Below are 72,089 nucleotides of genomic sequence, written 5' to 3'. Positions count from 1 at the left end.
TTTTATTTCAGTGATATGAACCAATTTCTATAACTGGATAGTTCCATCTGTCCATCCGGATGAGAGAGCTGTTTGTTCTGCTCAAACTGAACTTCAAGCTGTTGGTTTCTGGATAAGATCATTAAAAAAGTAAAAGATTAACAGATAATTGAATGTGCTCTAAATGTTTGAAGGAAGCATTAATATTACACAAGGACATTTCTTGCTATGAAAAACTGGCCAGCCTTCATAGACTTGACAGATGTGCAAAATGTACCACAGTTCTAAAGACTCAATGGACCGAAAATAATGTAAGATTTTCTACACCTCTAGCCTTTATCATATAACCTTGCCTTTACACATCTGCATCCGGCCAATCAGAACCTTGCAATGTGCCTGTGTCATTCTAACATATGCACCCCCCACTGCAGACTGCAGTGTGTGTGCTGGCAGACAAAGACAAATGTGAACCAGGAGCTTCACACAGCTTGAGGTGAGGCTTGACCAGACTCCCCCCCACTGTGGCACCCCACCTTTCTGTCCGGAGCTAACTGACACGGGGTGCTAACAAGTCTAGCCTCTCTTTCATCTGGGCCTGGAGGCGATTGGAGAGGGGGGAGGTGGAGGGGGAGGGGAGGAGAGGGCGTGTGCGTGTCGGTTGAGGGTTGAGAGGTTTAGGCAGGCCGGGCTCGCATCCACTGCTAGTCATGAAATATGTATAGACGCTGCGCCTCAGCCGGGCCATAATTGATCAGAGGACACCATTAACCACGGCGCGGCCCCTGTTTGGCTGCACCTGTGGACCCCACCCCCCATCCCGATCCCCACTTTATCTTTAACGAGGGATGACAATCAGACAGACAGAGAGGCAGGCAGGCAGGGAGAAGAGAGGGGGTAGATGAATGAATGTGACACGCCCAGGAGCTCAGTCACAGCCAAAGTCATCATTGGCTGTCAGTGTGAGCGCTCTGTTATTAGCATATTGTTTGGTTGCTTTGATGTGGTCATGTTCGACTTCAGCAAATACTCGCAGCAGTGAATGTGAAGTATACTATCGTGTTTATGACAACTCAATCAATACGGCAAAAAAGTGTAAGTATCAGTTCATCTCTGGAGACACGCTTTGATGAATGCTTGAGCAGCTAACCTGCCATCAGTTAACTCAACTCGCTGTGAAAGAATGACACTGACAGAGCCATGTGGATCAGTTTCAGCTCATATACATCGAGGCAATGGGCTGACATTTTTAACCCAGTGTGATTCAATATACAAACATGAATATAGCGGTTCCTTAATGCGACCACTGAAGCTACAGACCAATCACAGATCAGTGGGTGGGAACTCACTCCCAGAATTGAAACTTAACGTCCGCCATAATGGTTGGAAGCTATGCTAACAGGCTCTATGGAGAAAGCTGATAATGGCGAAAAAATATAAATATAGCGGCGAGACGGCTGCAACAGTCGGTCGCTGGCCGCTGCGATAGAAGACCGGCCTGTCGGCAGCAACCGTCTTGCAGCTATATTGTTATATCGCTGGCCGCTGCAGGCTCAGCAGTTGAGACATAAGGCCTGCCTGACAGCGTCGGTGAGGACGAGGAGCCCGGGCCGGCTCGAGCTGGGGCGGACTGGTAGTGTCGGTGCTCTCACTGTTTGTCTATGGACACAGACATAGAGTCTGTTTTCTGCCAGGAATTTCCAAGCTCAATTCTGGAAGAAATCTCTGAATCAGTTGAGGAAACGGTCTCATGTTGAAGTAAATATGTCTGTAGATGTTTTTATTACTATATTTCTACTGCTACTGTATATTTTGGAGAAACTGTAACGATCAAATTTCCCTCTGGGATTAATAAAGTATTTCTGATTCTGATTCTGAAATAGAGGACCTTAGTGGGAGTCGCATGTGGTGCTGTGCATTCTGGGATTTGGTGTCTTTCATCCACATGAGCCAAAAAGACACTTTCCGCCTTTTCTCGGTCAAGAAGGCACCAACTTCAAAATGTATTTCACATTTCTACAACATATATGACCCAATGTCAATACAGACTCATGCTTCAACGGGTGGAGTATCCCTTTAAAGTAGTCAGAAGACTAGAAAAGCGCTCTACAAGCTCAAGTCCATCTGACCATGTTGATATTAAGAGCTGTGTTGGCTGTGGCAAGACTATAGACAGACGGATAAAGCGAGGTTTTGAAAAAGACAACTGGGGAATTAAACTGAAATTAATTCATAAAAACTGAATTTATGCAGCAGCATAAAAATACAGATAAAGCATAAAAGCTATTAAGACCAATAAAGAGCTTTGATGCTTAATATGGCTCCAGGAATCATTTGTCCTCATGTTTTGACATAATGACATACGGTATTGACAAATACGTAAATGTTAAATTATTGATTACTTCACAGTGGCCGGCTAAATGATGTCGACAATCACCGAGCACAAAACAGCAAAGTAAGTGCGGCCCCTCAGGAAAAGACTCAGCAAAACAGAAATCAATGATCAGTGGAGCGCACAGATCAGTTTCTCCTTTCAGAGTCAGCCTGCATGCTCATCAGATACAAGACGCAATATCTGTTATTGTCCTGAGGGAAATTCAATTTGCAAAGCCAGAGGAGAAAATGGGTCCCATCAAGCAGCAACAGTGGACAACAAAACAGCACGCTACCATTCCATTAAAAGTGGTCAAGGTTGAAGGACCACTGCCACAGCTGCATTACAAGCGATGGAGAGGGTATTGTTTCTTCATCACACTTAATAATGCTGCGCTAATTTGCTAAATTAATATATCTTCACTTCAAATAAACACCTAGAGTTCTTTTTTTAATTAAAAGCTCAGGGGGTAACCTCTGTTCTTCCCAGGTGTCTGCAGTTCATCAGTTCATACTAAATATTTCAGTCTTTAATTTAACATTTTAACATAATATCTTTTGACTCAGTTTTGACCACAGTGACAGAAAGTAGATGGAATTCCTTTGGAGGACGAGGCTAATATGTATTTGTATTTCTCTATCAACCCTCAACCCGTCCACTGCCCTGCTAACACCATGGTTATATTATGATGGTGGAAATCCTAAATCACAAGTCTCCGGCTGCTGACTATATAGATTCATTCATATACAACATTTAAATCTTTCCCTGTAATCGGGAAGACATGTAGTTATTTAAACAGGAGTAAAGACTGCATCCAAACAAAGCTTAGGTTTGTTAAACATCAACAACTGAAGGACAATGATTGTGGGATTGATTGATTGAAATAATCAATAATCTGAGCTTGTAGTTATACAGGGGACATTCAATTCAGTGCAACACTTCTGTATTGATGTCATTGTAAATAAATTAACGACAAAAAATGGGGCTCCAGCTGAAACAGGACTGTGGTGCTACTACACTACTAGAACATAGTTGGTTTTGGTCTTTTCTGGCCATAATGAATCTTTATTATTTTCCAATTTCCAACACAATGATAATATTTAAAGTTCAGATACATTTAGGAAAGTAATTTATTTTCTCTTGGAACATCTCAAAAAATGAAATCTGTTTTTGACTGATGTCTGATGTCTGATGTTCTTCTGATCGTTATCAAACTGCTCTCCTTCAAGGTAACTTAAGGACTTTAATAGCTTTTGAAAGCCACCTGACAACTAAATGATGACTTCCTGCTATTTAATATGAACATTTCAAATCCATCTCAATCTTGCAGCACAGAACACTCACTCTACATTTACATACACAGCTAATTTGAGCTGAGTACAGCTCTGTTAGGATGTTTAATTTGTCTAGCAATCAATCAATCTTTATCTTTATAGCACCAATTCATAACAAACGTTATCTGAAGACACTTTACAAAGAGCAGGAAAAAGACCTTACTCTTTGTTATATTATCTACAAAGACCCAACATTTATCCATCATGAGCACTAAGCAACATTTAGCAAAGTTACATTGGCAAGGAAAAACGTCCTTTAAGAGGCAGAAACCTCGAGCAGAACCAGACTCATGTTGAACAGACGTCTGCGGAGGCTGTGTTGGGCTTGGAAAGTGAGATAGAGGGAGATACAGACAGAACGAGAAGGATAGAGACAAACAGAGCAACAACAATGCATACGGTAGATATTTAGCAACAATGTCAGTAATAATGGTAAAAGTATGTGTAGAATTAGCAGTAACAGCTAAGTGATGTACTGTCACTGAGTATGACTACCGTCCCTTACCTCGTATACAAGCACTGGGTGAGAATTGATTTATTGACAGATGTGTTTCCGACTCTGCTACAGTAGGTGATGTGCTCCCTTTCAGCTAGTTACTATTGGACCTACTTTAGGTTGACCTATCACCCCACATACCAAAATAATCGACAGTGGCCATTCTGCGTTTTCCATTCATCCATATACTTTGGTATGTGTAACTCCTTCAGCTGACACAACATAAACTGTGTCCCCTCATTTATATAGGCCAGTTTAGGGCTGATTGAGATGTGTACATGAAGGAGTGATGAACCTCTGATGGAATTATCGAGATGTGTTAGTCCAACTTCGAGAAAGTTATTGTTCAGTTCTCAGTTTGATTAACATTGGGTTTTAAAAAGGGATGCAGGAAAATAACGTTTGAATTGTTTTGTGAGACCGGGCTCTGCAAGTCATCACCGGAATCAGTAACCAATAAATCCTGACCTCTTCCCTTCTTTCAGACTTGCTGATGGTCTGCACTGGATACTGGACACTGGGCACAAGGGGTGAATTATCCTCCGTTCAATCCAATCTAGTGATACCCTGTGTCTGTCCTGTGTGTATCATCGGTCTAAGACCTGTCAAGTCTGTGTGTGTGTGTGTGCGACTAGTGGGGGGATGGTACCTAAGGAAAGCTGTGCAACATGTTTGGACAGCCTCTGAGAGGATATTGATTGGTTAGAAATTATTAAATCTCCAGGGGTCAGAGGAGGCTGTTGTTGGGCTGCAGGACTCAATTCCAAAGCTCTGTCCATTAATAACCAAGGTAAAGAACATAAAAAATACAAGGGTGTCACCACTATAACATTTCATTGGTATAAAAGGACTGGTACACACAATACTCCTTATGAGTATTTGACAATACTAAAGCAGGGTCACCAAAGTAGCTGTTAACAACAAAACCTGTGAGGACAATTTACTGTGGGGATTTCACTTAGTCCATGTATCCAGCTAATTAGTAACCTGACTTTCAAGGCAAGAAACCCTCTGGTTATCATTAACAGAGCTGCCATTTTTAATTTTTAATCCCAGAAAAACATTTTTTTTTGCAATCTCAATAGTACTTTTCAGTTACATCTCCTGCCTTGTTAGCTACATCCATCTTGTTTTTTCCTCAGGAGTTAGATTATAGCGTGGATCCAGCTGCTGTATCTACTGCCAAGTTATCTTGCTAAATCAACTTCATTTGTCCAAGAATGCTGTTTTACGTCATTGCAGGCTCCCAGTGCAATTAGCCAGATAATCAGAGTCCATTGCCATTTAGTTTAACTTCACTTATTCAGTTTGACAGTCAGGTCAAGTTAGCCAGTGTTTTGTAAGGAGGGATGGCTACATCACTTCAACCAAACAGTTGCATTTGTCCTGCAAATGTCACAGGCAATATGAACATTTACGATTAGGTATTTCTTTTACAATGTCTTGGGACAATTGCACCCTTCTCAATCGTGATTATCAGCATTATTTTGTCATTCCATTTAATGATTGTAGCAATGTTTCTAGTTTTGGTCTCTCCACTCTAAAACCCACATTAACTGCCCACCCAGTAAAATGTGATATTATCAACTTTAGTTGTATAGCACCTTTCTAAACCCAGGTTACACAGTCCTTTACATGAACGAGTTAGAAACAACACAGATATATTTGATAAAGTATCAATGCTATTTGTTTTAATGTAGTTTCTACTTTATGCTGGTACCTACCTGTTTATATTTTCTTAAATGATTGAACTTACTGTGATTATCAACAGGATCCCTGACTCAGCATCAGAGTTCTTTACAGAAATACATCTTTGACCCCTCAGGTAGGCTACTTAATGAATCAATTACTGCATCGATCAATTTGTAAGTCTCTGTTTTAACTCTAACAGGTGTACACAGAGCAGAGTGAGCCTCTAATTTTGTCTGTGAGGCTTTCAGGTGACGCTGTATAGGCCTTCTTTAAGTCCTGTCTGATTGCAATCTTATTACAGGCTTAAGCTTGCTCTCTGTTTGTTTATCAGTATTCTGGAGATTAAAGGCCATCGCAGAGTGTATCCGTCCCTTTACTTTCAATTTCTTCAGCCATGAAATAAAACCTATTAAAAGTGTGATGCCTGCATACAAATTGTGACTTATGAAAAGTTTTGTGAAGCCATTACAGATCAGCTAACTTCATGAAAGTGTCAGCCACACAAACAGGTATATGTAGTCAAATATAACTGGGTGGCATCAAACCCTGCTAATAAAAGTTTTTTCTATACTATTTAGTGTGTATTTTGCAAAGTTATGGATCAATAGGACCAGCGCCTTTGCACCAGAAGCGGAAACAAGTGGTGGACCAGGTTCACATTGATGATAAATTACGAGTACATAGTTGGATACTTGGAGTGTAAAGACCTAATGCTGGCTGACCTCCATGGATACCACCAACCATAGCAATATAGCTTCAACAAATAATGGATAAGTAGCTATGTACTGTACAATCTGTCAGTAGAACATGACTATAGTTCAGCACATTATAAAACCCTACTTCAGAAAATCTCAATAACTTCCTGTAATAGTACAAGGCCAGTTTGGGTGTCGGTGTTGTCTCAAAGGATGCGATATAACCTGCTCTTAATTGTCCTGTGTGACCCATATCCTCTTGTGCCTGCATCTGCCAAGTTCCCTCATGCCAGGAAACACAACAGTAGAGGTGTTAATGAATCAACAAGGACACATTGAGCGGCAGACATGAAGCTGCTGCACACGTCATTGAGTTGAATAAATGAGTGAGTGATGGTTGTTCAGTGGGTTTCCATCAGTGACAGCGGGTCAATAGAGGGCGCTATGGTGCCGCCCAACCACTCCCCTCAAGGAGAATCAAAATACTTCAAAAGTTTTGTTTTTTTTACATAAATAAACACTTATAAAAGGGCAAGGTAAATATTAAGTAGCTGTTGAGTAAAATATATAATCTGCAGTAAAAATCTAGATTTAAAACAGATTGGTGATGGGTTACTGGTCCTGGGCCTCCATTGACTCTCGTTATAAGATGTACATGTGCTCCTCTTCAATACAAAGAAATAGGAGCTTCAATGGTTACTGGAAAAATGCATCCATGAATGTACTACACACCACCACCCAAAAGGAGACAGCAGAGGGATACGTCCCATAAACCGAGACATAAAGAGCAAACCATGCAGTGCCACTGGATCAGAGCACAGATAAGCATGAGTCAGCAGTTTGTCCCAACAGAGTTTAGGAAATATATGTCGGTAAGTAGAGTGCATATGGGGTTGTTTTTTAAGGATGTTAAGTAAAATAGATGGGTCCCTAAGTTTAAATTACCGCGATGCAAATTCTGTTAGCCAGTTAATGACATTTTCCAGTATGTGTTAGCATCAAGCTAACAAACTTAGATATACATCCTGGTCCATTTGTGACAGATATGTGCCCAACGTGGAGAACAATGCACCACTGGTTTCCGTACACAGACCAGTAACTCCTAAAGCCTATAGACAGATATGAATATGAAAGTGAGTGACCATCCACAACTAACTCAATATTTTTAATAAATAAATGAAATGTGCATTTGTTTTTCATAAAATCAGAAAAAGAGACACAATATTTATCATTTTGTCTCAAAAATTAGGAAGTGGAATAAAACAGAGTATAACAGCAAAGTGAAGATAAAAGCAGACTGCATATAAAAACACCTTTTGACAGTTAAAAAAAGGAGAAAAATGAACAAAGGAGAAAATGTGTAGGTACTTTCATTAGGTTGACATTTTCCCCTCTGAAGGTAAAAAGACTGGAATAACAATTGCAATTTAAGGTCTTTTTCGCCTCTATTCATTGTCCAGTTTTGACATTTCATTGACCCGTGTCTCATTAAGAATACTCTGTCGTTCACCATTCATTCTGCCTCCATGCAGGCTGAGCAGTAAATTGCTGCAGGGGTGTTGATGTGCAGGAAGAGCGGACCGTCTTAATGGGGGACATGAGTGGGTGGTCTGCTCGCTGAGGGCCCTCCGCAGCCCTTTACCTTGCTGTGATGACTCACTGAATTCAGCTTAGTCACCGTGCTCTGTGCTGGTTTTTGTATGGTGTTGTAACACGCTGAAATATTGGCAAAATGTTTCCTTTTCATGCCTTTTTATAATGAGCTTGTCATTTGTGAGTAATCAGCAAGGAAAATCAAAACCGTCTGGAGATGTTCTTTGTACCCTTTTCACAAAATTACACAAAATTGTTGAAGGAGACACACATGCTGTTGCTGTCTTTAAACAGAAGTTCTTTTCACTTCTCACCTGCCATCCCCTGAGCAACTTCTAACTATCTGAACTTCCAAACTCCATTCGATCTGCAGAGTCCCTCTGCACCTTTAAGAAAAAGCTAAAGACCCAGCTCTTTCATGAATACCTACTAACATAATGATGATGGTCTCCATATTATTGATGATGATGATGGTAATGACGATGGTTTTTGTTTGATAACGACGACTTATAAGATGGTTTCTATACTGATTAGAGCTCTCAAGAACTGCCATCAATGTTGTGCTTTGCCTCTGGTCACTTCCTGTCAGCACCTGTGTGTCCAATCAGACTCAAAGCTGATCGTTTGCTCTTACTGACATTGTTCCCTTTTTTTCTAGATCCTTGCTTGTGTTGTTCTTACTCTCTGATGTACGTCGCTTTAGATAAAAGCGTCTGCTAAGTGAATTGTAGAATTGTAGAATCTGAATCAGACCATCTACTAAAGCAGTTGGCAGCCATGTCTCAATGCTGTTTGCTTTGCTCACATGTCAGGTATGACAGAGCTCAAATCAAAAACAGTATAGGACCTCCTGCATTTGAGGGGTACGTTTTTTTGTTTTGCAGGTTACATCACCTGCCTTTGGTGCTTCCATAAACATAAACATAACGCTTTACACAGGTAAAAACAAGCCTCTGCTTCAGGGCTTGCTTATCAACTGGCAATCTCAACTGCTCTCATGAATTGGACACCTGACACTTGAGCTGATGCTTAACTGTTGGTTCAACTACTTTTCAACAGCGATGCACAAATTGACAGTTTAACTGGTTTTAACTGCTTTGAGCTTTTACATCTGGAGATAACCGCTATGCACATAAGGTACACTTTAACTTATTCCAGCTGTTACAGAATTAAATAGAGAACAACATCAACTTCACACACTTTATTATCTTCAGTGTCCGGTGACATAAGAGGAACACACCGTGAACACATGTCCATCTGAAATATAAAACAACTTATCGAGTTTAAGGTTATTGAGACACAAGTAAAAGAGTGGCTAAAACTGAAGCAATTCTGTTAGCGTTGACTGTGTTTCCTCTTTATGTTACTGTTCGTCCTTATTACAGTCCCTTTGTTGTATCATATGTTAATGTCTGATTTAGTATAATCTTACTATACTGTCTTAAATAATACTATCTTAAATTCGAATGCTTCTGTTTTAATCCCAAAAGCCGAGCCAGCCTAGCTATGGACCGAGGTTGCAAATTAGCCATTGATAGAAACCTGTATGGCATCTACTTTGTATTTTATTTCTATGAAGTAATGCTCATTGCACATGTCCCTGTTAAACACACAGTATGTCAATTCCGCCGCCAGGAGGAAAAAATAACAAAAGATGACGTCGAGGCTTTCGGGGAATCACGGGAGACAAATCGACCTGAGGAGGAGAATATGTTTACAGACGACCTAATGTGTAAGTATAATTTACATGATGTTTTTTTTTAATTTGTTATCAAATCAGCGCTTACAGCAGCAGTACGGCAGCTTTCAGTAGCAGCTCCCGCCTCCTGTAGCAGTCTTTGACGTAACATCTGGTGTTTCCATGGCAACAATAAATGGCTCTGTCATAGCAGCCCGTTACAACTATGACATTACAGATTTCTCTGGTTAGATAACTGAAACATGTAAGTACTCGACTAAATATACTGTACATAGGTTTAGTCCAGTTTTAATTTCTTCTACATATCTTAGTGTAAACACAGACAGACAGACAGATGTATATTTAAACCATTGGAGACATAAGTTGTTTGTCATTTTGAATGCAGATCACAAACAGTTAAATACCCCATATTTAACTCAGACCAGCCATGACACTGTTGTTCTAGCAAACAGTGTTTACTTACACAAGTGTGATGATTAAAATAGCAACAGCTCGTTATGTCTAACTTGCTATTATACAGTGATTTTGTTGGATGCGCCGGTTGTTTACTGCATTGTGTGTTTGAAGGCTTCGACAAACAGGCTTCAGCAGGGCTTTGAAAAGCAGCAGAGATATTTGGTTGAGGAATTAAAGTGTGTGAGTTTGGAAGCTGCTGAAAACTAATTAAGCATTATTTGCATTGTGAAGTGTGTCCAACTAATCCTTTCATTTTACTGGATGTGAAGCCATAAATTCCATTTCTTTTAAACAGGTTTTATCCAGATGTAGACTTCATGTAGTTTGTCTTAAACTGAAAAAAAAATCCATTTGAAAAGTCACTTTTATCCGCAAAGAAAATATATAGGTTTTAATATTTAACAACTGATTCAATTACTTTCACATGGGAGACTTTTTTCCAGAGACATTCATACATCTCCCTGACCTGAATAATAACCAGAATGCCAAAACTCTGTTTCATAAAATGAAAAACTGCCAACATCTGCAGCTTGCAAAGTTTATTGAAGAATTAATCCTCAAGCTGTTTCATAACACTATGCAGGGTATTCATTCTAGGTTTTTGTTCTTCTTTAAATGAAAAGCTCATTGGTGTATTTAGTAGCTTTGTAAAATCAAATAGGTATATTATTTTTCTTGCCGTTGGAGAAGAAATAACGATTAGAAATTAAGTTTTATTTTCTGTTGCTAGCTTTCTTGAGAGTTTAAAACACTTGAAGAACGGTCACTCTTGCAGGCAGAAACATTTTCAGGCATTTCATTTGACGCCACCCTCACACCTCTCAGACTCCACATGATTGGCGTAAACAGATAGGAAATGAAGGGTAGGATCTCGCCTGTACTTTCATTTATATGTTAATCTGTCTGCAGACCTTGGTTAGGATTTTGAGTGATTCCAGCATAAGGTTTGGTAATGCATTCAGCTGGACATATTCTGACGGCAGCGGAAATGCCCGGACATCCTCGTAGCGCCGACGCCATCTATCATTTGTGCGGTTTGGCAGCATGTCTGCCCCCCCTCAGACTCCATAACTGTTCCATTTATTTAAAAGACTACCTGTAAAATATGTGTTGAATACAGAGCAGCCAGGCAGCTGAGGTTAACTCTTGTCATAAATCCAGAAGACAAAATAGGAATTTGCCCGTGTATGATTGACTGTACTCACTTTCCATCCAGTATACTGGCACACTGTAAATGGCAATTGTGGGGAAGAAAAGGAGGAAACGAGATATTTCACAGGCCACTAATGCAAACACATGCCTGTTGAAAGCTTCGGAAAGAGTGGGACGATGGATGGAAGTTATTCTCTGACATGGGGGAGTAAAAAGGTTTTGGATTGGGCTGTTTGCTGCTTTGAACATGTAGCATATATTTTTCAAAGAACAGAGGCGTGTTGTCTATCCATCTGTCTACACAGTATGGTAATGTAGCTCTTAACACTTAAATGCCAATACTGTTTTATTATCTGAGTATGAGTCACAACACAGTTACATTAGCCTTAACTTTTTATTGCTTTATTTAGTGTTGCTTTAAATCGTTTGTGCTACAAGAGAGATTCAAATGTTACATGTGTTTCTTAAAAAATACTTTTTCTAATCAAAGTCTGTTTGATGTGTGCATCCCAGTTCAAAGAGTAGACTAAAAACCAGTAGAGCCTTCAGCCATTGCTAACATCTCTGTGATGCTGTTCAGTGCTGCTTTGTCAAATGAATCACAAAAATAAAGCAACACGCTTAGATGTTTGGCATGTGAAATATTTACAATGTTCGCAATCTAACTCAGGCTTAAGTTAAGTGTTGGGGTGGGGGGGGGATGGATGAGGCAACAGAGTCCGATGCCATGATGACAACGTTTGCCTTTATGTCAATTTTTAAATGTAACCTTTATTTCGAAAAGATCATTGGGACCGATGATTGTGAGTTCCTGTCGTCTTCTGATTGAGGTAGGTCAGAAGGTACGAAGGAAGCAGACCCAAAACAGACTTTTGGATAACAATATGTCAATGTTTAAGTCTACATATGGACGAAGTGCATGTGAGTGGGGGGGTTTTAAAATTAGTGATTCACCTCAGAGCTGGTATTTGGTTGAACAAACCAAATAGGGACAACAGATGGAAATTAGCTAGCTAGCTAAATCTGGTACAAAGCATCTCTTCTCTTCTGAGACTAATGGGTTTTTTTTTTTGCACACTGTCCCTGATTCAAATAAATGATTAAACTAAACTAAATTAAACTAAACAAACAGAATATTAAGAGAAACAAAAGTCAGTAGATCATCAGAGTGATTATATCTCATCCTGAGGCAGACATCAGCGTTGGCCAGATTTCATGATAATCCCTCAAGCAGCGAACATAAAAAACAGAAACAAATTAATTGCCTGTATTCTGTGTTGAAAGCATTAATCCACATAGCTGAATGCCTCATATTTAGGGTGGGGGTTATTTATAAAAATCCAGCTTACATACGAAAGCATCAGACAAGACAAAGTCTCAGATCACCTCCTGGCGCTCTGCTGGTCGGTCCGTTCCTGTTCCCTCCCTCAATGCTTCTCCTTGGTCATTCAGCAGACCCTCCCCTGACTGCCTGCCATAGTCCCTAATGAGGTCAGACTCCTGCCTGCTCGGCTGCCCTGATCAGAAATATGTGTATCATTGTGTGTGTGTGTGTGTGTGTGTAGGAGAGGAAGGGATAAAGCAAGCAAGACAAAGAAAGAGAGTGTGTATATATGTGTGTGTATGTGTGAGGGATAAGGAAGAGAGCATGTGTGTGTGTGTGTGTGTGTGTGTGTGTGTGTGTGTGTGTGTGTGTGTGTGTGTGTGTGTGTGTGTGTGTGTGTGTGTGCCATAGGTATTGACCTGGAATAGGGTTAGTGCTAATGAGCAGAGGGTGACAGAGAGATGTGAGGGGAAGCGCCGGGTTGCCAGGTCAGGACTAATTCACATTTAGAGGCCAGATTTTGAAAAGTCATGCCCTGGTTGTGCTGAATGGAAGCTACTCTCAGGGTTCGGTGTCTCAACAAAAGCTTGGCCAGCGATTTGAATGGTGGGAAAGTAAAATGTCTGCTGCAAGAATAGACACCCCAGCCAGAAGCAATTAGCCTTCTATACTGTAGCAACTGTGCAGCAACTTAGACTTTCAGCTATGCTAATGAATCTCTGAGATCAACAAAGGACCAAACATCAATTGCTAGGCCAACAAAGCTGTTTTGTTTATTACAGTTTGGGGGTTTAGCATTAACGCTTTATACCAAACATCATGTGAAATAGTGTTATTCTGGGAATTATATGGTGTGGTAACAATTAATAATTTCAGTAAAATACATGATCAATTATCAATCATAGCTCAAAACTTTGCTAAATTTGACTAGTTCAACGAAGCCAAAATGGTACTAAATGAAGAAGTAAATAATTTCCTCTTAGATGGGAAGGGGGGTCTCAGGTCTTCATTACATGATTGCACCTGTCACCTACTGGTTACATGTTGTAAACGTCTAAATAGCTAAATAAAAAGTAAGTTACCAACAATGGCACAAAAAGTCATCATTTTGGGGATCTTTCATATCTGTACCATTAATTGTGTAAATGTATTCAGTAGTTGTTTAGATATTTCACACTGTGGGGGGCTGGAAAGATGTGTTGGATAGCCTAGCCAGCATTACCGTCCCCAGGGAAACACTGACTAATCTCACCGGCTGAACTCAGCTCAGCATTCGGAGCCAAGACACAACAATCTTCCCCCACTGTGTTATTTCCTTTTTTAAAATTTTTTTTTTATCTTATTGCATCTTTAAAGAGAAACAAATTATATATGTTAGTCCGAGAGCTGCCACCTAGAAGCTGTGATCTCAATTTTAGACTCTGCTGTGCTGTGTTCATTGTGAAAACTGATATCCAGTAGGTCTTATGACTGCTGATTAACATCTGCTGCAAAAGTCAAATCAGGTCAGATCTGTTAAGCACTCCTAACAAAACACATTTAAATACTGGCAGAAGCAAGGCAGTATAAAAAAAGATCTCTAAAATTGAAATCAAGAGGGCAGAGTCTGTGCCAGTTTGTGTGTCTGTGTGTGTGTTTGTGTGCAAACAGTGCTTAACAGTATCCGTTTGTGATATCATGTGGCATTCTAGACTAAGCCCTCCTTGTCATTTTAATATTGCACACTCGGGCTCTTTGCGTCAGTGAAATTCTCAGAATGTCTTTGTTTTATCGTCTGTTCTCCATCTGTCCCCGGGCCCCGTTACACCAAGGAGTTTGAATCGGTCTGCAAAGGGTGTGTGTGTGTGTGTGTGTGTGTGTATGCAACAGAAACAGCAGCAGAGCATGATTCTGTCCTGAGATGAACTCTTGCAGCAGCCGTGTTGAGGTCTGCTCGCTGCTGACGGAGGGAAGAAACAGAGGGAGCCAGAGCAAATGGCAGGCGAGGGCAGAAAACAAAGAGACCTAAGCGACAGAGAGAAGGCAGACGTGACATAGAGAAGTCGAAGTGAAGCAGAGAAATACAAAAAAATGGTGGGAAATTCCCCCAATGACGGAACAAACAGCACATGTTTGAGTGACAAAAAAAGAGAGAGAACGAGCCACAAGGAGGGCAACAGGAAAGCAGCATTAAACACACAAAGAAAAGCAGGAAAATATGGAAGAAAGGGGTCAAAAGGAGGATGACAAAGCAAAGAAAACAGACAGGAGCAGGAAATGCAAAAGGGGGGAATGGCAAACAAGGAATACATAATCAAAGAGGATGGGCGTATTGAAATGGGGGGAGGGGAAGGAAATGGCAGATACCAGAAAGGAGAAATTAATCCAAATGGCGAGATGGACGGGGAAAGAAAAAAGACAACATCTAGAAGGAAAAACAAAGTCAGTAAACAGAGGAGAAAGAGCGTGACATGGGGAGAGACTGAGAGCAAGTAAGAAAGACAAGAGAGAAGAAAAATAAAAGGAAACAAAGCCAAGAAGAGAGACAGAGCCAGGTAGTATACAGTGAGTGATAGAGAGGGAAAAAAAAAACCTTTGCCAACTGTGAAATTTCCTTAACACCAGGGCGATAATAGTTTTGCATAATAAGCCGATTTCGCAGCTCAGTGCCAATAAAACACCCAGGCGGCGCTCACTGATGAACAAATGCTGTGTTTCAAGCAAAAATCTGCTTTTCATTGTTGTGTTTTTTCACTCATGATGGTCAGCTACAGAGAAGCCAGGAAGGGGATGTCAAGTAGATTAGCCAAACAGAATCAAACGACCCAACGGGCTGTTTAAAATGCTTCAGAGAAAGTGGCTTTGATAAATGCCTGTAGGAGGTTCAGACATTACCTGTGAAACAGATATCACTATGTTGTGAAAGAACTTCTTCTCTCTGAGTAAAACTTTTCCTGTTGAGTTGCTTTGGATTCTTACACTTATTTAAAAAAATATATATTTAGAGAAGGAATTAGACCTGTATGTCAATAAGTGTGGATCAAGTTATATGCCGATGATACGTTCATGAATCACTGAGAATGCTGTAAAAAACAATTTAAAGCTGGCGATAGTATATGCATGTGCCTATAAAATACGTCCTGGCTAAAAATGTTGTTGACAAATGACTTCGTAATGCCTCTCTAAAAAAAGAGTGACGTTAAACTCCCTCTTAGTTTGTTGTTTTCAGCTCTGTGTTCACACAGACGGGATGACTCTTTCTTCAGCTTGTTTATGCTTCACTCAGACGCTCCAACATGTTTCATGCACGTCTTTTTGTCATCGTGTGAACCCCTCCCTCTCTAACCATTTGGAGATCAGTCCTACAAACTGCTGCACTCGGTCAGAACAGTGAGGGAGGGATGGGGGAGGATGGGAAGCGGTGCAGTTTGTTTTGGTCTGAGAGGCTGATGCTGAAGTTTAATTATTTGTTGTTTGAAAGGATTCCCATAAGTTGCTACCAGGGCGGCAACTAGTCTTCCTTGGGATCCGATAACAATACATTTAAAATAAAGAGGTAACAGATACTTAATTCATCACACAGTGTGTCTTACCCACAACATCTACTGGACATAGAATAGAATAGAATTACTTTATTGGTCCCAAAAATTGTGGTGTTACAGCAGCATCTTATCAGAGCAAATAAAACAATATAAGAATAGTTACATAGTAAATAGGACATGAAAGTCGCATATTATACCTTTCAAAAGTGAAAGTACCTACCTACAAATATATTGGAATTTATATCATGACCTTTAATCATGAGATATGGGGTTTGCAATTCAAGGGAAACATATTTTATATAATGTTGAAAAGATTGTGGCTATAAAACCCTTTCTAAATGACGTGCAGAAAACAACCATGATATAACTCTAGAGCAAACACAGATATGATATATGATGTTACTTATTTAAGCTAGGTTTAGGGTGAGCAAACTGATGCTAAAACGTTGCCGCTGCAAAGCTAGCATGAAGAGAGGGCGAGGCAGCCTCTCAGAATCATGAATCAGAATCAGATTTATCGCCTAGTACATTTACACATACATGGAATTTGTCTTGGTGTATTGAGTCAAAAAAACAGTTAACAAAGGAAATAAGGCAAAAACGGCAAGAACTTAAATAATAAAATATGAGAGCAGTTACCATATATAATATACAATTAAAAAATAAAAAAATATAAGAAACACCAAATGTACAAAATGTGCAATGGAGGATATGTGCAGTTGACAATGAAGCAAATCTTAGTGTTAAGAGCCCACACACCAGCCGCCAGACAATGATATTTTTTTTCTCCAAATATGGCTGACATCAAAACAACAACCTATCTCTAAAAACTAGGAAGTAAGCTGAATGTTTAAGGGGGACTGTTGTGCTGCTCACTTAGAGCCAGGGCTATGAAGACAACCTGTTACAGACAAAGAATGGACTACTAGCAGACCATGAGGAGAGCTGATGCTATGAATTTTGAAAGTTTATTGGATGAGTAAAGTCATGCACACTGAAACTGTAAATGTAATGGCGAAGATTTGAACATTGACAACTGCAATGAAAACAAAGTATTCAACTAAAAAAGCGGGGCACCATTGTTACAATCACCAAACCTACAGTCCACCTACATTTTTGTGGTTTATATTCATATTCACCTCTTAGTCCTTAAGAAACCAGATACACCACCCTGCAAGAATTGCGGAGTCACTGATTGGGATGTTATGAAAACAGCCATTTATGCATGACTGTATATGCATGTGGTTGAGGCATAATTTGTTCATTTCTTCCTCGACCCTTACCACCCCCACTCTGAGGAAGGCGGTGTGGGTGGAAGCAATCAGTCATCTACACCTCTGCAGAGCTGTCGGTCTTTACAGGCCCATTTGTCTCTGAGCTACGCCCACTTTTGAGTGATCCATTCAAACAATTTAATCAAATCCTCTTAAAATGTTACCTCGCCCACATTCTGTGTTTTATGCGAATGTATGTGACATTTAGGGGGCTAAATATACTCTACTGCTGTTTCACCATCACACAGCTCCTGCATTGTGTCGCCATTTCATTTGATTACTGATGACAGCTGTGCTAATCATCACTGCACACATTATATAAAATAGATGTCCCTCTGGTCAAAGTGACACTGTTTACTGTACACTTTGTAATGCCTTCAAAGTTTGTCGACTCTGTTACTTCCAGGCGTCATTGTAACTCACCTTCTCTTCCTTTGGAAATTGCTAGGATTAAGACGAACTGAAGACAAATCTGCTGTTAGTCACTTTGTCCTTGAGTGATAGAATACCAATCAGAATACTATTGGTCACATAATGACTTGTAATCTCCAAATAGAGTTTTCATTGTTTGCTTTTTATCTACATCTTTTTTTTTTACTTTTTTAAAATATATTATCATATTTACAGGTTGGCTGTTTAAGTCTGACGTCAAGCTCAGGATGGGAGTCTTAAATCCTGTCATGCAAATATTTCCTTCACCAACTGGCAATACATTGGCTAACAAAAATCTGGATGTATGTGAGCCATATTTCCAAGTAAAACAACATATTCAACAATAACCCATTAGCTACAGTGAGACTATGGATAATATTAGCATTTGGCCATTTTCTAGCTAATAACACCATTAGACAGTCGGTACTATTGTGCTATTTAATTTGCTAGTCCGACTTAAACTGTACTTTAAAATACATGTTAACATGTTAGTCTGATGGAAAATATACCGTCAAAAAAAGTCAAATTTCCTGTCGGACTAACTCCACGAGGTAATACAGTTGGGGATTCATTTACTTTTGCAGGTATATACCTCAAGTCGTCCTAAACTGGCCAAGTAAATCTGCACACGCTCAACAGTTCTGGCACCGGGCTTTGACCCTTATGTCGGCTTCATTCTTGAAGACCCTGAAGTTGGTGCTGAGTTGGTCCCTAGTCTTTGAGCGGAGGCTGCTTTTTCAGTCAAACAATCAACCAATCAATCAATAAATCTGTTTTTGTATAGTGCTAATTTATAACAATTGTTATCTCAAGACACTTTTCAAAAAGGGAGGTAAAAGACTTTACTCATTTTGTTACATGTCACAAGTTCTTTTTTTTTCTTCAAATTTTTGAATATAACTTCTGCTGCAATGCAACAGATAGAACGGTGCAGTTTTTTGTATTCATTACCGTGCATTTAGTACTTTTGATGGATCTAAGAGCTGTTTATGAAAAACAGGTTATGCTGTTTGACTTAATGTGTAGATAAAGTCTGGAACAAGAACAAGATAAAGGTATCAACATGGCAAAGAGAACATACTAAGTGTACAGAGCTGTAAAGTGTTACACTTTTTCACTGTACGACCAACAACCAGTTTGCCGCTTGCTAACATGTTGAACCATTAATTGGTATGTGGTGTAAAAGTGTAATAGTATGTAATGAATCGACTCTCCCCCACGGTGATTGTGTACTGGAACAAGGACAGTCGCCCTAATCAAACTATAACCATAGCGCGACTTAAATCTGCATATAAACGTACATATATTAGACGATAACACCTGAAAATTCCTAGTAAATGACAATTTTAGCTAGCTGACGATGTTAGCAAACATTAGCTAATTTGACTTTAATGCCAGTAACTCCTGGTTTATCGAAACAGAAACGTGAAATATGGCTCATTGTCCCTCCGGTTTTGCATTCCTTTCAAGTTGCTGATGAATTGTGACGCAATGATTTAATAGCCCCTTGTCTGATTTCCTGTTGTTTAATAGATCTGAACAGTGGAAAAACAGCAGTATGGCATTATAACAACTGAGGGTAACGGCCGCCTTTGTGAATTTGGTGAAGACACTGCCCACGATAGAGCTTTCTCCCTGTGAGTTTCCCGTGTTTATATTTAAACCTTTCCATTCCCAGCTGCTTTGTTCAGATTCCACTTTCTAACATATCTTCTCTGCTGGGTGCAGACCTTGTAACTCAAATAAGAGTGAATTAGAGGATTATATGCTCCACAGGCTGGGAAAATTCTCTCACCTCTTGGGCTTACAAAACCTTTTGGAGAACACAGAGAAGCTTCAAAACTGGATTGTCTTCAAGATGCCAACAAAGCTGTTTTTCTAAGTCCCTCGAAAGCTGACATTTTGGAGATACACGGTTTGCATGAGCAAGTCACTGTGAGGGGAAAGAAAGCATGGTGCTGTGAAACACTGAGCTCTCTGGTTTACAGGCAGCTGCTTTTGTCTCGCACCAGAATATCTCGGCCTGTGGAGCTACAGTCCGCCCATTGTGTGGAGCTCTGGTCCATTTATTGTCCTTGGCTTCATCCATTATGATTAATGATGCACAGTATGATGGTGCACTATAGCCAAAGCAACCACACTCAAAAGGCTGTGTTGTTGGTGTTTTGTCTCCTCTGTGAAAGACATTTTTGACTTACCTTTTTTACAATCAGTTGTTGCCCTTAGCCTACTCAGAGAAAGTGGAACACCTGTGTACATGTTGGGCCCACTTTGTCGAGCTTCAAAGAAGTTTTTTCCACAGAGAGTTCATGAAAGCTTTTCATTCACGCTCCTTGATGACAGACTGTGGATTATGTAAACAGGCCACAAAGAGGAACACAGTCTGTATAATCTCACATTCTCCAGCTTCGTTGGCTGTGAGTTGCTCCATTGTTGTTGAGCAGAGGCTGCCTTTTTTTTTTATACACATGTCCCTTCCTCTTTTTTTAATTCAAAAATCCAGCGTTCAACTTCTGCTGCAATGCAACAGATCGGCGGGGGAACAGTTTGAAAAAGAATCTTCCCTTTGTAAAATTTGCATTCATGACAGTGCATTCAGGCCTTTTGATGGATCTAAGAGCTGTTTGTGAAAACAGATGAGCAAAAGCAGGTCTGTTAAGCCATCTTTTAAAATGCCTGGTTCCTGAAGGGCTCATGAATACCTCTCTCCTCGCCGGCTGTGCTGCACTATACGCTGACACAAATTCAGACTAGAATGGCCTTATTGAACCTAAACACTTTGTATTTGAAATGTTGCCAACAGGGAGCATAAAATCCAGCAGGCTGTCTGTCAAAGCAGCATCTTAAACCCACTTTGTGATTATTCCTTGTTGGCATTGTGGGGGACTAAAGGTTTATAAAAGCTGTAAGTAAGATTTATACTGCCCCGTAGCACTAAGTGATCATAAAGTATCTGCAGGAGGGTGATGGGTTTTTACTTTATCAGTACCAATGACCTAATGGCTGCTTGAGGAAGCTCACAGATTTCTGACTTTCAAACACACTTTTTCACACAAATTATAGGCTGGGAGAACATCCTAGTTCATTCAATTAAGAAAATGTTTTATTAATTAGGTAGTTCACTGCTTCCTATCTGAGCAAATGTGAACGTTTCCTTCTTTTAAAGGTTACATCATCTCTTTTTTTGGTATGAATTGCTGCAAGGCACAACCTACACAACGTAAAAAGCTTACTGGTAACAAGTGTGGTGAGGAAAAGTCTCTCTTGGATGAATTAGCTACAGGAGACTACACTGATTAAACTGTGACTGACGCTAAATCGTGCAGAATCAAACAAAGACTTAGTAAATATAACTGTGCATGTATTTGAAACTACTCCTAAGTAAGTGGACTTCCAACTTCAACGTCAATTTCCATTCAAAATACTTTAATTGCAGGCAGTCATTTCCCCTGTTCTGAATAGTCAAGTAATTGCTAAAGGTCTGAAAAAGAATCACCTTTTCCTGCTCAGAGTTTGTTTCCCCACTGGCTACTCCCGTCAATCTAATTAGAAACATCGTATGACGAAGGGCTCCACATGGCTGCACTTGTGTCATTATAAAAATGGACAGATTTAAATAGCCCTTTGTACATTTTCTCCGTGAGTCTGACACTTGGCTGCCTCCTGACCAAATGACTGCTGGCATTGATCTGCAGAAGTTGACTCTATGCTCTGCCTGAAGCCAGTTTTTTTCCAGAACAGAAATTCACTAATTTGTAGCTAAAAAAGAAGTCCAATAAGATGTACTCTTTAATGTAGCAGTCGTGTTCTTATTGTGTACTTTGTGAAGTGCAGTCATATTTGCAAAGGGTTTTTACTGTTCTAAAGTCATAAAAACAGATGTGTTTATGTAAGACAAATTCAGATCTTAAGGATATTATGGCCACACATAAGAGGAAAAAGATGAGTTTTTATTTTGCATTTGGAAATAAAGTAGAAATGTACAAAATAAACCTGAAATTTGAAATTACAAGTTGATTTTTTTTGTTTTTTAGTGCAAAGCAAAAGGAGAATGCTGTGAACCAGTGCCATGAGTTGGACTTCTCCGTTGAAAATTTCAACTTCATGAGTAACAATTTGACCCAATTCCTGAGACTGTTTCATTGAAGGTTCTACTCAGAGACCAGTTGTAGAAGAACAACTGAACATAACTGTATTCAATACAGAAACCCATTTTAGGCCCCGTGTCCACCTAGCTTTTTTTTTTCTGAACGCCAGCTTTTTCAGTTGTTTTCAAAAAGTAGTAAGCGTCGGCCTGGAAAAAAAAACACAGCACCCAACGCCTTTTTTCTGAGCGTTCCGCCTTTTTTGTTGCACAGCCAGCGCTTTTCTGTACTGTACTCTGTGTTGATGAGAAACAGAACACGTGTTCACAGGAACTGACACACCTTGCAAAACTGAATAGATATATTTTCAGTTTATGAGTTCTTGTTAAGTTCTTGCAATGTGGCAGCCTGCAAGGGCTTTTATTTATTTGATAAAACTCGAACCTGTGTATAACAAGCTCTGCTAGCTCGTGCAATAAAGCTAAGTGCTAATGACTAAAATCTTTTATCTAATCTTATCTAATGTGTAAACCAGCTCTCATAAGTCTCAGGAAAGTTCATAAGATTTTGAACTTTTGGAATAAAGTTGCATTAGGCGATTACATCTCTGCCACAACTGTCGCCGTGTTGTGAATATTGCGTGGGAGCTTGTTAGTGCTGTATCCAAAACAAGGGCATGGGGTGGAGAAGAAGCAGATGTGGCCACTGGCAGATGCTTCATAAGGAGATCCTCCAAGCTTGGACAGGACATACTACATTACATCAGTACCAGATGGTTTTCTCGTTAACACCCACCCTTTCAAAACATGCACAAAACACTGTGCTCAAAGTCCAAAAGCTGCATACAGCTTTAGCTGCTCTATTGATTTTTTTTTTTAGGAAATGTTGGATAATGGCTGGCAATTAAGCCTAATTAGTCAAAGTAACAAATGTGTCCAATCCCTGTCCTTTGTGCCATAAGCTAACATGCTTCATATTCAGCTAAACACTTAAAATACATGATTATATTCAAATCTAAATCACCTGTAAGATATGATTCATTATGACAGCCAAGGAATCGAGTTACAGTCCCTAACATATGAAGAATGTAATTTTGTAAGATATCATAAAATGTGTATTAGAGCTGAACTGATCGTCAAACCAATGCCATCTGTGTATTTGATCTCTCTGGCAGCTCCTGTTTGACTGCGATGAACTGAGTGAACTGAAGGGAAAGAGGTGGGCAGTGGTAGCACCTGGCTCACTCCTGTCTCCCACTTCAGCCTGATCCATGTGTTGTGCTGCCTGCAGTGTCCTGGTTTGGCCTTCCACCCATCAAGTGACCAACAGTGAGGAAGGTATTAAATGTAGAGCCTGTGTTTTTTTTCAGACCGAATGCTTTGGGAGAAAGTAACACTTCAGTGGATTAAAAAAAAAAGGCCTCCAGGTAGAACTCTGAGAGAAAAAGAATCAGTCATTGCAGATTTGTCAGATTCTGGAAGTAGCCTTCGCCCTCTCAACTGTCTTATTATCTGTCTACAAAAAAATGCCACAAAGTCAATTGATCATCAGTGCTTTGCACAGGCTTTTTTGTGCCAGACAAATCAATCAGTCTGCCTTGAATTCGAGGGTATTGGCAGTTCAGCTCTGAAGATAAAAGTGATAAATTGCCATTTAGAACTTTAGAATCTAGACATATTCATTGAATGCTGTGCTTTAAGATAGTGTTGCATTTCAGACCTTATTACTGCATTTACAAAATACCCCTGATTTCCTTTTATAATTATTTACAGATTTTATTATCCACAGAATCTCATTTCAGGCATATGCTTTTATTTTGTTTTTGTATGTAACTCATCTTTAAGTCTTTGTGTACTTTGTGAAATGTTTTTTGGTTGTGTCATTTTAATCCGCCACACCTGAGATTTAATTTTGCAGAAGGTAAACTTCTCTTTGACACAACTATAATTTACTGTATGCCTTAGTTCTGTGTATCTTGTTGATATCCAGATATGTTAAAGGGGAGACAATGGGAAAAAAACAAAATGTAATTTTTCAGCAGTAAAGCAAATATGTTTATTAAGCACTTTAATATACATCAGAAAATTCCACTTCATATAATACAGGAATTCTTTTTAAATGAAAGTTGAATGTACATGGTAAGCTATTTACAATCCAATCACTGACAGTCAAATCAAAGATGACTGACAAAACACAGTCAAGACAAACAAGAGTTTCATAAGACTATACAGTATGTTTTCCAACACTGTTTCTAGACCTGATCCCGCCTCCAATCCTTCCATTGACCCTTCATGGCATATCATTGCGCTACTGTGGCACCAAAGAGCTGAGGGCGTTGACCTGGGCTTATAAGTGTTTTTGTATGCGATAGGTTCCTACTCCCTCTGATCCCCCCCAAAAAATAGCTCACTGTTGACAGTATGAAAAGCCTGCAAAAATATGACAGCCTTTAAACGCTAACGCAGCTCCACACAGTTCATGACAAACAGATGTTTCGGTTCCATCAGCATCACAGTCAAGCACCTCCCCCCCTCCTCCAGCCCCCGCAGGGTTAAAATACTGTTGAGCTGATATTCAGCTTCTCACAGGGGGGGGGGAGGTGGGACGGGGTTATGGTGTTTCTACTTTGGCTTTACAACTCTGCATTGCAAAAGAAATCATTCACAGCTATGAGTTGTCTTAATGGCTGAACCCTTTTTTTTTTTTTAAGCCGTTTTGTGCCATGCCCCTGAAATATCCAGCACGAAAGACTGAAAAAGTAACCACATGACAAGAAGGAAACAAAGCGTAGATGGTGTTTCTCGCTTTACATTGGGTTATACAAGTGACTCTGTGGACAAATGCATTTCCTCAAATAGCTGCTTTCACTTGAAATCACTGCATTTAGCACCAAACTTTTGCTGATGGAACACCATGAGTTATTTAAATATTATTTTATGCACACACAAAATAATAACAAACAGGCAACTGAAAAAATCCCATAGGGACAAAATGATCTTTTTTTCTTTTTTTTTTTTTTTTAACATTTTCAATGCACCTGCGTCTTTCTTAGATTTTTGTAACAATACAGACACGCACAAAGCCAACAAAACCGGGAGTCCAAAATAACTGCAGGCAACTTCTGAACACAGCACCATGGTAGAGCATAATGCAACACAAAATGCAGCAAAAGTGGCTTTTTTCCGAAAAAAATAAATATGCTTGTACGTTTATACTTGTGACGTAAATTGCCATAGCTATTAACACATTACATACAACATAGGTTAAGCACACTGATCAAGACTAACACAGATTATTTGGGGTCTGTAGAAAGAGCAGATGTATCATTCTGCCTTGTGTTATTTCCTGTGGTTTGTGACAATGCACTCAGTGGCACATTGCTGTCAGGGTGGGGGAAAAAAAAAAAAGTTGACCGAACAAACAAAAGTCAAATAAAAACAAAAGCATTGGTATGTTTGTCTCAAACAGTTCTTGATAAAACATGGATGGGTTACAAAGTGAATAAGAACAAATGCATGTCTGTCATTTTACTCTTAAAAGTGCATACACTGTTTATTAAATAGCATTACATTAAATTAAAATGAATGTTTGCATGAATACATGAAGAAGGCTGTAACAGATGTAGGCACATTGATGTTTCAGTTCACATAAGCCTTAGGCAGCAATCAACAATTGTTCCCCGGTATTGTTTTTTGAGGTCTCCCCACTGATGAATTTTTTTTTTTTCTATGCAGATGAAAACAGTTGCTTTGGCACATTCCCTCCAATGTGTGCATGATGAATGGCATTCAAGACATCTGAAAGAGTATAAGGAAGGATTTAGGTTAATGTTTTGCTCTGTGGGAAAAATTCTGTTTATCCAGATTTAGGCGTTCTTCATGCAGTTAAATCCGAGCTAATTGTGGTTGTGTTGAGTACAATCCAGTATAACTAAAAGTCAGCCAGTGGCCTCTGAATGGACTAGCCAAAGTCTTGTCTACGTGCTGTCACCCTGACCTTCATTTCAACTCTTGAGCCAAACGCAGGATGTATTTCAACGAGAGAGCACACTGGAGGATTATTTTGCAACGTTTCTCTTACCAGCTATAATGGAGTCTCCTTTTTGTAGTTAAACCCAGGGTCTGATCCATCAATCTGCAGTTTCAGGGCTTGTTTAAGGCTGAGCTCGGTTTCCCCAATGGGATAGTTCTCTAAAACGTCTTGGTGGCCTCTGTTCTGTACAGTCCGAGGAACTGATACCCTACTCAGGAAAACCTGATTACCCTGTAGATGATATTTGGGGTTCGTCATGATACCATTCCGCTTCTTCTCTGCACAGCTCTGCTGCTGGATAAAGTACTGATCTTGGCTTTGCCCCCTTTCTTGCCGAATTGAACCACCAATCATGATCTTGCAATGGGGATCTTTCACTGAAATATTTGCCACTGATTTGTTGAGGGCAATCCTCTTGTCAAACTGTGTCATTTCATACTCGAGGACCTGACCTTGGATGGATCCACTGTTTTTGACTTTCTTCTTGTCTCCCAGTACTACTTTACTATTGGATGTATCATTCCCGCACTTACTTCCCTTTGTTGACTTGAGACCTGATTTTAACATAGACCAATCAAATTCACTAGAAGGAGATGATGGCTGCTGACCTATGGACTTGGTTGTAGAGGAGGGGGACACAATAGACTGTCTGCTCCGGCTACGGGGCAGCGAGTGCTGTTGGATTTGTTCTGTGAATGTCAGTCCATGAAAACTGTCGATTGGCACAGTCTGTGCTGTTGCTGTGGACGACGTGGTTCTCAAGGAGGAGTTCTTGGAACTCTTCAGGGAATTATTTGAAAGGGAGGATTTCTGTCGATCTACTGTTGAATCAGGTGATTCTGAAGGGGAACTGAAAGCGTGAACAGGCCCATTGGTCAGACCACGTCCAGAGGACTGCAGATCTCCTGCCCCAGTGCTGCCAGAGCTACTTGATTTAATGGTGAGGGACTGCATTTTACCAGTTACGGACAAGGGTGTTTTCTCTTCCATAGTGTGAACTGGGGAGGGATTGCATCCATTTAGAGTCGTGGCTCCATACTTTTCCAGAAGTTTTATGATCATTGAATGGCCACCTTTTGCTGCCACTCTCATCGCTGTACGTCCAAATTGATCAGCATGGTTTGGGTCAGCGCCGTTCTCGAGAAGTATTTGCACAACATCAATGTGACCCTCTTGTGCAGCTATGCCTAGTGCTGTTGCTCCCTGGTTGCATGTATGATCAACGTGGGTGCCATTCTCTATCAAAAACTGCACGACTTTGGTGTGTCCTTGCCACGCAGCAGACTGGAGGGCAGATCGCTTCTCATTGTCACAGGCATTCACATCAGCATGATAGTTGATCAGCAGCCTCACCATTTCAACATGCCCTTGCCAGCAGGACACATGTAGGGCTGTTCTTCCCTCAGTGTCACATGCTTCTACATTCGCACCATTTTCAAGGAAATACTCTGTCATGGCCAGCTGATTTTCAAGTGCCAATATGTAGAGTGTAGGGCGTCCATCTGCATCTTTGTGATCAATATCAGCACCATGGCTCAACAGCAGTTCAACAATGTCCCTGTGGCCTTCTAGTGCAGCAACCCTGAGAGCATTTCTCCCATCATATCCCCTGTCATCAATGCATGATTTGTTTTCCAGAAGAATTTGCACACAGTCATAATGTCCCTCTTGTGCAGCCAGTATCAGCGGTATCCTCCCATCATTATCGACCTCGATGCAACGAGCCCCTTGCTCAATGAGCGCATTGCACACTTGGCGGTGGCCCTCAAATGAAGCCATGTGTAGCGGGGTCCAGCCTGCATCATCCCTGTGATTCTCATCCAGACCTCTGTCCAGCAGAGTTCTGACCACCTCCACATTACCCTGAGCGGAAGCAATGCTCAGCACAGTCCTTCCCTCACTGTCGATGCTATCAACAGCCGCTCCCCAGAAAAGCAATGTGTTTACAACAGAGGCATGGCCCATTGATGCAGCAGCGAGAAGAGGAGTTCGACCGTTGTTGTCCGTGTGATCGACATCAGCCCCGCCTTCCAAAAGCAGATCAACTACATCCACATGTCCTTCATAGCCAGCCACAAGGAGGGGGGTCATGCAGTCTTTATCACAGTGGTCAACCTCTGCTCCCCTGTCAATTAGAAGGCTCACAACAGAAGCGTGGCCTTTGCTTGCAGGAACACAGAGAGCAGCAACTGAGAGGGCAGTCCTCCCATCCACGTCTTCGTGATTCACTTCCGCCCCATGGTCCAAGAGGTGCTCAACAATCTCTCTGTGTCCCATGTATGCTGCAGCAATGAGAGCTGTTCTTCCTTCATTGTCTGCTTTGTTGACCTCAGCCCCGTGCTGAAGAAGGTTCAGCACTATGTCCTCATGGCCTCCCCAGGCAGCTGCTCTCAGAGCAGTTCTACCATCAGCATCAGCGCAGTCCACTTTGGCACCGGCATAAAGCAGAGCAGATACAACCTCTGAATGTCCACCCCAAGCTGCTGAGCGCAGGGCAGTCCATCCATCATGGTCTGTGTGGTTTATGTTGGCCTCGCAACCAATTAGGCAGTTAACCACTTTGGTATGGCCTTGCCTTGCAGCAAGTGTAAGTGCTGTTTGCCCGTGGTTGTCCTCTAGCTCCATATTTGCCCCTCTAGATATGAGCAAGTTAACCACATCAAGGTTTCCACTGTATGCAGCGTTGGCCAGCAGAGTTCTCCCACTAGAGTCACACTGGTTTACAGATGCCCCGTTGTCAAGCAATGTCCTTATTGAATCTTCTCTTTCCAGGGCCTGCTGCACAATACATGATGCATGGTCATCCTCATTGTTTACATGAGCTCCAGCTTTCACCAGAAGTTGCAAAACCTCCTGTTCTCTTGGTATGGAGGTGGTCAGCGAGTCTTTAGCAGGAGTTCCATTCCAAACCATCCAAAGAGCCAGATTAAATGGCTCAATCTGCAGATTGGAATTGACAAGGTGCAGTGCAAATTCCTGCACTTCAAGTGGTTTGAGCTGCTTGGCCCGACAAGTGTAACTCATCGCCAACATCCTATGTCCCTCCGCTGCGTTGCACAAGTACTTCTGGGTGCAATGCTTAACATCCAGAAGCCACTCTGCAAAACTGTAGTGAAACAGGATTTTAGTACTTCCAAGGCCATCAACCAACAACTTGGAGAGAATGTCCATCTTTTTCTGAAACTCTTCCATTGTCAGCGTCATGTTTTTGGTCCAGACTGCATGGTACAGTTCCTTGACAGTGAGTGGCCTGCAAGTTGCCAGGATTACATTAAGGATGGGCTGGACTTTGGCAAACTGTTTCCTGACAAACAGTCTCTGGCAGAGCCACAGGTAGAGGCCGTTGAGAGTGCCTGGGATGTCACGGATCTCCCGAAGCATGATAAAGTTCTCCACCACGCCATCAAGCACACGTTCCAGGTATAGGAAACAGCCGCTGCTTTTGATGTGAAGTTGGTTGAGCATCTCAGCGGTCTCCTTGGTCAGGTGCTGCCTAAGGGCCTCTTCCTGGTCCAGCCGGTGGAGGATGTACTGTTGAACGTCCTTGACGATGTAGGCTTTCCGTAGGTCATCAAGGCTTATTTTGCGGAATCCTGAAAGAAGAGAAAGGGACATTAGAGGAGTTGATTAACACATGTAAAGAGATCCAGAGGATTCGTGAAAAACAATTTCAATTAAAATGGCCTATAGATGGAGAACATGAAAGAAAGGATAAATGTACCAATGGCAGGCACTGGTTGTAAGAATCATGGTTTCTTTGTTATCCCACAGTGCCTCTTGATTCATTATCAAAGCTCTGACCTTGAGATCATACACAGTATCTATTCAATGATCCTGTTTCTTTTAGAAAATTATGGTAAAACAACCTTTAACTAAGGCATATGATAATTAACAGTAAAGCCATGCTGCACAAAAAACCAAAAAAACTCTGAGGAATTGGGAGCACAACCCCTCGGGCTGGTGGAAGCAGACATGATAAGCAAGAGTTCACTATCTGTTCATTTAAAGAAAAACATAATCATGGTAATTAGTACTCTTTGTTGTGTCTCATGTAGAAGCAATATCAGTTTTCATAATTTAGAGTTTGCCCGTAAGGATACAAAATACATAATTTTAATAGAAACACGACTGAAATGATAATCACATTATATAAAATGATGGTTGTTTGTGTCTTATAAATGTATAGCAACACCCACATGTAAAGAAACTCAAAAAAACAAAGCAAGAATCTAAGCAGCCCAAAAGAAATGACAACTAAAATCTAAGTAAAATTGAGTCGACTGCTTATTCAACCCAACCATTGACTGTAGATGTTATCTCTGTTGCAGTGGTTGAAAATGTTAATGAATCAAATTGTGGAGGGCAAAGGAGACATCATTTCCATGCTTGTAGCACATCAGCGCTCTGTAAGACTCTCCGGTGCCTCACTTATTATCATGCTACATGCTCCCATGCTCTCAGCGCAGACCTTTACAAATCCTTCCGGAAAAAAAGGGAATTATCACAGTGGGTTTTAATGAAAGATCTTTAATGGGAATTCCTCTTGGAGAGGTGGAAAATGGCTCCATAATGGCCTCCGCTAATGGGCATTAAGTGAACTTTCCCTCCATGTTAAAACAATCTGTTCATGGTCTGTGTGGCCACCACCCTGAGGGCATGTAGAGCGTTTTTGCATACTTATACTTACAGTTCCCATGGTTCCCAGGGTTACTGAGACAGGAAGTAAATGTCAGCAGCTCTCAGGATTATTGGCATACTGTATTGTACTGAGAATAACAGGCCGACTATGGGAAAGCAGTTACATGTTTCTTCCTAAACAGTTCCCAAACTTGCACCCTGGGATGGAAGTGAGAATATTAACGCTGACCTTTTTAAAGTAAGGTTATTAAACTTTCAAATTTAGGCATCTCAGTAATGACTGAACATTTTAATCTTCTGGCATTAAACTGCATTTGAAAGATTTGTTTAAAAAAAAAGGGTGAGCCACAGTACTTTAATCTTCAATCGTAAACTCTGATTACTTTGATTATATAACAACTTTTCCCTGAACATAACATGAATCAGACTCTGTCATCCCGCCCGAGGCAGCGCTCTGTTCATCTGACTGCTATTGTGTGGGTAGAAAAGACTGTGAAATCTTACTCCACACAGGTCAGGTGCTAACCACACCTGGAAGCCAGATAACAAACCTGGCTTGTTTAATGAGAGTTCCCAAGCACAGGCACTGACAGTTTGGAGAACAGATCCTGGTAAACAGAAGGAGTGATGGGTTTCTTTATCATCTGCTTCTGAGTTTGTTTAAGATAAGCGTGCCTCTGCTAACTGTGCCTCACAATTTCCTCCTTTTGCTTCGTCCTTGAGGCCTCGGTTATAAATCAAACTTTGCTAATAAAAAAAACTGATGAAAATAAAACTTTTACACCTCAGATTGGATGTTTAATTACATCATTTGATACTTGGCAAAAACTAAGTAAAAAAAAATCCCAGTCGGGTTGGACAAATGACCAACCATCAAATATTTTATGAGAATATTTAAAGCTCCTGACAAGAAGGGGGGTACAGCATGGGGGATTTGGGACTTTAATGTTATAGTCATCATAAAGACAGACAGTTAATAGATAAACCGGGTCAAAACCCAAGATGAATATACAAACAAAACCTCCCAACTTGACACAAGCAATGGACAGAAACTGGATTCTTTGAGCCCAATGCCTTTTCCAATGGTAGAGGGGCAACATTAGCTAGTTATAGAAGCAGCTTGGATGTCAATATCTGCATGTATGTCTACTCTGAGAAGGAAGCTTTCTCCCAAAAAAACAAACTTTATCAAGGAATATTTAACACGATTCTACATAGTCAACCATGTTTGTGCTTTTCTAGAATGTGCAGCAGACAGTGCTGCAAGTATTAAAAGATGGAGTGCATTGTTCTGGACATGCAACAATACGACACTATTGGTTAACCTCCCCAAGCATTGTTTACTCTACTGTTTATTTGATGAGAAAGTTTTCATGAAGGATCATTTGGAAACATAAATACCACACCCATATACCTGTGGTAGACCTATATCCTTCAATAATATTGGCTGACCCATTTATCTGTAAGAATTCAGAAAATAATATTTTGCCAATTCTTAATGTCAATGTCAACAGATGTCATTCCTTGTTTGAAATGGGGATTACTTCTTCAAACACTTTGAATTAATAAAGCTTTAAAGTAGAATTACCCAGTGTTTAGCTATAATTGCCCAGTCGGTGCAAAAACTCAGTGACCCCAACCCACTTTCACTGTCTCATTGTTTTCAGTGGCTGAGAGCATTTTCCACCCTCCCTTCAACCTCCTTTCTCTGTCTCCATGACCCCCTTTACCAGCTCCCGGCTCCAGCACTGGAAAAGTCACTGACATTCCAACAGAGACAGATTCACAGTAATGTACGCATGGACGCTATAAGAAAGTCAAACATTGTTTTCTTTGAGTACTAAATGAAAAAATGAGAAACAGTTTGTACGTTCAAAACCTTTACTCCCTTTGTTCATTTTCACAGAGCCATGGAAAAGAAACAGGAAAGGCTCATTAAAAGTCTGTAAAAAGGCTTCTTTTAAGTTAATATCAAAGACACAGAAACACTCGGAGGTATCTAATGATCCTCGTGTGCATTCCTGTTCTCGGTGCACTCAAAAGTCCTCTGGCTACAACTTCAAGCATTAAAGCTCATATTTCAACCTCATTGTCATAGAATGTCTAACTCCCCCTCTTCTTATTTCCTCTAGCCTTTTGTTGATGTTGAGCTTGAAAGCCAAACCTGTGCACATGCTTCCATCCTTCTTTTAAGTGTGTCTTTGAGCTCTGGCTCTTCAGGCTGATGCACAGTAGAAAGTGCCTCTGCAACATTGGAATAAAGGATCATAGAAAGACAGAAATCTGACGCTTGGTGTGATCTTGTCTATGTGTTTTGACTCTGTAATGCTCTCACTGGTCCTCCTGCTCCTTCTGGATTTAATCCTTCTTTGGACATTCTGGGTTTGCTCCAGTGGGGACAGGAAACCCACTCGCTCAGGGAGGGAAGAGGCCGTTAAAGGGGAAGAACAAGACCCCCCCCCCCAAAAAAAGAAATGAATCAGAGTAGAAAAAAATAGTTTCACTTTGATAAAGAGACTTGAACAAAGTGTGACATTTTATATTTTTTCTTGTTGTTGATTTGTTCTATACACAGAGGGGCTGAGAAAAACATTGAGTGTGCATTACAGCCCAATTCTGGAGATGTTACTCCATCATGAATATTTTCTCAGGGGAACAAAAGAAAAATGCTTCTGTGCTGCAGTGTATGATAAACAGTTTCTCTGAGAAATTCCACAGCTGCTGACACACCAATTATGAAGATACAGTGTCTAAGAAAGCTGGAGGAGGAGAGGAGGAGACAGAAGTTTGACTGCAGACACCATGAAATAAAGAGAAAAAAATAAAAAGAATAGGCAAAAAAACCTCATGTTAGAACAAAGCAAAATAAACATCTTCAGTTACTGAACTTGAGGGAAGATGACCTACAATTTTCCCCTTCAGTCGTCAGCAAACATCGCTCCATAAGGCTTGGATGTCAAGAAAGAAATCATGGCACCGTTACTGCCTGACTCCTGCAGATAAAGCGCTGAAACAACCACGGGGGGGGGGGGACGTCATCCAACCTGTATTTGATGACTGTGGTGTAACAGGAACTGCTATTAAGTACTACATAAGAATGCAAGAACTTTCATTTGGCATTAAATGTTCAAACACCCTCCAAGAACAATTTTCTTTCTTTCCAAAAAACCAAACAGTGATGAAGGCCTAGATTTCTTTTGCACCCATTAAAAGTGGGCTACACATGCTGTAGCCGAGTTTTGTATGAGCTATTAATGTGAGAGAGAGAGAGAGAGAGAGAGAGAGAGAGAGAGAGAGAGAGAGAGAGAGAGAGAGGAGGAAGGCTCAGAATTTGAACAAAAGCGACTGCTAAACAAGCAACAAATGACACATTCATCAGGGTGAGGGATGCAGCTCCCGAGTACAGGCCTCTGAGCCAGCTGCTGCTCGTTACAGAACTGGATACCGGCCACAGGAGACAGAGCCCCCGCGTACAAAAGAGGGACTGTTTGCCTTCTAGATTAATTTTTTCAGATGACAAACGAGGCAGCGTGCGTGCGTGCATGTGAGGAAATGACAGGACCGAGCTCAGAATTTCAGAACGACAGCGTCTCAGATCTCGGCGACGTTCTCTTTATGCGGGGCAGCCACCTTATAGGTCATCTGATCTATAAAGAAAACAAGAAACTCAAGCCTCGCTCGTCCTGTCCTCGGGGCCCTCCAGTAAACCAAACGTCTGTTCGACAGCTGCAGCGTTCGCGGCTCCAAAAAAACACGAGCGCCAACCTCCAAAAACACATCCACAAAGTATGTGGATGAGAGTCAGCTCCAACAGTGTGCAAACAACAGGCCTTTGAATAGACTGCTGCTTTATAATCTTTGAAAAAGACTGCTAAGTTCCTCGTTTGATGATACACACTCTCTAATTTCTGCTCTTACAGACATGGAGATAACACTCCGTTTTATCTCGTCAGGTTAGAAAAGAGACAAAGCCAGTCGACTCTAATGGGGCACTAACTCAGCTGTGCAGAGATTACTATTGCCTGAGAAAATCATCTGAGAGCAGCAGCTACACTTTATGTGCCCCGTGTACGTTTCCTGCCACGCTAAACGACCACCAGGCGAGACACTGAAAATGATTACACTTTAACAATTAATTTATGAATCGCCCGAGGCAAAGCAACATGAAAACACTCCTGCCCCAACACGCCCTCACACACTCAGTTTCAAATGTGATGTGAGGAGGTTTCCAGTCCAACCTGTTGTGGTGCGACTGAACTAGACTGTGAAGGGGATGGGCGAGGCTAAAAGGAATACATATAACTCAAGTTGTTTTCCTTCACATTACTGAGAGAGAGAGAGAGAGAGAGAGATCCAATGTCCTGCTTACCTCACGCAGTTATCATTAAAAGTAACACATGAACACCAAGATTCCTTAAAGTGTTTGTGTCTGTGTCCGTCAGTCAAAACTCCCCTTTTTAGAATCTCTAACTTATGTAACGATAACGTTTCATGCTTTTTACTGCAAATAATTGTTGACTTTTATTGCATATTATTGTTTCCTAGGCCCTGATATTGTGCTGTTTTTATTGTATTTGTGAGGTGACCTTGACTGTCCTGAAAGGCGCCCTTAAATAAAATGGTAATCTTAATTTTCAAATGATCTTGCTGCCTGTTTTTAATCACTGGACCGTGTTCATGAAGTGAACGATTCCTTCATGCAGTTGGCATGAATGATTAATGGGAATACCTGAGGTGGAGTTATCTATTGTAAAAGTTTTGTAGGTGCAAAAATACCCCAAAAAAACAGGCACTCCCATAACTTTTCAGTTGCAGAGTTGTAAGGGTTAATCTGTTTTCTGGTTAAACAGATGACATGTGTATTCTAATGATTTGGCAGGCAGTGCAACACATGCATGTAATCTCTCTCCATCTGCATGCTTTTTCTCACTGAATGTTTTTCCTCGTGTTGCTGCCAAAGCATTTGTGTTAATCTAACATCATTCAATTCAGACGTGAACAATGTCACACATTCCAAAGCGGGGGATCTACAACGTTTTAAGTAAATGTGATCAGAGTGTTTATTCTGAGAGAAGAACTCCCACGTTTAACTGCAGTCAGATAATCTCAAAGGGACTCTTAATATCTAGAGGTCAATTTTGGATTAACAATAACCTGCACAGAGACAAAAAGCGTCAATCACCTGATCGCCCGTGCAGAACTCACCAAACATGAAGACGTTTTCTATTACAAAACAAATACAGAAAGTCACTGTATCTAGGATTTTTGAATGACAGGAGCTCGTTAAGATGGTGACAAGAGACCGAGTCATGAGGCTGTGCACCTGGCCGCATGTGTATGGAGTCACTCACTGCATCCTATAATGGATCTCTATTCTCAGAGAGTTGTCATTATATATCATAGAGCTTTTTTGCAGCTGCACAGAAGACTGGAAAAATGTATCCAAGCGAAGAAAAATTCCCAAAGAGAATTGGACAATTTGATTGTTTAGCCTGAGATACACAGATTTTAAAAAAGGACATTAAGAGTATGAACTTTATTTGACTACACATTTTAAATACAATGTGTATTTAAGTAGTGTTTGTACGGCCAGTAATCCCTATGTTCATTCCACATGGCTGTTTTTATTCTTTGCAATGAGTTTAAAAGAGATGCATCTTTTAAGGGCTAAATATGTTTCATAAAACCTCTAAGTAAGCCTCCTTGTAAATCATTATGTACTGATTTTTTCCGGATGACAGTTTTCATTGTGGCAGAGAGCTTGTGTAGCGCTGTGAGCTCCCTGCCCCACATTGGATCAAGTTTCCCTGAATCCCTGCCCGTGTTTTTTGTTCATCATTACACTGGCTGACCTCCCGCTGACCTCATTTAGCCCCATACCAGCATGTGTTTCCATTCACCTGCGCTAGAAACCACTCAGTCGAGCATGTCAGTTGTGTTTCATTAGCCGTCAAGGCATTATGGGCGATCACAGTGCAATGCCAGGGAAGGTCTGGAACCATTTTTCTGTAAGAATTCACAGGGAAATGTCTCCACAACAGTTTCAGCAAAGCTGTGGCAGCTTGCTGTGGAATCAGGTACTTGCAAAGTCATCCTCGGCATGCAGGTCAAAAGGCGGTGAGGTATGAAAAAAAACCCTGTCTTTACTTTAAATGCCTTTAAAGTCTTTATATGTGATTTTTCACACTTAAATATAGAAATCAAGTATCTCCTCTGAAAATAACTCTGTGAGTCATGACTGTCTACAATGGGTGTAACACCCGAGTCCCACTGTCTGTGATGTTTTCAGAGTCCTATCTTCACTTTGTTTACATCGCCAGGACGGCCGGCTGACTCCTCCCCTCGTGTATAAAAGTTGTTTAATTGAGGGACTAGAGAAAAGAAGAATAACATACTGTACTCACTGCTTAACTGTGTTTCTAGATCACGCTCATTTCAGGTAAATTTACATGCAGTGTGAAGATACCAGCATAATAAAGATCGCTAGCATTAGCATGCTAACACAACAATGCAGCGTGAGTTGTTTTGGTTTCATGCTGGTGCTCAAGGGCGACATCTACTGGATCAACAAAAAAACAAACAAAAAAAATCGCACATAAAGCCTTTAAATGCCTTTAACCCTGCAGCGAAATCAGCCAAAGAAACGTGCCAGGAATTTCACTGCATTCATTCCAACAAAAACTTCTATCCAAACTTCATTTACATACCCTTCAATTAAAGCAGAAACTGACACGTCGTGCTATGTGCCTGATCCTTGAAGAAAATCAAATGTGCCTTAGAAAACTTTGGCAGGGGCATGCCACATACCAAAGGGCATCACCTCGGGAGGAGAGAGAGGCCAGCCGGCTCGTCGGCCATGTTCAGAATCATGTTTCTGCAGCGCAGCACCAACCAAAGGTGTTCCAGATACAGACACGGTAGACCCTGTAATTTGCACCGGCTTTCAGACTGCACGGTGGTAAATTACAGTATTCAGCCAGGATTATGGTCTTCAGCTCATCCAGAGTGAGGCTCGACATGCAGCCTCGCAGACGACAACTCGTACATGAATATGGACATAAATCAGCTTGTCTGTGTAAGCCAATTTCAAGAAAGGAGGGGGGGTAACCTAATTAAATGCGTCGTCCTTGCTCTTTTAACCTCGGAGGGACAATCAATACTGAGAAGTCTTAGAGGAGATGGCTTTCATTACGTCCTGGAAGCATAAAGTTATTGTCGATTGTGCTCTTTTGGTTAAGTGCGGCGCTGTTAAGTCTCTCTGATGAAGGCGGCAGCATGGCCAAAACATGTTGGGAGTCGGTTTTTAAAGTCCTTTTAAGTATTAAATAAAGACCTCATTTTAGGGGCCTTGGCGCTTCTTCTCGCTTTGCAGAACTAAAAATTGTTCTTGGCAAAAGTTATCTCTCGTAAAAAAAAAAGTACATTTACTTCATAGTTAAGTCTCAGATTCAGACACATACCAATCGACTAAATAGATGCCACAAAATGTCATTCTACTGGTGGATTCAGTAAGCAGAGCCGTCTTCGTCTGTCTTCAGGGTGCATTCCTCTGAACCCAGAAGAAATAAACCGTCCTCGCTGCTTCACGACTGTGTTTGTGTTGTCAGCGGGCCAGAAGAGATCCTGAGGTCCCTCCGGTGAGGTCTTCTCGTTTTTATCCGATAGAAAAGTAAACACAAGAAGAAGAAGAAGAAGAAGAAGAAGAAGAAACACATCCAGAGAGTTTTGTTGACCTTTGAGCAGAGAGAGCGGTCATGCCTTGTCTCGGATTCACCCTGCAGGCCTCGGGGTGGGGGGGGGGGGACAAAGGGGTGCTCAGAGAGGTGGAGGAGGACGGGTCTTTTCAGTTGTGATCATTGGTGGTAAATCAGCTCTGTCTGTTCTGTCTGTGAAGAAAGCTCCATTCACGACGACAGGGCAGGCTGAGTAGAGGTGGAAGATGTGGTTCAAGTCCTATGCCAGGGTGGGCTACCATACCACTCTTGCAAACACAGGTAACAAAAAAAAAAAAACACACAGGCCCACCCTGGAGTCACATCATTTCCATTTTCAAGTGTTGCTCTTTTTTATACAATAGCTGTGGAATTTGTTATGACTTATCTATATACTGCAGAAGTTCTGCAAGAAGACCTGCCGGGTGAAAAACACTCAAAGCATGCGCTAATGTGTCATCTTCAAGGAAATGAGTAACCCCCCCCCCACCCTTCTCCCCCCCCATCGAAATTCCTCACATGGATAAGTGTCTTCTTCAAAAAGTGGCCACATGCTCCTGAAACATTCCTCACACTGAGCCAGGAATATAACCGTCTTAATTACAGCTGTGATTCATAACTTAGAGGGGGCTTTATGCAAGGTTTGGTGTGGCTATTTTCCAAGTTCGCTTGCTGGTAAACCCCCAGACCCAACACCAACTCCCCTCCCCCCTCTGACCAACTGGAAGTCAAATTGGAAAAAAGACTGAAAATAATAACTTATTTTATGGTGGTGGAAATCAATCTAATTGAGGTTGCTGTAAGACTACAGAGCAGGAATGAGGCAGTTTTAAGGGGAGCGATTATCTTTCATGAGTACAGCAACACACTGGTACTATGTTATTAGAAGTACTGGCACAGCACATGACAAGTCCTTCCTTCTTCTCCATCCTTCGCTCTCGTTGGCTTGTCTCTCAGGATCTCTCTGAGTACATCTACAGCATGAGGTGTTGTTTTGTGTTCACTTGGCTCTATCGTTGTCATCTTACCACCTCGTACACTCACAGATTAGTCACAACATGCTGCCACACTAGGGCAGAGATTTGAGAGGTGATAGACTTCTTATTCCAGTTATCTTGGATCTTAAAAATGCTTTTTTACCTCTACAGGAATGTGTTCCAGTATAAAAATATAAATAGCCAGTTTTGATAGGCGATAGAGACTTTGAATCAGTCTTTTAAAATTGTTATTAACATTACATGTGGGATCCATCTGACACTAAAAAAAAAGTTTTCTGAATAGATCTTTTTTTTTTTAAAGGCTTTATATGCGTTGGATCATTTTTTTGATCCAGCAGATGTCGCCCTTGAGCACCAGCATGAAACCAAAACAACTTGCGCTGCATTGTTGTGTTAGCATGCTAATGCTAGCGATCTTTATTATGCTGGTATCTTCACACTGCATGTAAATTTACCTGAAATGAGCGTGATCTAGAAACACAGTTAAGCAGTGAGTACAGTATGTTATTCTTCTTTTCACTAGTCCCCCAATTAAACAACTTTTATACACGAGGGGAGGAGTCAGCCGGCTGTCCGGGCGATGTAAACAAAGTGAAGATAGGACTCTGAAAACTCTGAAAACATCACAGACAGTGGGACTCGGGTGTTACACCCATTGTAGACAGTCATGACTCACAGAGTTATTTTCAGAGGATAGACTTGATTTCTATTATATTTAATTGTGAAAAATCACATATAAAGCCTTTAAAGGGATTCATGTCCCCTGCCAAGTTCTTTGTTTCAATTCCTCAAAAATTCATCTCTTGTTAGTTATTTTTAACTTTGTTTCCGTGAATCCTCTGGACTTCATGCTTGAAATAATAAATCTGCTTTTATAAAATCAAAGTTAAAAGGCAGTGTGGCGCCAGTAGCCTAGTGGTTAGTGCGCACGCCCCAGTGTACAGAGGCTGGGGACCTCGAGAGCAGAACGGCCCAGGTTCGAGTCTGGCTAGTCGTTCCTCTGCACTCTCTCTCTCTCTGGTGTCTTGACTCTTTCCACCCTCTCTCACACAATGGGCATAACCCCCACCATGAAAAAACAACTGAAAAAAGACGGTCACATTACCGGAATGAAATAATGGTAAAACCACAAGGAAACAGAACATGGATCAGTTTCTGTTTTAGACTTTTTCTCAAGACTGTGTGGGTGTCTCAAATCACCTATCCCATTGATCAGTCATTTTTGTACAACTCTAATCAGTAACAGGTGGAATCAGGATGGCTGCTATCTGTAAATAATTCAATTCAATGGACTGAATGGTGAAATAAAAACAAATCCCATCATCAGTATTAGAGCCCGATAGATTAATCAGCAAGCTGATAATATCGTGACTATCAGTATCAGCTTCTTTTATTGCAGATTTCAATAGATTTATTCGTCAGTCAATTTAATTTGAGTATCATTGTATTCCACTAGCTGTTCTCTTTCACCAGCAGAGGGCGCTACATGGATCACAACAAGAAGCATTATCACTCTCCAGAGGGTCAAGCAGTGATGCACGTACATGTACAGTTCCTTTCCAGTTGATCGACCGCCTCGTCTTCATTAAGCGGTTGAGGGATCAACACAATAAATGTGTACATCTACATATTTATCTCGAAAATCGAAGATCGATCTCAGAACGATATCGGCCAACTACTAGTTAGCAAACACAGGAAATGCTAGCTGAGACTGCAATGCTAAATGATGGCTATGTAGTGCCTACTGGAGGTATATCATTGCAGTGTAAGCACTATGGCTGTAAAGCACTGATTATCTTTATTTCATAATTGAAAAGTAGGAGAAAAGGATTCCTCTACTTCGGTTCTTATTGGGTGCAGAACTTCAAAGAAGCTTCAGTTCTTTAAATATTTTAAGGAGAAGCATGAAGGTAAATGTAATAAATGTGCCTACTGAAGCACAAAATGATCAATAATAAATATTAGATTCATATCTGGGTTGGGGCTTAGTGTGTGGACTTACTCAGCAGTTATGTGCTCAAAATGTAGAGTCTAATTTCTCATCTTAAACCAGCTCTCTCTTCCCCTCTCTCACACAGAATTATTAATGAGCATAAAGCTGAAACTTTAATCACTTTATGGACAAACCTTCATGCAGTACTCCCTGCTGCCTCTAGGACAGCGACTCCACTCTGCTTACCACTTGAGACACAGTGACTTTGACAAGCATGTATAGCACAAAACAATATCACTGGCGGCAGATGGTAGCCATTACAGTTCAGTGATGCCTCCACACGATAAAAAGATCACACACTAGGCTGGATCAGACGCTATGAGCGGGATTATGATTCAAATGAGTCTGTAATTATTTTAATGAGACCATAAGTGAAGAGATATTTTTGGGGAAACACGGCAATGGATGCAATGAGCGTCCTCAAATGCCCCCTAAATCAATAAATGAAATCCCTGATTCAAAAATATATTGGCTTTTTTGGAAAGTGTAAAAGGCATTTCAGCAAAATGTTGGGACATGGTACAACAATAATGAGAGGTTGAGGAATAAGCTGTTGAAGAAATACATGTCTGAGAGGCTGTTTTCTATTTTAAAAGACCCAACCCCCTTGCCTCCCACCTCCACCCCGCCCTCTCTTTCCCCTTCTCCTTGCTCTCCCTTTCTGCCGGAGGCCTTGTTAAATTGGCACAGATTCTACCCGGCTCCCGACCAGAAATCGCTGCCTAAGTGTTTCCACTCCGCTAACCCCTATCATGGCCGTACAGTAGCACAGCACACAGAGGGGGCACAAAGGGAGCTTCTCTCCAATATGTCTGCTGTCACTGGGGGACAGAAAGAAGCAGCGCGGCTACCGATCGACTTCAGAGATTTTTTTTAGATCCGAGCATGACCCGGTTTTATTTTAACCTCAAGACTCAATTTTAGTCAATTTAGTCAAAGATGATACACAGCGAATGAGTCTTGATCAAAAGCTGAGTGATGGTTATGATGCGAGTCAGCCAGAGGGGAAACGCTACACAAAAATTCTTGTACTCCTCCTCACAAACAGAGCAGTCTTTGTTTGTTGAGGCTGTGTTAGCCGAGCGGATGCGAGCGACTCATTCTGCAGCAGGAGTCAGAATGCCTCCTTCTTTCCTGCTCGGGGTCTCAGAGGTGTTGAAAACTTCCCCAAAGCACATTCCACACTCGAGACGGACACAAGGAAAAAAAAAAAAACAGTTTGAGCAAAGGAAAAGAGGAATTCAGACTTTGTGCTCCTGGGGGAGAAAAGTGGCCTCTGATACAGACAGTATGTGTCAGAATCCATTGAATCAAATTCAAAACAAAGAGAACTGAAACAAAAAAGATCTTTTTTTTTCTTTTTTTCCCAAAAAGGTTTTCAAAATTCAGAAAAAAAAACTAAAAAAAGAATCCAAGCAGCAACTCTGGTCCGGCAACTTCTCTGCAAAAAATAAGAGACCTTCTGGTTAAAGGTCACTCATCGAACGTTATCGACTCTATATCCACACAACCACAAAGTTCCCATTGGCCGCAGAGTATACAGGGAAACCCACACAACCTCCACCCCAGACTAAATGGGCCGCTCGTATAAAACAGGAGTTGGCTCCGCACTGAGCATGAGAAGTGGAGTCTTTTTGGCAGGTCACCACCATGTCTGACTTGTAAACAATATGGAGGATATTTTTAGGGGACACTTGGCCTGGATTTCATACTCCTTGAAGTCCTTTTCTGGTCTATATTCAGTCCAGTTCCTGAAGAACTACGGAGCAGTCACACTGCTGTTTTTCATAATTCAAGCTAACAGACGTCGAGGTAACGAGGGTGGATTGTATTTGTGTGCATGTCTATGTGAGAGGGGGCGGGGGGGAGGAAGAGAGCCAGTGTAGCAGAAGAATTTCCAGTGTTGAACTAAAAGTGGAAGCCTGAATGTAGACAAAACAAAGACGCTGCTAAAAGCATCCACAAAAGGAGGACGGCTGCGAAGGCGTACTGTAGGAGCAACTCAACGCACAAACTCAAAAGGATCCAAATAATGAAAGCAAGAGCATGGAAAAAAAAACAGATCACACATGTCCTACACTACTTTCAAATGGGGGGGGGCATCAAGGGGCGCTGGTGGTGCAATGGTTAGTGCGCGCCCCATGTATGGAGGCTGTGGTCCTCTAATTTCCAACTCTATCCACTGTCCTATCTCTCTATTAAAAGGCACAAAAAAACAAAAAAACGGGGGGGGCATCACGTCTGATGTGCGAGTTTGGCTCTGTTTCTCGCAGTTCAAGAAGGAGAATCGTTTACTAAAAGCCATCTCCGGCCAATCAGGAATGAAAGCTCTACAAAAGCTTGGCCGTCGTCAAAAGAGGGAAAGAGATGAGAGCTGCTCTGAAAAAAACTGAAAGGAAGAAGAGAACTGCTGTTTATCAGATTGTTCCAAGAAAACAAATATCTCCTTCAAACTGAATCAAAAAAACAAAAAAGAACAGACAGCTCAAAATCAAGGGGAGGAAAAAAAAAGAGGCAAATAGGCAATCAGACGACTCTGTGAGATACTGTGAAGTAAGTTACAGATTCCCCATTACCATTTCCATCCACGGCCAAAAACACAGCTATATATATATTCCCGCGGTGACTCCCGCTGTCGACTTTACGTGCGACAGCAAATAAAATCTGACAATTTAAATCTACGGTTGAAGCCAGACACAGCAGTCAGCTCGCTTGCACACGCACAGGAGAAGGCAGAAAAAACGATTTGATGCAAATTGCTGCTGAAAGGAAATCAAATAAAAAAACTTCTTCTCTCCGTCTGTGTTGTCTGTGGGCTCAAAAAGTTTGGAGAATGCTGTGAGGATCGGATTTACACCAAACTGGGATACCGATCCAGAATCTAATCTAGCACGGGCACCAACGTGAGAGCTTTGATGTTGGAGGGGGAAGCGTGGGTGGGCATGTATTTGTGATTATGAAGTGGGCAGCTTGCTACACATGTTGGTTTGAATTAAGATGCATGACGCCCACAAAAGACTCACAGCGAGTTCTGGTATCTTGAACCCCCCCCTCCCCCCCCACCGACCTCTGGCTCTCACTGTCAACACTGATCAGATCTACACACATCCAGAGACTGCTCTTACACCACCGTGACGCCTACACTTCAGGTTTCACTTAATCCCAAACACTGCACCCAGTCATTCACAGCTTTAGCGCAGTGCGGTGTTAACACGTTGTCACTCTAATAAAAGACAGGTGGTCCTGAATGCATCGTGAAATTCTACCCAATCAATACACAGATGAAACTGTGACGGCCCTCACACCAGCAGAGCCTGATATTGTGTGGGTGTTCGCAGGTCGCTGGTGGGTGGTGCCCCTCCACACCTGGGTAGACCCGGCTAGTCTCCCAGGTGTATTATGTTTGGTATTTTGTAATGAACTTTACACCATTCATTTAAAAACCTGTATGCTTCCGTTGTTTATGTTGAGCCTTAAGAGCTGGGTCGGGACAAAAAACATATTCAAAACATTTTTTACTACTTGAAGCCGTGCATCGTTGTGTGTACACTGCACTGGGTGCTTTTCTGGACTGAACTTGGACAAAATTAGTCTGAACGGTCTGATGTGCAATGGGGAGATTGGGAGGATGGTGGCAAAGGTGTTAAAATGCTTTAGGTAATTTATGTGTTGTTTAATCAGTATGCCAAACACTGTGGTATTGAAGGCTTTATATGTGATTTTTTGATCCAGCAGATGTCGCCCTTGAGCACCAGCATGAAACCAAAACAACTTGCGCTGCATTGTAGTGTTAGCATGCTAATGCTAGCGATCTTTATTATGCTGGTATCTTCACACTGCATGTAAATTTACCTGAAATGAGCGTGATCTAGAAACACAGTTAAGCAGTGAGTACAGTATGTTATTCTTCTTTTCTCTAGTCCATCAATTAAACAACTTTTATACACGAGGGGAGGAGTCAGCCGGCCGTCCGGGCGATGTAAACAAACTGAAGATAGGACTCTGAAAACTCTGAAAACATCACAGACAGTGGGACTCGGGTGTTACACCCATTGTAGACAGTCATGACTCACAGAGTTATTTTCAGAGGATATACTTGATTTATATTACATTTAAGAGTGAAAAATCACATAAAGACTTTAAGGTAGCACCTTCTACTTGCTGCCAATAGACGGACCAACTGGGATTTTCTTTGGAGCTGTAGATGCTCTCGGGTTAATACTGATGATTCTACATTAATAAGCCAGCCATTCTATTTGTTGGTTGTATTGTCATGAAGTAGTGAAACTAATATAAGTCAGAATAAAAATAAATAAATCATAAACTACAAAGAAACGCGGAAAACTTTTCTTGCTGACACAGGAGAATTTTTGGATATTTAGCATTTTGGGAAAATGACTGACTTTAATTAGAATTGGCTTGACATACTGAGGAATCCACAAAGCTTCTTGTTCACTGTATTTGGATTAAATTGCTCAAGCATTTGATTTCATGCAAGTGGACTTCTCATCACTCTGTGCAGGTATATTACCGGTATTGTATTCATTTTGCACTCAGTGAAATCCAGCTGGTCTGCAACATGCTGACACGTCTTACATCTGACTCTTAGCAGACCATGCAAGAGCATCGTAGTGCCCTTATGAACCAATGCCAGAGACTACATTGAGCAAAATAATGTCAAACAGGTTGGTGCTGAGTAGCTGAAAGTTTTCTCTCAATGTGTCCTATTAGATTACTCTATTTCAATACCTAGTTCCTCTACTTTATACCTCCACATCATCTTACAGGTGTCGACTTCTGACAGAGATAAATGAAGAAACAATAGTGTCTGTATCAAACGTTTACCGCTTTGCTGCAAAATGTAGGAAACAAAGCTGCTGCCTTAACGTTCCAAATATTTACATCATTTCTACAGGATGACACACGATGTGAAAAATGCAACCATGGAAGAAAACAAAGACTTAAAACCTGCTAGTACATCTCTGCCAAGTCCTCCCTTTCTTCATTGTGTGCATAAAATATGAAAGAAAATGTGCAAAGTGACAGATTACCTTCCTGAATTTTAATAGTGTAATTCATGCAGTGAAAGAGAGCAAAACGAGTAGCACATTGATGCATCTCACAAAGGATTGCTTAGACTGCTAAGAGTATTGCGTAATGTTTTTAAGAGGTGAGCCGAGGGCTGGAGAAGCTCCCACGTTTAGTGGTTTTGGAAAAGGTAGAGAGGGTACACACACAGCAGTCTGCGGAGGAGACTTCCTCCCACACAGACAGGTTCTTGATTAATGTTATGCCAGCTCATCACCAGCGAGTAGGCTGCCGGCCTGACATGGAGATAATAGCAGCTGGTGTGGAACAGTGTCACAGGACATCAGGGGAGAGCTGCAACCCTTCCAAGGGGTCCTGCCACGCTGACCCTAATCCCTTCAGGCGTGTTGTGATGTTAAGGCAGCGTTCTGCATCTGTACTGTTGGAGCAGCCGTGGCACAAAAGAAAACAGCTGCAGGCTTTGTTTGTAACCGCATTATCAGGTGAAATGTATCGTCTTAACCAAGATTTTTTGCCTTTGAGAGGAAACAAGCATGGAGCAGTACTGACAAGTGCACATATTGTCTCATCAATCAAACTGTCCCTCCAAATCAGTTCAGCTCAACTGCCATGAAGGTATCACAGTAATTTGGACGTTGATGTATTGATTTTAAAGAAATGCCACTCATGACACTTTAAAGGTGAATTCTGGTATTTTCAAACCCATTTCTTGTCTTTGACAGAGTTTAGGGTCTTCATGATTTAGAGGTTAAACAATAATTGAGATTTGCTCCAGTCGACTGCCTCCAAAATGTATGTATGTATGCAACTTGATATTTGAAGATCCACGATGTGTCAACATAGGAACAAGGTTTAAAAAACCAAACATGACTTATTGGAGTACATGGGTGTTATTTCCTCATTTTTGTCATTTTCTGTCATCCGTTAACCTGCTCTGTATTTCATTTTCTTTCTCTACCCCTCCAAGATGAAAGCTTCCCTTGTTCTTTTGTAAATAATTTAAATTGAATTAATGTCATGTTACTTGAATATGAAAAAAATCTTTGGAAGAGCTAAATTGTTAAATATACTGTGAGCATCGTACCCCCCCTCTTTCTGCAAAGAAAGTGCTCCAATGTTTGAAAGGTTGAGGGAGGAGTCTTGCAATTATTTTGCTTTTATGTGTAATTATGTGTGATTATGTGTGAAGAATGCTTTTCCTAAATAAAAAAGGAGAATCATAAAAAATAAAAAAACACGAGTGACTCTTTAAATCATTTGGAGAAATTGGGTTAACTGAGAGAAGAACGGGAGCGACAGTGTGAGCCAAAGCTGGACAGATTACCTGTGAAGAGTTTGGTGATGGCCTTGTTCTGTCGCCGTGCCGAGCAGATCAGAAGCAGCCAGGGAGGCAGGAACTCGTGGTGACTGGCCAGGAGCTCAGCGATGGTCCTGGGGGAGCCGGGAGAGGACCTCTGCTCGCCCTCCCCCAGCTGACAGCCTTCATCGATGGAGTCCACCAGCAGGAAGAGAGACTGCTGAGGAGGCTTAACGCTCAGGAGAGGCAGGAGGACACATCTGAGGACACACAGAGAAGGAAAGGACACAAAAGTTACCAAAGTCTCATCTTTCTGACTGATGTGATGAGTGAGAAGATTTGTGTTATGGAAACATTTTGGAGACCCAGAACTTCTCTGGAGGTTCAATATGTTGCACTGGTTGAGATAACCTCCATGTGGATATGAGAGTTTAACTTTATTTGTAAGTAGTAAACTTAATTTAATGGAGTCTAATTTCTAAACCAAATTTGAAATTAACCATTTGAGGAAAAACAATTTTTGGTCTAAAAAATAATTTAGATCATTTCAGGAGGACTGCTCGAGGAGATTCTCCTGACCTGACTGTTCACATTATGCTCCTCACAGCTGGAGACTATCCCTGTCAGACGGGAGGGGGTCTCCTAAGGTAAGACATGACTTACAAAAAGCATGCCGGAAGTAGCGGACGAAGCAACAGAGTCCGCTTTACGACGCTATAATGAGAATATTTGCCTTTATATCAACAGTACGTGTAGTTCAACGGAATGACAACATCAAAAAAGAGTGGAGAACAACACACTGACCAACATGAAAACCAATGTAGCTGCTTAATTATGTGCTCGAGGTGAATTCTCCAGAGAATATCCTGCTGTGTTCTCACAGCAGCTCACTCTGACAGAAGAAATACGAGGGGTCTGGCAGGAGAAACTCGGGGTGAAATCCGAACAAAAAATGTGTCTGTTTGCGTTCACATATACAGCTCCTCCTGGAAATATCAGGAGTTTTTCAGGAGTTTTCTGAAAGTGTGAAAGCTCTGATAGATAGTTTTGTATAATTCAGCGAGCCTTTTTGCTCTCGAGCTAAAAGTTCAACATTGAGATTCTCTAAACCAACCGTCACTGTGAATATACATGTGTGTGTATATATATATATATATATATATTATTTAATTTAAATGATCAATATACGCACACTTATTTATGTAAATACTGTAATTGACCCATCTGTCACATAACTGCATTTTACTTATCACGTTACTTCAGCATCTTTTGCACTATTCACCACTGCACTGTTTCATATTTAGTCATGTAAATATTAGTCTTTTTCTTATTATGTTTATTGTTGATATTTAATGTTGTACCTGTACATAAGAGAGCACAGTTCACTGAAGTTAAATTCCTTGTGTGTGTAAGCATACATGGCCAATAAATCTGATTCTGAGATAAAAAAAATATGTATCATGAAATCTAAACATGCAAGTCAGACCACAGAAACACTCCCTGCAACTCAAATACTGATGCCTGAATATGAACCCTAATTAAAAGCAGCCCCGTGGCACACTGCGATATAACAAAACATGATGTATAACATTCTGCATGAAGCATCACATCAATACTCAGCAGAGAGTGGATTAAATGCTACATTATCCTTTTATAGACTCCAAACTTTCAGAGGGACATGCAATCGACATGCTTCAGTACGTGTGTGTGTTACTTCCCACACGAGCCCTCAGTGAAGCGAGATGACTAACAAACACACGCTCCGTCCTGCAGAGTTCTGTTTGTGCAGTCAGGACCTTCGTTCCTCTGCGAGTGCCACCAACAGGCGTGAGAGGTCTGTTTGGGAAAAAGTCATCTCCCAAGACTCATTCAATTACTTCCAGCTCAACTACCCATGATAAAAGATCTGAGCACATCAGTGACATTTTAATCTGTGCGTAGGTTAATTAAACAATTCACAAAGGGTTGAACGATTCATTTAATTGACATGGAAACTTGACTAAGGAGTAAAACGCACCTTCAGGGCGTTTCAAGCTTCTTCACGTGACACAAAATGTGCAGATAAAATCGGTCACCTTCCGGATGATGAGACTCTTCCGCTTCACTCTTCGCTAATGGAAGTGACATTGGTAGTAAGCTTTGTCGTAAAAACACTGAAACACTGCTTTAATGAGGCTTCCACTGGAATCTCGACAGCCTGTCACTAAGCCTGTGGCTGCAAAGCTATTCCCTTTCAAGCATTTACCATTTCAGCACAAGTTCATTATCCTTAAGCACATGGGAGCCAAAATGGCTGTTTGTGAAGGTCTGTGTGGTGTCAGTCCAAAGTACAAGGACATTCACGAGAGGGTTTTTTTTTGTTTTGTTTTTTTACAATGACTTCCCCTTGGTTACAGTTATCCTGTTTGACTCTATTTCCCAAAGTGAAGGCATGTCACACAATCTGATAACATTTGATGCCAATGAGTTCCAGTTTTCTGGCCTGCAAATTGTTTCTTCTCACACTTTTTTTTTACCCTTTAAAGCCTTCTAACCATGTCTGGTGTAGGGCTCACTATCAGGGCTTCTGGAGTCTTTTAAGGCTTTATATACAATTTTTTTTTTGATCCAGCAGATGTCGCCCTTGAGCACCAGCATGAAACCAAAACAACTCGCGCTGCATTGTTGTGTTAGCATGCTAATGCTAGCGATCTTTATTATGCTCGTATCTTCACACTGCATGTAAATTTACCTGAAATGAGCGTGATCTAGAAACACAGTTAAGCAGTGAGTACAATATGTTATTCTTCTTTTCTCTAGTCCCTCAATTAAACAACTTTTATACTCGAGGGGAGGAGTCAGCCGGCCGCCCTGGCGATGTAAACAAACTGAAGATAGGACTCAGAAAACTCTGAAAACATCACAGACAGTGGGACTCGGGTGTTACACCCATTGTAGACAGTCATGACTCACAGAGTTATTTTCAGAGGATATACTTGATTTATATTATATTTAAGTGTGAAAAATCACATATAAAGACTTCAACATAAGCGATGGGTTAAGTTAAAGTCATCTAAAAAAGGGATCACTGCAAATAATAACCCTTTATCACCATATTGAAACACATTGTCTACAACGGCTCTGCAAAGAAAGTAGAAAAATAACCAGACGTAAATTCAATTAATAAATCAGATTATTATGTTTTCTACTTCCTGATTGTTTTTTTTTTATATACATATTATGGCTGAAATAGTTCTGGCTCTTAAGGCAATCCTGACAACTGTCTTTGTTGTTTTATTACTCACACACTTTTTACACAGAAAGATTTGAATGAATTTCACATTAAGTTGAACGGTCAATTCACAAGAAGAAAAGTTCTTATGGCTCTGCGAGGAAAGGAAAGCAGTGAAAATGTTGTCCCAACGTTTATGCTCCGTCATGATGTCGCTCTCAGCCTTTTCAGGAACACAGTTAATCACTCCATCAGAAGGGCTGCAGCACACAGAGAACCTGCAGCGCCATCTGGGAGCCTTGCCAAAAGGAATGTCCATCCACGGGGGGGGGGTGACTGTGTGAGTGCGTGTGAATGGCTGTGTCCTAGGCCTGTGTTGCCTACTGAGACAATCAAATCCACAGTGACAGCAAGTGGCACAAACAAAAGAGTCATTCTTCTCTCACAATCCTGCTACTTTTCAGGCTGTCAAAGAGTCAAAAAGACAAGGACGGCAGACAAAGAAAAGTCCACTGGGATGCCGGAGCTCGAGAGAACACAGGGTCGGGGAAAAGCTGATTAACTAACCTGAAGCTTACCTGGGCCAAAAGAAATTAAAGCAACTCAGCGACATGTCGTGCAACTATTTTGTTTCTCGCTCAAGCTCTCAGCAGATGCCCGAGTTGATGCCAATTGCTATTTAAGACGTGAAAAAAGGGGAATATGGGGGGGGTGAAGAGCATCTAATGCACTCACCATCTGTTGTGTTGTGTGTTCAGGGCGGCAGCAGCCTCCACTCCCACAGTTATAGTGCTAAGTTTTCAGTGTGACGTTTAGTGAAGATGTCGGGGCCGACGGGGCACCACCGGGCAGCGAGCCAGCTCCTTACAGATTCACACAGCTCACTTTATAGAGCCGGCGCGGAGCCTGAAATCCATGCCTCATACCCCAAACACAAGACCACACTCCCACTCGTAAACACTGACCAGGACACGGCTATACGCATCAAGAAAAAAAACGGGGTGAAAAATGGCATCCCCGTCCAGCCTTGATTCTGCTCTACTAATGGAAGAAAGGCCAACTGGTGCGCTGACTGAGCCCTCAGCTTAAAGGCTTTACATGAGATATTTCACACTTAAATGTAATAGAAATCAAGTATATCCTCTGAAAATAACTCTGTGAGTCATGACTGTCCCACTGTCTGTGATGCTTTCAGAGTTTTCAGAGTCCTATCTTCAGTTTGTTTACATCGCCAGGACGGCCGGCTGACTCCTCCCCTCGAGTATAAAAGTTGTTTAATTGAGGGACTAGAGAAAAGAAGAATAACATACTGTACTCACTGCTTAACTGTGTTTCTAGATCACGCTCATTTCAGGTAAATTTACATGCAGTGTGAAGATACCAGCATAATAAAGATCGCTAGCATTAGCATGCTAACACAACAATGCAGCGCGAGTTGTTTTGGTTTCATGCTGGCGCTCAAGGGCGACATCTACTGGATCAAATAAATCGCATATAAAGCCTTTAAGACAGATCAAGACCAAGACCAGGAGAACATCAGGGAGGCCTTTTTCATTAGAAACTCTTCATCTCTTCATTTAGCACCCAGTCAATTTGGAAGAAGCCTGCTCAGCGTCTTTTGCAAAGTCAGGAGAGCTCAGTGCCACGATGCTGAACGACAACCCGCTGACTCATGCTTACCAGCTCACCCCGAGTGAAAGAGACAACCGGTCCTGCAGATGCTTCCCCTCGCACTTTCTTCTTTCGACTCCTACATTATGCATAAAGTTACTGCAATCATCTTGTTCAAAGCAATCACACTGATGAGGACAATAAGTTAGTCGAAGTGGGAGCTAAATGTTCAGGCTCAGACAGCTTTTTGTTACATCAGCCATATGCTTCCCTCCCCCCCCCCCCCAACACACTTAATCTGTCATCATCTCACTCCAGTTTTTCTCTGATTGAACATAAACTCCAAATGGAAAGCTTTGTTACAGTTTCTGTATCCATTGAAAAAAGCTTGTTTTTTTTTATAGCTTTTAACAAATCAAGGCGTGGATGCAGAGCTGCTGTTAGGAAAGCTGCGGACAGACACATTTGCATTAATTTGTGCTGAGAGCCTTTCATTAGATGAATAACCCGCTGAGGATGTCAACCATGCAGCAGTAAATTAAGGATATTTCAATCATACAAAAATTGGCTATTATATTCGTTTGTTTCAAAACGACTGAGTGGAAAATCCTTCCAAAGCTTGAACAACTGTTTCCTGTCTAGATGCAAAAGAGCTTCAAACAACATCAAAAAGTCTAAATATCTCCCCTAACGTGATGTCAGCCTACCAACAGATTATATCTCAATAACTTTGCTGCAACGTCGATGCGGCCCCCATCAACCCCTCAACATGGCCATCAGGTCAATTTTTACACATCAATTAATTAGAAACCTGAAGAAAAGATGACAAAATCTGCCATAAAATCATGAAAACCAGAAATATGTCCATAATAATATTTGATCACTGGCATATGTTGAGTTAAATTTAAGAGATAATTGATTTGAATTGTTTTTGTATACTACAATTTGGTCCTCTGGCAGGGAGAATTAAATGAATGTGGCCCTTGCTGTGACCAAAGATTCCCATCCCTGGGCTACAGGGTCCGCTGTAGTAAATGGAAAATTTGATCACGTTATCAAATTTGATCGTCTGTTTTTCGGACCTCGTCGGTGACATAAGTCTCTTGGACTGCCGGCAAGTCTTTCCAACACTTCGGTCCAAACTGTCTCAAACAGCAACGGTAACTTGAAGGATTGCTGTGAATGTTTTGGAGACATTGATGGTACCAGCCGGTTAATCCTACCAACTACTGATGATCCCTGGACTTTGTTTTAACTGATAGAGAGCTAAGATGCTAAACTACAAAAAGTGGACATGCAAAAGTAATCTGCATCTTTATCGTCAGTGTGCTGCAGAAACATTACGCTCAGAGCATGTCTGCAGACTGTTTCATTTGAGGAAATCAACATAACAAACATTCAAGATGTAGATCCTAGGGCTGGTCAATATGTCGAGTTTTTAAGATATATTGATATATTTTCAAACAAGGTATAGGGTAAAACAATATTGTTAATATGGATATAGTTTAAGTTGCATTAAAATAACGTTACAGAGGTGCCAGGTCACCTTTTTCTCATCTCACTGATGATGACTGACTGTCTGTCCCTCTTCACCCTGCTCCTCCTCTCTCTCTCTTTTATTGTATTTAAGGAACATTTTTATTTTATAATATTACTTTTTAAATTTATAAACAGGTTTTTAATGTGTTTTCACTGTTAATAAAATACATATTGATATATATCGAGCTAATCAATATCAAGATATGAGTTTTGGTCCATATCGCCCTAGTAGATCCTGAAAGTCATTTTTATAGACTGAACCCTTTAACAGAGATTCAACAAACATAGATATAAGTCAGCTAACACAGAGGACTTTTGAGCTTCTTACTGATACTTAGCTGTGTTTCTTGAATCTTAAAAAGTGATTACTGGATTTAAAAAGCACTTTGCTCATCTCAGGCTTTTTTTTTTTTTTATGTATTCATCAAGTTCTCATTCAGCAGTTTGTCAAAGGGAAACATTAAAAACCCAAAGCAAGAAGATGAGGCCGGCCAAAAAGAAATGAGAAAAAAGAAACTCTCGAGCATGTTCCACTTCAGGTCGCACCTCAGCCAAGTGCTGTCAAAAGCAGGTGTTTTCCACAAGCTGTCAACGGCCTTATAAATCAGCACAAAAAAAAAAAAAAACTCTGATCACCTTTCATCTCCACAAACTCAGCCTCAGATGCTCCAAGTATTTCAAAAAGTGGCTCTTTGAAAACGTGCTGGACAATGCAAGAATCTGATCTCAGCGTAATGACTTTGCACTATCGATTCTGTGCTGGATCGCCGGCAGACAAATGCCCCCCCCCGCCGCCGCCGCCGCCCCGCTGTCTGAGAAAGTAAGTAAGTCCTGGAGAGACCTCCTCCTCCTCCTCCTCCTCCTCCTCCTCCAGGGTCCTCACAAAGACGTCTGATGATCTTTTTATGTGAAGTCTTATGATGCACCACGGTCATGGGACTGGTCACACACAGTGCTCACACTGTTCGGGTGACGATCAACCCCTCCTGGGATCTAGCCCTCTCCCACCCTTACATCATTACATCATAGCAGGCTGTGGTCGTTACACAGCTGGCGTCTCATCTGGAGTTTTTATAGTTTTCTTTTTAAAATGCAAAGACTCTCTTCACGTCTTTCCCCGCTCTGATGCAGCCTGATGATGATTTGACATTGAGTGTAAACATACTGCACACTTCTTTTCTTGGCCAGCACACAACATCCCCTCCCCTCCTGAGATAACTATTCCAAATACCTGAGCTTCTTCCCAACCCCAGACGAGGTGTGCATTCCTGGCCAGCCATCCAATACTGTCAGAGAGGAATCTGAAATTTCATCCCTTTCAACCCCCTCCCTCCCCTCCCCTCCCCGCTGACACTCTCTGCTCTCCTCTCACATGAAAACACAACAGTCTGTCCACATGGGCAAAAAAAAAAAAAAAAAAAAAATCCAACACAAGAAGAACACACACGAGTTAAGACAGAGAGGTAAAACTGTCCAGTGCAGACCAGAAAACAAACTACTTCACCTCAACTAATGGAGTGTGAGCAGCCTGACACCAAGAACATGAACGTCCTGGTGTTGAGGAAAAAAAACCTGTCGAGCAAATCAGAGAAGGATCTTTCATTTTTAACTCCTCCAAACATATTTCCTCAATCAGCCCCCTCAGAGTTTTCTGTCTCTCGTCCTTGGTTCTCTCACTGGTTTGAAGAGGGCTGACTCACGTGGGGGGGGGGGGGAGGTGATGTCACACATGTATGTCGTCCAATCAGAGTTAAGGCAGTTTTCAAATCACAATGTGATGACAGCTGCGGAGGTTGTTTGCATAAGTTAGCCAAACCACCGTCAATCAAATGTGATCCACCCGCACCCACACAGCTCTGACTGTGTGCTCCAGTCGGCACACATAACGCCTTCAATTCACATGTCATTGTTGCTAATTCTGCAATGAATGAACAACAAGTTAACCTTCGTAATTCATCGCGTGATGATATCAAATATTAACTGTTTCCAGTCGGTGTCAAGTTTGAATTTTGCTTCTTTTTTTTGATAACTACATCATATGTAATGACATACTTCCCTGTATAGGTGAGGCAAAGGATGAAAGCTTTCTGCTGCACAAAGTGATAATGGTTCTAACTAATTAATTAAAAGAAGTCTTAAAGAACATTATCTACAGAGAAACTTTAGTCAGCACTGATAGGACTACTGGGCCTTTTTCTTGTGTAACCATGTTATGTCTTAGATGCTGTAAATCAGACTTTGTGGTGGTCTGTTTCTTTTGGGGTTTTTTGTTCATTTATTTGAATCGTCTATTATTTTTAGTTATTGAAGAAATGTTGTGGAATGTTTGTGTAGTGTGAAAAGAATAATATATAATATGAATTTGTAAAATGTATTGTCACAATATAAACTGCGGACCCCAGGAAGAACAGCTTCTCGCTATGCTGAAGCTAATGGGGATCCAAATAAAACAAACTATTCAAGTATGAATTTTAGATTAATGTGAAAAAGAATTTGGAGACCAAGACCTCCTACTACCGCTGTAGAGAGAGCTGTTTTCCAAAGTGGAAATGTTTTTAACTTACAGGAAGTGATTTCCATCAGATCGTTCATCAGTGAAACTACAGTTTAAAAGAAGCATGCTGATGCTTTTTTTTCTTACCACTGTAACTTTTGCTGCTTTGCTAAAGTGCTCATGATGGATAGATCGAGTCTTTGTAATATAACAAAGAGTAAGGTCTTTTACCTGCTTTTTATAACATAACAAAGAGTAAGGTCTTTTACCTGCTCTTTTGTAAAGTGTCTCGAGATAACACTTGTTATGAGTTGACGCTATACAAATAAAAATTGATTGATTGATTGATGCACGGTAAGGATTGCCTAGCGTGACTGCGCCCTTAGAATAATCCGTCCTACAGTCTCTTCAAGTTGTTCCAATGTTTATTCACGTCATGCAGCTTCAAATGGTTGACTTGGTTTATCTCAACCTCTTCATATTTTAGTAAAAGATTATTCCAAAATTACTTAAAATCAAGTTATTACAAGTGACTGCTTTGCCTTTATAAATGAGTCTAAACCTGCATGGGCTCCGTCTTTATGACCTGCTATTAAAACAAGCCTGAGCACCATCATGTATGAGATTCATTTATTGTGTGGGACAACAACATGAATGAGTTATGTGTGCCCACACAGGCATGTAGGCACATCCACTGACACACAAACCCACAGTTAAACACACACAAACACACACACACACACACACTATCCCCCGGTGGTGTGGAGACAAGAGGCAGCCCTCAAAAATGCTGAATCATCATTGCCGCCGCACCAGTGCTGCTGTTTCTCCTCATCTGCTCGACTGGGGTTGATGCGTCACACTGGGAGCCTTTTCTCTTTTTTAACTTTCTGAAACGTGGCCTTAATCTGCAGCGAGTTTTCCACAACCCTGCACCACATGAAAGGCACCATGGACAGCTTTCATTTAGCATCCCTTAACCCCAATAAACAGGGGGGGGGGGGGCTCGATGTGCAACAGTCGAAAAGTCAACACACAAAAAAAAAACCACAACACTCCCAGAGCAACTTCATAAAAATGTATGAACTCAACTCTGTCTCAAAGTCAGACAAAGACAGGCAACAATACTGTTTTCTAATAAATTCACATTTTCAAGGGTTTCTTTATTTTTGTAACCATTACAACCATCTTCTTATATCTCTGACCTCCAACCTTCATTTCTAAGAACCAATTACTGGAATCCACCTGTTGAGATGTACTTTAAACTTTGCTTTAGGCCTGGTATGTCACAGTCAAACAATATCAAAGTTTATTGTCGACCAAGTGACTATAAATCACACTGTTATCCTCAATTATCCACAGTTACTTCAAATAAAACAGGCAACGTTTTAAAAAGAAATGCTCGACTAAGCCAGAGAGAATTCAATGGGTTTTTTTTAATTGGTCTTGTGCAAAAAAAAAACTGGAGCTTCAATTTCTACCACAGACAATCTGAGGGAAAAGAAACTCTGCCCAGAAACTTCGTGTCTTGTTCGCAAATTTAAAAACCCGCTCATTCATCATTTCTGAAGTCTGTGCCCTTTACAGAGAAAAAGAAAATGTGTCCAGCTGCAAGTCAAGTCTGACTTGAGCTTGGTGGCCAAGAGCCCCGACAACAGATCCACATAAGGTCAATGCTAAACTAAACCAAAGGGCCGCTTTGTCCCATGAGCAGAAGAAGAAGAAAAAAACCTGCTGCCTTTAGTTTGACCCACATATCTGGGTTAACTCCACCTTTTTTTTGAAGTCAGCTTTCCAGGAAGGAGAAAGTGAGGCATGTTGGATTGCAGAAGCCTGACTGGTTGTTTAAAACGGACTAATTCATTCAATCCAGTCTAAACATGGCAGTGGCATTTGATAAAGCTGAGGGACAGAGACGGGTGAGGCCGAGGAATGTGCTCCTGGAAATACAAATTAAAAAAATCCTTGGTGATGAACTCGAGTTTCAAGACTCACAGCCTTCAGATAATACTTGGTGACACTGGATTTGTCCCAGACGAGCAGACGATGTACCACAGGTATCAAGTGTATCGTCTGCACAGGATGTCAGCTTGTACTGGCTGACATGGAGCAGAAAGAAAAGCAAAGTGAAAGGTGAGACTGTCTTTTATCTGGAGAGAACTGAGGCTTGTGTGACCTTAGCTGGCAGACAGATGCCCTGCTAATGGATCACATTACTTCAGTGACACAGACAGTTCAAATGCATTCTTGTTGGTCTACAGCAACATTCAGATTCAGATTCAGATTTTTGATTGTCCCACAAGGGGAAATTTGCGTTGCAACAGGAGCACACAGAAAACAAGAAACACAAGGACACAGCAAAATATCAAACCAAATAAAAACAGCGCAATAAAATCAGTCAAGAGTCCGTACCAGCATGGAAATTCAAGTTATTAAAGTGCAAAGGGGAGGTGTGCAAAGGTGCAATTCAAGTGCAAAAAAGAGCAACAAATAGCTAATTGTTGTTTAACATATTAATTGCACTTGGTAAAAATGAGACCTGGAGTCTTCCTCACAGGAGCTCTAAAACAACGACCTGAGGGTCAAAGGTCAAACTCACTGTGAAGTGATGGGATCACAAGTATGGCCTTAGCTTTCCTCAGGACCTGCTGGTCAGAAGCCCAACATAACAATAATTATATTAAAAGTTGATATCAAAGATACAACTCTCTCTAATGGTGAACTCTCACTAGGCAATCCGTACCAAGCCTAAGTACGCTTCATCACTAAACTCCAGTGAGTTTGAATAGTGTGAGTGCTCCAGTCCTACACTTCCTCAGCCCTGGTACTTTTGGAAGAGATGTGCTACAGTTGCTCATATGCCGAGCACAAGCACGGGAACACAGCGTGGACATGACGTATAAATCAATCCCCGCCTTGCATCATAAAAAAAAAAACCAGTAGGGAGGTATCAGACAAAAACTTTAAACCATCATTATAGACCTCTAGAAAAAAAGTAGACACAATCAAAGAGGAAACAACAAAGAAAATTAGAAGCAATTTAGTTGAGAGAGAATTACAAAACTCCGCTTTAATACAGGGGTGCAAACGCATCAGGGATGAAAAAGGTGACATGGATCCAAACCCCCTAGGGGGGCCCGGGGCCAAGCTCCCCCGGAGAAGATTATTATTATTTTTTTTTTAAATATCAGCTTTAAAATGTTAATTTACAGACAATTTTTGCATTCAGACCGACTAAAGAAGCAGTGCAAACAATAAGAAAAACACAACTGCTCGTCGATATCAGCAAGAAGCATGACAGCTCGCGTCACAGATTTAACCCCCCTCCAAAATGTTTTATTGCAGATCTAAATCACACAAATGACCTATTTAAGTTTGCACCCCTGTAATAATATTCAACATCACATCTGTTTGGCTGCGGACTGAGGGGGTGGCGGTGGGAGCAGCCATGATGTCATAGCACAGAGTGGACGTTAAAGCCTCGTCTGGACCAGTTTCAATGTGCTAACACAGGACTGATGATTACTATCAACAAACAGACTTGTTTGTCTTTGACCAGGCCAAAGAATTTAACGGGGCCTCTTGCATTCACTCACTGAGTAACGTTTAAAACAGCAGTGAGAGAGGGGAGGCAGGTTTGGGTTTAACAAGACCCTTAATGAAACTTGTACAACATGTATTGATTGAAGCCAGCTTTTGTTCATTCAAAACAAAGCATGCACCGCACAGTGAGTTCTATACCTGATGTAAACTTGATATTGTTGGACGTTTTCCACCCTCCATTTCTCGCTCTCTCTTGATTTTTTTTGTTTGTTTTTATGTCGCTTCCCGATATAGTCAACAATCTCGTCTTCCCGGAGCCAGATAGCATCTTGAACAGCAGTGGAGCCGCTCAGATTATTTGTGTACAACAGAGAATGCTTTTACACCTGAGATGGTGATAAGGAAATTCACCCGAGTGCTTATTTGGCTCACAAACAAAAACAGCCATCGATGATACGCCCTTCTTTTGTTGTCCGTAGATTTAGTGGCCTAAAAGGCTTCATGTGCTGCGGAATATTTGCTCCATGAAGCGAGGCTGAGAAAATGTGAATGTCTACGGGGGGGGGATAAGGAACATCCACAGCCTGACACAGAGCTGAAGGGAGGAGTCCGTCCCACGCTGGGTTCAGCCTCTGCTTCTGTCCCTACAATATAACCTGCATTTTATCTGAGAGGGTCAAACTGAAGTCAGAGTCATCGGCATGATTACGAGCAGATGACAACAGGAGAGCTCACTTCCTTCTTTGGAGCGAGCGTGTTAAAAAAAAACAGAATGGCATGGGGTTGAGCTGTTGACTCTGGTGAGCGTTTAAAAAAATGATTTACCTTGCTGAACGTTTGACCTACTTCTCCTTCCACCCTGAGTGTGTGAAGTCGAGATGGTGCAACAAGCATCACCAGATGGCCAGACGTTTGTGTGTGTGTGTGTGTGTGTGTGTGTGTGTGTGTGTGTGTGTGTGTGTGTGTGTGTGTGTGTGTGTGTGTGTGTGTGTGTGTGTGTGTGTGTGTGTGTGTGTGTGTGTGTGTGTGTGTGTGTGTTCAGCACTGTATTCAAGCTTGTGTTGCACACACTGCCCTGACCTATACCGTGTAGACAAGTCGTGCAAGTTACCCACATACACGCAGAGCAGCTCTCTTTAAAAGCCCCAGCCTACAATAACAGTCCATCTTGATCGCGTTACATGCCCGGGCACGGCGCTGGAACCCCCGACAAGCCTACTGTACTTCAGTTTCAGGTGTGTGCACTTCATCTTTTTCTGCAGCGCACTCACTCGGGGTCAGTCAGTCAGTGAGTCAGTCAATCGCAGTTCAAGGCTCCTTCCCTCTCTCCCTCTCGTCTCCGGCCACCTGAGCTCGGCTGCAACTTAAAAATATCTGACCTTTTCTTGAATCACAAGCCAAGCAGGGACAGTCCCACCCCGGCATGCCACACCGGGGGGGGGAACCAACAAACCCCATGACATCAAATAAAGTGGAGAGGCTGCTGAGGCGGAGCTATGCGGTGAGTGTGAGCAGTCAAAAAAAAAAGGGGAGGGGGAGGGGTGCATCAGGGTCAGGAGGTGGAGAGGGAAGAGAATGGGCGGGGGAGGGGCTGGGTTTTGCATTTTTTTACAATGTGTGGCTAAGCAAATTCCTGGATTTCAGGCGTTTACCTGGGCCTGCCGCAGAGGACTGGACGCAGACAAACGTTCATGTTTTGGATTCAGGGGACACATGACAAATATGCAAATAAAGAAATGTGCTTTTTTTCTTTTCCTTTCCAACAAAATGATAATGGATGTTTAACTCCATGCAGGGTTGAGAAGGTGTGTTGTCAGAGCAGAATATGCAAGATGCTAGTTTGGATCGACAACAGGTCCAAAATGCAAAAGATATTAGTTGATAGTAGGTGTGTAGTGCATCATTTGCGAGTCTAACAAATGGTTAAAAAAAAAAACATACCAAAAAATAAATAAACAAACATACCAACAACAATTTCCCAGATGTCTTCCAATTTGCTTATTTTATGAAACCCACTGATCAAAACCTCTGAAAAGGCTCATGTACAAAATGACAAAAATGACCAATTCCTGATTTTAAAGGCTTTATAACAACTCGCGCTGCATTGTTGTGTTAGCATGCTAATGCTAGCGATCTTTATTATGCTGGTATCTTCACACTGCATGTAAATTTACCTGAAATGAGCGTGATCTAGAAACACAGTTAAGCAGTGAGTACAGTATGTTATTCTTCTTTTCTCTAGTCCCTCAATTAAACAACTTTTATACACGAGGGGAGGAGTCAGCCGGCCGTCCCGGCGATGTAAACAAACTGAAGATAGGACTCTGAAAACTCTGAAAACATCACAGACAGTGGGACTCGGGTGTTACACCCATTGTAGACAGTCATGACTCACAGAGTTATTTTCAGAGGATATACTTGATTTCTACATTTAAGTGAGAAAAATGACATATAAAGACTTTAAGAGCCTTAAAACTAAAATTAATCAATTGAAAAATCAATTATCATTATCAAACTATGTGCTGACAAATTCCCCAGATCAATTCTTTGTTGCAACTTCAACTTCATTAATAGTGATGTGAATCTGAGAAAAGCAGCAAATCTGCAATTTAAAAAAAACAGCTTCAGCATTTTACTGGAAAAAGTGAAGTAATTACACTTTCCTTTAATTCACTTCTCATCATTAATAACCTCATTGATTCCTCACTTCATGCAGTTGAGAGTAAGAGCAGGACAGAGGGTCCAGAGGGGCGTGTGTGTGTGTGTGTGTGTGTGTGTGTGTGTGTGTGTGTGTGTGTGTGTGTGTGTGTGTGTGTGTGTGTGTGTGTGTGTTCATCTGTACCTCTTGAACGCCTCCGTGGGGTTCCTCTCGCACTCCCCCGGCTGCAGAGCGCTCTGCACGGCCGGGTCGCAGAGCACCTTCTCCTCGTACCCGGCCAGCAGCCCGCCGCGGCAGATCTGAGCCACCAGGCCTCGGACGAACCCGCCGGCGCACAGCGTGTCCGAGTCGTCCGCCCGGCAGAAGTGGTACGCCAGGCCCTGCTGCTGCAGACCCCGCTGCGTCCCCTGCGCCGACGTGGGCCACAGCAGCTCCGTGCACAGCGCCGTTTTCCCGCTCCCCGGACCGCCCACCAACAACACCCCCCAAGAGCCGCCGCCGCCCGACTTTGAGGACCCCGTCCCCGTCAAGGTGCCCGGGTTCGACGCAGCCCCCCCGCCGGGCGCCTGCTTACTGGGAGTGCTGGTCACTCCGCTGAGGTTGCTGGTTTTCTCCTGGAGGCAGTGCTGGATCTTGTGAAAGACCCACTCCCGGCAGTAGAAGCGCTTCCCCTGCAGCAAACTGGTTTGTGCCATTTTTTAAATATAGTGCTGCTGCTCCTCCTCTTCATAGGGGTCCCTTCATCCCCACCCTCATATTTTCAACTCCAACAAAACATAAATCCGAACATCCATTTTTTTCCCCCGTCTCAGAAAGCAGGTCGCAGTCTCTCTCTTTCCGCCCTCCTGTGTTGACGTTTGGAAGAAGAAGAATGCAACTTGAGTGAGAGCAGAGAAGAGAAGCAGATGGCAGGAAAAAGCAGCTGAGCTCGTCGGTGCGTTTCAGAATATCTAGGTCAAAAAAAAAAAAAAAAAAAAAAGGGAAATCAAAAATCGAGACTTAGATTTTCCACCAACTTCTTCCACCGCTTCCCCACTGGTTGAACTGAGTGCTCCTTGTTATGATGAGGAGTGTGTTGCCTTAGCATGGCGCTGGGCATGGCAGGGGCACCCGGCTCTTGAGTGCGTCCGCTGGCAAACTCCAGAGCCACCGCCGCTCGATGCAATTAGCCATGGGAGCTGCTGATATATTTCCGCTGAGGCATTTCAAAATGCTACCGGGGGTGACCGAAGCGCGTTTCCATTACATTAACGCAGACGAGGAGGAGGAGGAGGAGGAGGCATGCCAGTTACCAGAGTCAGTTTCTCCAATAACATGCAAAAACTCTCTGGCTCTGGACCTGGAAAAAAAAAAAAAAAGACAGAAACAAGGGCTGGATTAGGACACATTTAAAAACTCAACTTCATGCTACTGCAAGGCTAACAAGCTACAGTCCAGGACCTGCAACAGTTTGCAACTATACTCGTTATAATGCAAGATACTGTTGTGGATATTTTCCAACCTGCAGACTATTCCTGCAGTGTAACAAAGGTGTGCATGTTGATTTTTTCTGTGCTTTTATCCTCCACATCACCGCCTGCTTGCCCTGCAACTAAATTCTTGGCAGGGGTTCGTCCAGTTTCTCTAGTCCATCCACTGATTCCCCCCCCCCCCCTTCCTCTTCCTTCCTATGTGGCTTTAAATCCCAAAACAGTCCACATCCGTCCTGAACTGTGGGGGTGGGAAAGTCCAAATGGGAGCACCTCTCTCTTTTCCTTTTCCTACATGTACAGGGGGGGGGGGGGGGGGGGTCCTTTAACATGGGGTGGAAGTGGTAACCCTACAAATGGGGGAGAACAGCTTCAGCTTTTGCAGGGTGACAGATATCTTACACGAGTTGAGAAAAGCCTGCAATTAGGAATGATGATGATAATTATGACTGATCTTTAAAAAAAAAAAAAAAAAAAAAAAAGGGAGGAAACTGCATAAAATGGTGCTCTCGCTTGTAGTAATTGTTTTGGGGGTTTTTTGGCCAAATGCAGCTTTTATTTTGCCCTTCATCACTGCTTAATACGAGTGCTTCTCTATAATGGAGCAAATGGCAATATTACCCAGCCTCTCCAGCCAAGAACACACACACACTGAAACACACACACACACACACACACAGACAGAAACACACACACACACTCTCACACCGAGTCTTGCTGGCTACTTTGTAACGCTGCCAAATAACAACACGAGCAGAGATACATTTCCACCTTTCTGTTTTTTTCTAAGGCTTCCTCCAACACAATGCTTTTTTAAAACACACAAACATGTGAAGTCTATCAATGGTTTGTGTGTTCTGAGGCGGAAGAAGACTAATAATCTATCAGAGCAAAAGCGACACCGATTGACTCCAGTGACTGAAAAGGCAGCACAAGTCTTTTGTATGTGGCACAGCCAGACAAACCTCACCCATTTCACGTACAATTTTACACCTACTGGGGGGTGGAGGGGGGGGGGGTTGCTTTAAGACCCCGGTCCAGACCAGCTAACAGTTGCATGCATTGAGGAAGGAAAACTAAACCTACATAAATGAAGCCGTTTCGCGTTATTGCAAGGCAACACGAAACTGTCCTGAAACTTCAATTTAGCCAATTGGAGCGTTTCTACAGTTTCAAATGTCTCACATCCCCGAACGGTTCCCCCTCTCCCCCCTCACCTCTTTTTTTGATTCCTCTTGTTTGTGTTTTTTTTTTTTGAGGGGGGTTGATTGCTGCTGTCCGTAGTCAACACCCTTTCTGTCCGCGTTAAAAAAAAAAAAAAAAACCTCCACATAAACCAGTCGTTCGTTTCCTCCGCTTCACTGAAGTCCGTGTTTGTGCGTCTGAGCGACGTTCATGTCTTTTCTTTGAATCTCTCTTTTCCGTCGGTGTCGGCTCCTCCTGCTGCCCGACACAGCTCCACAGTGAGCCAGCCCGACTGACTCTCCGCCTCCAAACACACTCTACATTTCTCACCACTGCATGCAGAGCACACACACATTAACGAGCCACGCAAGGCCTTATAGGACATGTAGTTTTAATGCCCCATTTGTCAGCCATTATTGAAATTAAACGAGGCGGTCTAATATTTGGCAATTGTTACGTTTATTTCAATGTATTTATATTTTTTTTAAATGCCGACATAGCAGGCTCTATTTTCAAAATCGTTTTTATTTTTGTAGTTCTTTTGTACTTCAGCCTGTTGGCTACTTCGGGTTTCAAGGCAAATTTTGTACCTTCAATCAATCAATCAAACTTTATTTATATAGCACCTTTCAGACAAATTAAATCTCAGTTCAAAGTGCAGAAAAGTTTTTGACAAAAAAAGTAGTTTATAAAATCATTGAGAGACTAATGCACACCAATAAGAATTGAAAAATAACATGTAGTAAAGTGAAAAAATAAAATACGACACATAAAAGCAACAAGATATTAAAATTAATACATAGGATACAAATATTTGAAATTGTAGTAGGATAAAAAAGACAATACAATAATGTTAATATTTGAATTGATATAAAGCACTATATAAAAGCCAGACTAAATAAATTAGTTTTAAGACTGCGTTTAACATTTTTTTGTATTTAACATACCTTGTCTTTCTTGGACCTGATTTTCTAACAATCCTAATTTTTCATGCCATATTCTTTTTAGCATTAAAAAAGCACCTATAAATATTTAAAACAAATTCATTATAGCCTATAGCCTAACAAGAAATGTAATACAAAATTCAATAAAATATAAAATCATAACTATACATTAAAATATAAAGAATAAATGTAGGATGTAGCCTATATTTTTCAATAGCCGCACTTTTATTAAATGTGTGATTATTTTTTAATGAGCACCCCCATTGAAAACTTTTTATGCCATTTCTACTCTTTTTTCAACCATGGCTGTTTAAATATCTAAGAAACTAAATGAATTATCTAACTCTGAAATATTGGCCCCTTACAAAGAGTAGCTGCATGATAAAAATAGAAGTCAAATGTTGCATGACAGGGGAGTATATTGTTCAAACTATTTTGGACTCCTTGACAATTTGTAGTCTGTTTTCCCGTTCAGAAAAGAATAAAAGACCCAAGACAATTACGAAAACAACAACAGTGGTTGCGGTCTGTCTTTAAATATTATTTGAAAGCAGTTGTTCTCTGGGCCTTGGGAAGTATACACAGTGGTTAGATTGAAAAGGTTTACCGACTGCCCAAAGTTTGTAAGAAGATATTCAAACCTAAAATGTAAGAATAGTTTTTCCAAAGTGATGCCTGTCAAATAGTGTAGTAGAGAAATTATTGTGCACTGAAAACACAAAAAAAATAAACCTGCTTCGATTTAAAAAGGAACAGATTTGATGTTAAGCTTCAAATGTTTATTTTTCCTGCAGCTGGTGCTTTTTGAAAAATCCTTATTTCAGTCTTGCTCAGGGATATCTTTGTGCCTGTTTGCCCTTTTCGGTTTTCTGTTGAACATAGGAACAGCATACTTCATGTTTTGTTTTTTTTATAACAAAATAACATCTATTTGCAAAGAGGACCTTGAACAACCTCAAAGCTTGAAAGACACTTCCAGAAAAATAGTGCTCCCAACGATCTGACGGCACAGACTCACACGTATGTGACAGTGAACATTTCAATTATAGCGTTAGCGTATTTGTTCCTGGGGCTCTCTGGAGTATTTTTTGAGTTGACTGAAATGTAGAATATAATGAATAACTACGTCAGTAATGTTTGTTTCTCTCTGCCCTTGTCCCTGCACAGTCTCAACAAACATATTGATTAAAAAGTCATTGAAAGCAGCATCAAAACAACTGCTAGTGACTTTAAATAATGTTGGAAATGTGTAAACTTTACATATGAGCATGATCAAAATCCAACCCCTGATAATTGACTCTGTACGTTGCTAATGGCTCAAATCTGCACACACACACACACACACACACACACACACACACACACACACACACACACACACACACAGAGGCATATTCTAAAATACATCGCCCACAAATACACACAATTTGTGTCTGCCAGCATTAAAGAAGTGGATGCAAATGATGACATTTTATTTCACGCTTTCTCATCCATTTCAATTCATAAAAACTCTTGAATCAAATGCTTGCCATGTTGCTTTGATGGTAACTCTGGAAAATGTGTTTCGGTGATGCCATGAGTTGCAATAGTTTCATCTCGTCGACTCGTTTTTCTTTTTTTTTCTTTTTTTTTGCATTCTGCACAAGACGCTTCATTTTAAGGGTATCCTGCGTATTTCAAAAAACTGCCCCCAAGTTTGCTGATGAATGGGATCAGACAGAGCTGCAGATTGATAAGGCGGCGTCAGACAGCTGAGCGATCGTGTACTCAACAGGATTGCTTTATGGAAAGTTATCATTTCTGTTCAGTCACAGGGCTGACCACATCATTTTCTAATGACTTATGTCATTCACGTTGGAGCCGTATCTTTATAGAGCTGCTGGACTGCAAGGAATGAATCATTAATTAGATATAAAAGAAACATGCAGGGTTGTTTCTGCTGTGGTCCAACTGTTATCTGTGATGTGTTACAAACATTACAGCTGATGCACCGGATGTGTGTCAATGTTAGTGAGTACAAGGCCGGTGTTTGTCCGGGTATTAAGATTTACTTCTGACAATCATTTAAAGAGATTGGAGGAAAAGAGTAGAGGTAGGAAGCGAGGAGAGGGAGGAAGCGAGGAGAGGGAGGACGAGAGGAAAGGGAGGACAAGGGGAGAAGATGCAGTTTTCAGCCTGATAATAAAGTCTTATAGTCGGTGTTTGATCTCTGCATTCTCCAGTCCAAAGATGTAGATCTTTTTTTATTTATTTTGGGAAATAAAAATAAAATAAATAATCAATGGCATTTGTTGTCTTATAAATTAATCCATGTTATATCCTTCTCTCAGTTGTGTTGAATCAAACAATCAAACAAAACTGAGTTGTGTGATTTAGAAGTGAAATCCTGTGAAATTGTCAAACTCTGTTGCATAACCCGTTTAAGCAACAAAATAGTGCGAGTGAGTGAGCTGTAGCAGAAACATGACTCCCTTCTTTTCCCCTCTCCTTCCAGCAGTGATTGCACATGGGGGGCTTGCAGGTTGATGTGTTTTGATCTTACTCGAAGCTGCTGATCTTACAACTTATTTATCGCCGTCTGAAGAATCACTTCAGGGACGTCTTCTTTGAGGCGAAGCTGCAGCTGCAGGTTGTAATAACTGACAAAGGCTGATGCTGTCTGTGCTCTGGTGGAGATATTTACAGTCTGAGCTGGAGTCTCTTTTGTCTTTAGTGCTGCCCTCTGTGTTTGGGGTTAGGGTTCAATTGAGGTTAACGGTAAGTAATTGTTAGGGGTCATAAGGTTATGGGTTGGACTTATGGCTGAGGTTTAGTTCAGGTTAATAAGTTCAGATATACACAAATTAATATAGAAACAGATGGTGACACACACTGGACAAAGACTCAAAAAGATTAAAGTAGTATATGCCAACCCTGCTTCTAGAAATTATGCCCTGCTCCTATAATCTGCAGGAAGGATTTCTCCTCGCGTTCCCGTTGTTCACACTTTCTTGCCGCAGAGCAGGCCGTGCATGAATGAGGACGGTGGCGGTTGTTGGGATGACACAGTCCAATGGGGTGGCTAGGCGTCAGGTGGTGGTTTAACTGAAAAGCATAATCTTCCCTTCAGATGAACCAAAGTAGTTGGGTTGTCGTTTTTCTGTTAAAGCTAAAACAATCCACAGGATTCTTGATACAATCTGGTGACATGGTCTCCACTTAACCATCTCACTGTGACGCAACCAAAGTCACTCAAAACCAAGCTGAGTCTTTAATAATAATAATAATAATAATAACTTTATTTGTATAGCAACTTTTAAAAACACAGGTTTACAAAGTGCTTTGACAAACAGCAAAAACAAGAACAAACTAAACCAAACACAGAAGAACATAAACAACAGCAAGAACATAACAAATGCAAAATACTAAAAATAATTAAATACAATTCAACAGAAAAGAACCCAAAGTGCACGATACCCAACAGACATATATAACCCGACCATCACAAGAACCATCATAAGAACCCAGGAAACACAAGAACCCAACAACACAAGCTGAGACCAAGAGGACCAAAGATTTAAAAAGATGTAAGAAACTAAAAGAGCTAAAAGCAAATAAAAAGATAACAGCAATAAGAAGGTAAGAGCAGTAAAAGAAATAGAAACAAGTCTAAACATATTACAGACAAACTTCCCAAACATATCTGTGAAATGTATTTCCAGGGCAATCGGGGTTGTACCAGAAAAATTCTACAAAAACATGAGAGGTAGTCAAAACCTTCCACTGCAGCCACATTTAGAGAGTGAGCCAAAGTGTCTGACTGAGAGGTGTGATGATGTTGTTTGATGGAGCAGAATGACTGTAGATTGACTCAGTGAGAAGTATGACTGTGGCTTACACAACTGGCATGTCATGTAGGGGCTTTGCAGAAAGGAAAGAAGAGGAGGACTCTTGTAGAATGACAGTGTCGGTATAGCATGAAATGAAAAAATCTAACTGTCAAAACTTTTTCAAAAGGTTATCTTTCTAAAAATACAGTTGTATGGGCTGTTTGTGCAAACTGCTCGTTATTGTTCATGTGTTGTTCTACCACCGACTCTCGAGGGTCGGTGTGTACTTACCTCTCTCCATTTTCAAATCTCATCTCAAAACACATCTTTTTAAACCGGCATATTCAGTCTGATCATTCTCCACCCGGTCTCATAACTCCTTTACATCCTGTACATTTCTGTTTTTTAATGTTAATTTTATCGTTGTGTTGTTACTTTGTTGTTTTTATCTCTGCTCTGTAAGGTGACCTTGAGAGTTTTGAAAGGCCCTTTAAATAAAATTGTTATTATTATTACCTTTACGTGCATAACTGACCTACTTATTTTTAACTAAGACAATCAGTCCATCCATCCATCATCTTATCCCAATAAGAGGTACTGGAGCCGATTCCAGCTGTCATTGGGCGGGAGGTGGGGTACATCTGATCGCTAGGCCATCACCTGACGGATAGAGACAGACTAACATTCACACTCCCATTTGCATTTATTTGCATGTTCTCCCCGTGCCAGTGTTAATCTTCACACCATTTTTTAATTTAGTCATAGTCATAGTCATAGCCAGTGTTAATCTTCACACCATTTTCTAATTTAGTCATAGTCATAGTCCCCTGATGAAAATGTCCTTTATATTGAGTCAGATATTAGTCATTCGTTATTGATTTAATTTAGTCAATTAGTCACTGACTAAAATTGCACATCATTTTTAGTTGACGACAATAGAAGGTATTTAAGTCAACAAAATCAGACGCGAGCTTTTATTTTGATTATCAGAATCTCCAGGGGGCGGGGCTTCACAGACCTGCAGGAGAGAGGCTCCAGGGGGCGGGGCTTCACAGACCTGCAGACTCCAGGCTGCACATTGTTGCATTCACCACACACACCTTTGTGAAGTCTGCTATGGTTTACAATGATTTTAGAACAGCTGAGGGGGTACGTGATAATCCTCACTTCTAATGTAGTTTTGGTTTCATCACACTTTTGTCAATCAGATTATGAAGTAATATTATTTATCAAATCGTCAAACAGCGGAGTTTTCGTCTCGTCATCGTCATAGTTGACTAATTTAAAAAGACCTACATCAACGAATATTTTCATCAAGATTAACACTGTCCCGTGCATGTGTGGGTTCTCTCCGGGTTCTCCGGCTTCCTCCCACAGGACAAGACATGCATGTTGGGTCTTGCTGACTCTGAATCGCCCGTAGGTGTGAGTGTGGCTGGTTGTCCATCTCTATATGTCAGCCCTGTGATTGACTGGTGAACAGTCCAGGGTGTAACCCTACATCTCTTCCAATGGCAGCTGGGATCGGCTCCAGCCCTCGCAAAAACCCAGACCGCGAAAAGCAGTATAGCTGATGGATGGGATGGATGGATGTTTGCTCTTCTTGTGTAAAATCCTAAATATTAAACTCCCCCCCCCCCTGCTCCCGGATATTAATCTGGCCGCGATACGCACCACATGAGCGTAATGAGTACAGAAAGCTGTTGCATGTTGTTACTAAAACAAAACAAGTGTGAAATGATTCTCCTATTGTCCTGTTTAAAAGTTCTGTGCAACATTTGAAAAAGTTTATAGAGAAAACTG

General features: G+C 41.3%; 1 protein-coding gene across 2 annotated transcripts; it reads right to left on the bottom strand.

Moving 5' to 3' along the window:
• Positions 1 to 24,130: 24,130 nt before the first annotated feature.
• Positions 24,131 to 65,814, bottom strand: ankrd50 (ankyrin repeat domain 50). 2 transcript variants are annotated; one of them, XM_029281369.2, is made up of 5 exons: positions 65,566 to 65,814; positions 63,063 to 64,218; positions 47,850 to 48,082; positions 26,184 to 29,728; positions 24,131 to 25,900 (listed from the first exon to the last, which is right to left on the bottom strand). In XM_029281369.2, the coding sequence occupies exons 2-4, from the start codon at positions 63,572 to 63,574 to the stop codon at positions 26,187 to 26,189; spliced, it is 4,287 nt and encodes a 1,428-aa protein (XP_029137202.1). In that variant the 5' UTR covers positions 63,575 to 64,218; positions 65,566 to 65,814; the 3' UTR covers positions 24,131 to 25,900; positions 26,184 to 26,186. The 2 variants fall into 2 exon arrangements, with proteins under 2 accessions (XP_029137202.1, XP_020510425.1); XM_020654769.3 differs by having other exon boundaries at positions 24,131 to 29,728.
• Positions 65,815 to 72,089: the final 6,275 nt, after the last annotated feature.

The sequence above is a fragment of the Labrus bergylta genome, chromosome 9 (assembly GCF_963930695.1).
Source record: "Labrus bergylta chromosome 9, fLabBer1.1, whole genome shotgun sequence".
Taxonomy (NCBI): domain Eukaryota; kingdom Metazoa; phylum Chordata; class Actinopteri; order Labriformes; family Labridae; genus Labrus; species Labrus bergylta.
This window is presented reverse-complemented; position numbering and strand designations above follow the sequence as displayed.

Excerpts from the sequence above, each read along its gene's own strand:
- ankrd50 (XM_020654769.3), bottom strand. The coding sequence starts at position 63,574 with ATGGCACAAACCAGTTTGCTGCAGGGGAAGCGCTTCTACTGCCGGGAG. Across the intron at positions 48,083-63,062 it reads CCCACGGAGGCGTTCAAGAG|ATGTGTCCTCCTGCCTCTCC; the intron begins GTACAGATGAAC and ends GTGTGTCCTCAG. Across the intron at positions 29,729-47,849 it reads CATCACCAAACTCTTCACAG|GATTCCGCAAAATAAGCCTT; the intron begins GTAATCTGTCCA and ends CTCTTCTTTCAG.